A 56284-nucleotide genomic window follows, 5' to 3' on the forward strand; every position below is an offset into this window, starting at 1 on the left:
GCACGATCATCCTTTTCCGATATATGTTGCTGGAAAATATAGGTTATGATAATAAATTTAGAGATTTCATTGTCATTGTCCCACTAGAATAGTACTAGAAGAGTACATAAATAAAGGGAGAATACAATGAGCAGCAAAAGCAAAAGAATGAAGAGATTTGGGATTCCCGGCATTGTGGGGTGAAATGAGAAAGTTGAGTGTTTGGTTAGCACTTTTCAAAATTGCGATTTGAGGTATAAATTATCAAAAATAACAATATATATATAAAAGAAAATTCTTTTATACTTGTTTTTGCCTAAATAATATTAATAGTAATTTTTTTTTTTGAAATCAATCATAATAATAATAATAATAATAATTAGTATTATAATAATTGTTTTTTTAATTAAAGGTCAGAAATAATTGTTATTCTGTCGATGAAATACATTATATAAACCAACCCTTTTATTATATTATATATTTTATAAATATTATATAAAATATATGTAGTAAACATAAAATAATAATAAAAAACTAATTTGTTCTATAACTTAGTCTAATCTAATCAATTTTTCTAATTCAAGAACATTCAAAAGAGTTCTCCCTCTATCTGCCAGATGTCACGGGCGAGTTGTCGGCTACTAGCAACACAGTGCAATTTGGAATTGGTGATTAAGGGGTGCTACGCAAAAAATTCACAAAAATCACGTTTATGGAAGCCTTAAAGCACACTTTCAAAATTTCACCAAACACCCAAAATTGTGTTTTGAAACCGCTAATGTGATTTTTGGCCCAAACTAAGAACATCTTCTGTTCAATTGTAAGAAAGCACGACCAAATCAGCTAAACATTCAACCTCAAACCATATTTCAGGCCTCTACAACACATGCCGGTATCTCATATGCCAGGCGCATGAGACATACGTCTCATATGGCCAGTGAATGCAAGAGTTTTGCCTACAACATGTCTCATGTGCCCGGAGCATGCAAGAGTTTTGCCTACAACACTGCTCTTATGAATTTTACATGCATGTAATAAGCAGTTCTCAAGAAGTTCATTTGCTTACTAGTGACCTTATACTCTAATTTTCCAGGGTGCTTGAGATTATAAAACTGGATGGCATTCCATCCAGCCAAAGGATCCCAAGTTTTGTTGATTTTGCACTTACCAAAGGAAGTTGCCAATATCTTGCACCTTTAATAAAAATAAAAAATAAAAAAATCTTCAGTAGAATTTTCTGTTTCTTACCAAAAATATAAAAATAAAAAGAGATATTCAAGACAAGAACCATTCTACCAATAAAGTTCCATCATGGATTTGTCTCTCATTCCCACTTTCCAGGGGTGCATATTTCATTACCTAAGAAATGCAAGTAAATTTTGGCATAGGTTCACCTAAAAAGAAATTCAGATGTCTTAAGCTAACCATGGGAAAATAAGAAAACATGTGCTTCAGATGTTTTCAAGCCAGAATAAATTCACAAAACACATGATATAATTAACCACAAATACCCTTCACCTAGAGTTGCTTGTTTTCTGCTTGGCCTTCTCAATAAGAGGCTTCAACTGTTTCTTTTCAGCAAGAATCTTGAGGAAGTTGAACAAAAAGGGTATGTAATTGTTTTCCTACGGATATTTTCTGTTCTCCATTTCTTGAACTTTTCCTCTTCCATTAAGATCTTCTCAGTAGCAGCTTCTATCCCAGCATTCACTTCTGAAAGAGATTTGTTCAGTGCTTCAACATTACTATTGCCCACCATTCTATCTGGCTGTAGGGCAGCCAGTTGCTGCAAGATACGCTCCCTCCTCTTCTGGAGCTCCTTGAGTTCTGCAGTATACATTTCCTTCCTGTTCTTGATGACTGCCAAGAGATTGAATCTAATCTCACTCTGGGAATACCTTTCAATGCGTTCCTGGATAACTGGTTGCACCATCTGCAGCCAATCCATGTCACCTTGCCCACCAGAGCACTGACCAAGGCTGATGGGTCCATCCTTTAATCCATCAAGCTCATACAGAACTCCATCAACTGGCAAATAGCTTATAAAATGGTACACATCATCGTCTTTGCCAGCTGCCTTCTGCTCCTCTGGAACAAAAGGCTCAGGCCTCGCAAAACTATTATGGGCTGTACGTATGGCTTCACTATTATTGATAGCCAAACCTTTTAGTTCAGGGGGAAAATTCTTTGTGAATTCTTTCAACTTTGACAACTCTGGGCCAATATCAATATCCGAGCAGTTCAAGAGGATAGACAAGATTGCTTGTGTTGCACAAGCATTATTGATTACCTAATAAGTGATCAAAATAAATTTAAGATCAGGGCAAACTTATTAAGGGCAAAAGTGAATCCCTGGCAAACTGACCTTACTTATTCCAAAAAAAGGGGAAACTGACCTGGCTTGCAAAAAACAAATTAGGGTTTACGTCCTTAATTACAGCACGATCATCCTTTTCCCCAGGACGCCATTTGAAAAGAAAAATCAACCCATATACAGGCCTGCAATTTCAAGGGGGAAAAGTAAAGAGAGGAATGAGAGAGGGGGGGGTCCGCAAAAATTTCAAGCATAAATATTACAGCTAACATGTGCAAGCCTGCAAAGGGATAAAAAGTAAAAAGGACAATGAGACGTTAGAACTTAGAACAAACCTAAGATTGTTCAGAGAATCAAGGTCCAATGAATATAGCTCCTCTACCTGAGAAGACACATCAAGGCATAATCGTCATCAAACACATGAAAAGATACTGCTAACGCCCCTTTATGGGTGGGTTGGGTTTTTTTTTTTTTTTTTGGGGGGGGGGGGGGGGGGAGAGGGGAGAGGGGGGTTGGTGGATCTGGAGTAAAATCTATAAGAAATAATGAATAATTAAAAAACATGTATTCTAAAATGAAATATGCTATTGGAATTCAAACCACATATTTCATTTCAAATTCTATCTTAATTTATCCTTGTTATCTATGCCATTGTATAAACCTAAGCACTAAGTTAATGTCAAGCTTCGAACTTGTTAATCCATACATTGTAATATAAAAAATGATATCACAGTATTTTTACTATTATTTCTTTATCTCTTCAATATCTCCTCTAAAAAAATGTCTTCAGTTTTTTGGCCCTTAATCTTCTACCCATGTGGACCAAATTTCTTCAAATCTGTTCCACAATTCCTATTCTTCTTTTCTTTCTTTTTTTTCTTTTTTCTTTTTTTTTTTGATAAATAACGTAAGAACTTTTATTAAATAAATAGCCAAACCAAGTACATTGGAATTTTCCTATAAATTCTTCTCTCTCATTAACATGATTATCAAATAAGGTGTCATCTCCTTTGCTTTAATCGCACTAACACTAAAATGTATTCTTTCTAAAACTGTTACCAGTTGCAAATATATATCACACATATCACATGTTCCAACAGCTAGTTGATAGATGCAAAGAATTGTCTCAACAAGATGTACAACCTTTGCATCCAAAAGAAGAAAACAGAGACATAGAAAATCAACCTATCATGAACATTTTAAAAAAGAAGTTACACACAGAATCCCTAATAACCAAAAGCAATGGTGCTGCAGTATAAGAAAACTTCAAAGACTGCAGTAAAACTGATTAACACTTATGTTAATATAACGATTTTACAGCATGCTTAAATGAAGCAACTTCAAAGTTCAACTAACATGTACGTGGATGGTGCCTAGTGCAACATGTAGTGGTGTCAGTAGTATTAACAGTGTTACAGTGAGATCAAACAATTAAGCAACTGAGATCTAAGTTCAACTTATTTTGTGCTTATGATGCACCTCATTGAAAGTTTGATTCTGGGAGACCACAATGTACAACATGTGAGCTTCTGCCTCAAAGCATGCCTTGACATAGTGGCCTCTCTTTTTTCCTGAGTGGAAAAAATAATAAATAACTTGTTTTTTTTTTTGGGGGGGGGGGGGGGGGGGGGGGGGGGGGGGGGGTTTGGTGGGGTGGTGGTGGGGTGGAGGACAATGATGGCTGTGTGTTGGGCAATGGAATTGAGGAATGGTATCAATATGGTAATGGCGGCAGTGCAATATTGAAAGTTGAGAAAAAACTTCAAGTGAGATTTGAAAAATGCCTTTTAGGTGGATTAAGAAATCGGAATGTGGCCATCTAACCCTTAAAATTCTGTGACTATTATTCAAGTTCCTCTCCAATCAAAGAGATTTTTAGGAACCCCAAATTACTTAAAATCCAAATTTGATTGTTGATGCACTTCCTAATTCTCTATTACCTTTCCTCTGTAAAAGAACCACCAAGATGCACTCTGGATCAGTATCCACTACATGTTTCCTTTCTTAATACAGACCTTGATTATCTAAGAGACTAAGACAAATGAGCATCTTCCCCACTGATCACTGAAGCAGCCAAAAAAATTCTCCAAGTGGAGAAGGCTTCCTAAAAGGCATATGTGAAATGACAATGACACCAAGGGATTCATACTCAAGTTTTCATATGGAATTTCTCAAAATAAAAATAAAAAATAAATAAAAAAGTTTTCATATGGAACACATGAAACCCTATTAGGCAAGAACTTCCATTTCTAAAAGAAAGTAGCTCACTAAAAAGGGGCCTAAGTTGGCATGCATTCAGAATTTATTTGACCATTTGGTTTGGACTGGTCAACACTGCATACTAAAAGTAAGCTCTTGTTTCATGGAACATAGTCCCTAATCTTGTAAAATTCTATTTTTAAATAACTCATTTTTCATTTTCTCACAACACATTTCACTACATACTTCCAGATTATACAAATTTGTTCTGCTGCATAGAGCCGGTCCAAATTAATATTCCAGATAATGCAGCAGCACTGAATTAGTTCTCTTTATGAGTGGTTCTTTGCTTTGAGTCTTACAGATAGTAATTATCTTCCATCTTTCATAAAGTCAATTCATATGCAGAAATTTTTTTTATGATGTAATTCTTTAGGCTACTTCGTGTCTTTTTTCATGAAGTGGCATCTTTTCAATAAATTATTCTTACCTATCAAACAAAACCCCGCACTGAAATATTACTCAAAAATTTAGTAGGTTGGCAAATCCATTTGGACAAAGAGCTTGGGTGAGCTTTCAAAAACATTAGCCAAATATGTCATATAAATCCAAAACAATTACCTGCACACCTTTTACTTGCATCTGCTGTATAAGTTCCGTAAAAACACCTGGAATGCAAGGCACGAATTTTAGAAACAAGGTCCCCATTAAAACCCAGAAAAGACATATGCACATACATAAAAGCATCATTTGAAATTTAGTACAAAAAGAAATTCTAGGAAAAATCCTTGTCAGAAACTCTATAAATTTCTTATCAATAAACAGAATGTGTACAAAAACAAAGGAAAGGAGGCAAGTTCCAATTCCTCCAGCAGAAGACTCAGAACTTAAACTGCTTCTTTATGAGCCTAAGGTTCCCATCAGAAATTATACAAATGCTCTCTCCTCTTCTAGAGATTTTCTTTTTTTCCTCAAGGACACATGAGAATTTACTATCGTTGACCAAAGCTTTAAGATATCTAGTTAGTGAAACAACTCGACGATTCTTATATTTTCATAAATCTAATGCATTAAGTGAAACTAACTGATAAATGACCCCAGGGGAAGGAGTTCTCACGCCTAAAATGAAACTGCTAAAGAGCTCTACCATAGTACCTTGAAGGACTTCATGATAAAACAATCAAGGGTGGCAATGAACAATAAATCACCCACCTCGGGCTAAAATCAAAAAATGATGGATTGAAGTTACCTATAATAGATTTCTTTCAATCTTCAAGATTTAGCTTATTTCAATTTCATCAACTAATCTGTTTCATTTGAAAGAATCTTTTTGTTTCTTTTTTTTTAATTCAATATTACAATGGGGAGGGAGGGGGGGATTTGAACCCTAGATATCTCTACTGAAAACATCATAGTTGCTAACTAATTTGAGCTACAAAGCTCTTGGTTGTTTCATTAGAAGGAATCTCATAAAGGAGAATCTTGCAAAATCACTAAAACAAAAGGAACAAACAATGCACTATTCTCAAAAGCATACCAGGATCAGACTCAATCGTGCACCAAGACATGACTGGAAATCTATAAGCTGCAACAATGAAATAAGGTCATTTAGAAAGGATACATAAGCATCATGATGAAATAACTTGAACCAATAAAAGAAATTAGAGGAAATCAATTGAGTAATGTATTAAATAGTAAATAAATTTTTTTTTTTTTTTTTAAAAAAAAAGGTTGCCCCTTTAAATGAAACGTAAAAGAGCCGCAACTCAACTCAAAACTTAAGCTTATTAGTTTGTAATTGTACCCAACTATGTTATATTAATCAACCACTCACTTTTCTCAATCAACTTCACTCACATGTCTATACCCAACATACAAAGGAAGAGAGAGATTATGTGAAATTTGATAAATTCTCATTTTAATTCATTAGAACCAAAAAAAAAAAACAATATTCATAAGAAAATTAAAGCTAAATTCTGAAGTTAAAAATAAAAATAAAATTTTTTTCCAAAAAAATCATTGTCCCATTAGTTTTGTGCATATATTCCATTACACAAAACCTCGGTTTCATGACTATAAAGGGTTTTGTTTTGGAGAAACTAAATTTCAAGTACGAAACTTTACCTACCCACAAAGCTAAAATAGTATTTTCCATGAAAAAAATAAAGTTTCCAATAACTTAGAATAACAATCTATATGAAAGTTAATGTTTTGTGATGGTGAATGAAACAAAAAAATTTCAATTTTCTTGAAGAACCGATTTGTGGGTCAGAAAGCTAGATTCAATCACGCATTATTTATTAATTTATTTAATTTTTCATACAAATTTTGAGAGAGAAATAGAAAGAGAAAGAGAAAGAGAGAGAGAGTACCTGTGGGGGTCTGGGAAAGTAGAAATCTGATCGAAAATAAAATAACGTGAGCTTGTGATGTTTTAATTTGAAGTGTTTGTATTATACATTTTTACCATGAAGTTTCGGGGACGGAGTGAGAAACGGCACTGTTAGAAAAAGATTTTTTTTTTTTTTTTTTTTTTTAAGAAAGAGATTTATTTTGGTAATGTTACTTACTTTTTCTTTTCTTTTCTTTTCTTTTTTTCTTTTTTTAAGAAAGTTTTAACTGCCCGCTTCTGATAATAATTCCTTATTATTAGATCAAGACATCAATTAATTTTTTAGTGTAAATAAAGATTAATAATGTTATCTTGACAACATTTTTATAACATTTTTCACAACATATTTTAGGTGGTAATGTATTATGGGTTATAATCTAATCTAACATAAGTATAATTTTTTTCCTACAATAATAGCTAGTCATGTGATTAGGAACCCAACTTTTTTCCCTAACCATATAAAAAAGAAAACACATCAGAGTAAAAATTGGGAACATGTGGATTCCAATGCACTATAGTTTTTTTTTTTTTTTGGAAAACCAATGCACTATAGTTAGTTTGGTATACGATTTGCATTTCGCTTTTGAGATCTTAATTTTGAAAAATTAGTAGTAGTTTTAGTGTTTTTTTTTTTTTAATAAGAAAATTAGTGATATTAAGCTGTTTGTTTTTAGACCCCTTAAAACACAATTAGATTAACCTAGTTAATTAGCCAAGTGATTACTTAGTCAAATTATCAAATCTAGGTTAACACAAATATATCATATCAAAGTAAAGTGCGGAAAGTGAAAAATACAAAGATATGATGATCTAGGAAAACCACTAACATCCTATTACTACCTCGAGTAGGAAACTTACTACCACGACCACGTGACAGCTCCGAGTCCACAGACTACTTCTTTCTTGGATTCCCAACAAGCACAAGCACTCCTGCTTGTATATCTTTAAACTATTGAATCAGCAACTGAAACGATCATCAAGTTCTTGACATAGTCTTGATTCTTGATAACCCTAAGTATGTGTGAAGGCAAACACCTCTAAATCTCACAAAAGATTCACATACACAACATAAAAAGCAACCACAAAACGTGGTTAGGGTTTTCCCTTTTATACTTAAGACAAAACATACACGTCAAACAGGCTTGGGCTGAGTCGGAAAATTCTGCAAAAAACAATTTGCACGACTTTCAATTGATAAAGCCTAATTTTCGATCGATCGAGCCAGACAAATTTACACAGTAAATCCTGTAGAACACTCGATTCCAACTTTACATATAAATACATTTTGAGCAAGTCTAAACAAGACTAAAATGTTTTGATCATGGTTTGCCAACATTACAAATTGAAGTTCTAATACATTAGTTCCTAATTCCTTAGAACCTAACATAAGCCATTATAAATTTTATAAACTAATATGTCAACAATCATAAAAAAAAATTTTAAAAAAAAAATTAAAAAAAATTAAAAAAATCAGACATTCATTTATTATATTTTGAAGCTTATCAAAAACACTCATTGTCACATCAAATTGTAAAGGTTATGAAATAAAACTTATAGTATCTTTGTTGATGCCCACTTTTGACAAAATGCCCAATGGCAGAAGAAGCCTAACTATATGAAGGAAATAGGAAGAGTAAATAAGTAAAGTAAAGCCCAGTTGGCCGGAATGGTAGGAATAATTGTCAGCAAGCCTGCAAAAATAAAAAGAGGTAAAAAATAAGTAAACGGGCCAAGGAAGCCCGAGAAATGAAATAGTAAACCTATGGGAATAATAAGAGTAAAATATAAGTAAATAGGCCGGGGAAGCCCAAGATATGAGTTAGTAAGTTCATAGGGATGGCTTAAAGGCCAACAAACCCGAAAGGTAATAAGAGGTAAGGATGTGGTAGTTAGGCCGAGGAAGCCCAAAGGATTTAGCAAAAACCCATAGGAGTAAAAGAGGTAAAGAAGAAGTAAATGGGCCGAGGAAGCCCGAGGACTGAAATAGGCTAGCACAACAGGAATGTGGTCAAAATAAAGCCCGAAAGAAGAAAAGATGTGGAAAGTGGACTGTCGGGAGCATCAGCCTGTAAGCCCCTAAGTAATAAGGAAATAAAAAAGAGGTAATGATATAGCATGAGCAGTATAGTGGCATGGAAAGATCACCAGCCAAGAAGCCCACAAACACTGGAAAGAAGAGGACATGGGCCAGGCAGGAAGGAGAGGGTCTGCACCAAAGTAATGCCCAGTCCAAAGAAGAGATGGAAAGTAGAGAACGTGAGCCCAAAGGCCCATGTATCTTTCACGTCGCAAGAGTTAAACAGCTATCAGAATGTACAGTAGAATCAGACAAATGCATAGGTTGTGGTAAATGCATGAAGGCTAGAAAAATAATGGATTCAAACAGAAGTGGAGCATACACACAGGGCCCAGGCACCACCAATTTGTATCCAGCCAATACAGGGGAGGTGGGCCATGGTCAAGGGTATGAAAGGGTATGGTCTGGCTATAGGGAGAAAGGGGAACCTATTTTGGGGTTCTCGCTCAAACTTCTTTAGGGAGAAATGTCCTACTGGGATGACATTTCACCCAAAAGAAATAAATATGAGTTGGAACCACTAGATGCATGCCATAGAGGTAGGTGAGGGAAAGGTTTAACTCTTATCCATATGAGAATAGTGAAAATAAAGAGAGGTAAGAGACAAGACAAACCACTTTTGTCTAGGAATGAAGCGTGGTGCAACCAACACGGTGCAATGGTAGTGGCTAGGCAGCCGGCAGGCTAGGGGGCAATCTTGGAAGGACACCCACAACGAGCCAAAAGCGATTGAGGGGTAAAAATGATAAATCTTGTCACGGTAGGCAGTATAAAAGGCCATAGTTGTGAACAGTGAAAATGAGGAGGAACCATAGCAGAAATAGAGGTAGAGTGAAGGAAGGAAAAAAAAAAAGTAAAAAAGAAAGGAAAGACACAAAAATTCAAGAAAAGCAAGAGTGATAGGGATAGAGGCATGCATCAATAGTTTACCTATTTCTCTCCCTCTCAACAAACCCATCCTCTAATAAGCTAAGAACCCAAGTTTAAGCCATCTAGGTCCTTCTTCCAAGGTGTGTATAGATAATTGTAATTGTATTAACCAATTGCAGTCTTTATCCTTCATATTTTATTGTAAAATAACCAAAGTTTAAATTGCCAAAAAAGAAAAATGATAAATTGTGATTGATGAAAACTAAAAGGGGAATACCCTATATGATTTTTATTCTAAGTTTGGTTAAACCTAATGTAATGTTTTGTTAATATTGTAACACTCAATAATTTTTAATTAGATTAATTTAAGATTGTCTAATGTGCCTATTAAAAAAAAAAAAAAAAGATTGTTTAATGTGGATGAGGAAATGTCCACCCCCAATAGCAAATTTATTGGCGAGTGATGCATACGTTGCATAATCATAAATTATAAAAGCTATCTTTTTACCTTAAAAAAAATTCAATTTCTAATAATAAAAATTAATTAATTGAGTAAATTCAAAATCACTGATATATTACATTGTCTCTTTTATACTTTTATACTTACAAATTATCAAACCAATTAGAGAACAACAACTATTTAATCTATAGAGTTTTTTAATTTTAAAATTAGAGTAGAATTCACTTTTTGTTCCTATATCTATGGAGTTTTTTTTTAATTTTTTTTTTTATCCTTGATTTTTTTTTTCAATTTTAATCCTTGGGTTTTCTGAAATGGTTTCAATTTGAGTATTGTGATTATATATCTCACGAAAAAAATTCTAACGTGGTTAGCATATTGCTTATGTGTCACTTAGTTAGAATAAAACAATATTTTATTAGTATCAAAGTGCCATGTTAGTGTTTAGATGGCAAAAAAAGTAAGATTTTTTTATTTTAAAAAAAAAAAAAAAAACATAGAAGTAACTTTCTTTTCTTTTCTTATTTTTCCCCCACTTTCTTTGGAAACCAAACATAATACCCATACAATTTCACTCACTTTCTTTTTAAAAAAACAAAGCGCACACACCATATACACAAATGATTCTAAATAAAAAAATTTAAAAAAAAAAAAAAAAAAAAACCCTTATACACAAAATGATTTTACCCTTTAGTGAATTTTATCTTAGAGTGATATTCATGTTCATTGAATGACTCAAACAACATTTTTACTCTTGAATTAATTGCAAAATGGGGTGTCTACAATTTTGGTTGAAAATATTAGTTTCAAGATGGAGATTTAAGCTTCAAGATGGTGGAAATTTTGGGGATTTCAACTTAAATTAATCATTCTCGATAAGGTTTGTAAAAAATTTTGGGGATTTCATTATTCTCAAATGATCGACAATCAGTGATGGAGCCGAAATTTTAGTTTAGAGGGGGCAAAATTAAAAGATGATGTTAGAAGTGAAATTAATCTAAAAAATATTAATCAACAATAATAACAAAATAAATAAACAATTGTAAGCAAATATGAATATATTTCATATTATTAAAATAACTAAACAAAAATAACCAATTCATAGCTACTAAAAAATTTACAAACTGATGGAGTAAAAATGTGATTAGTGTTACTTAAAAAAATATAATGAATAAATTTTTGAAATTATTTTTTGTGATTGGTGACATACCAATTTGTAAAACATAAGTAGTAAAATTTGTAGTATCTCTAACATTATTCAAGGATAAAATGCTGTGAAAAGTATCATAAATAGTGAAAATGGTGTAAATAATGATATAAAATAAAAAATAGTGAAATAGGTGCAACACGTAAGACAAGACAAAAGTATGAGTTGGTGTTTGAGAACTTTTTTTCCTTTCTTTTTCCAGTGTCAGGGTCACTTTCAACCATGTAGAAGTTCTTTTTATCATTTTTTTTTCCTCTATGTCAGTAAGTAATTACTTTAGACTACTAATGTTAGAAAATTTTAAGAGGAGTCAAGGGGAGCATGTGCCCCACCTCACCCCCCTCTGACTATGCCAGTGTCGACAATAGTCATATGACTTGTTTAGTTGACTTATTTGAATCACCACTTAATTGATTTGAAGAGATTTCATTAAGTTTTTTCAAATAAAAATTGTTGTAAGAAAATTGATACATATGTGATTAATGTGAAAAGCTTAAAACCCTTGGGAGCTGGACCCCAAAAAAACACCATAGGAAGTGCTAATATAGTTATACCAAAAAATAAAAACCATGTGTTTTAAGGCTTTTAGTTTTAACCATTTCTAGGGAAAGTAATACAATATATTAAAAAAAATTAGGCTAAATAAGGAATATATCAAGCTTTCATTCAAAGTCAGAGACTTGACTTCTTGCTTAGTAAAGTTATGTTTTCAAACCATGCGTATAGTTACTAATTTTAGCTTCAGTGATTGACGATTCTGAATCAAAAATGGTTTAGTAATTAACTAATTATATCAATCCTTAAGAAATCACAGGATTATATTTGAAAAGTAATTCTTAGGTACTCCTAGGTAATAACGAACCCCTTAACTGGGAAAACTCTCACTGCCCTCATCTGTGTTGCAGTGGTGACCACTGGAACTCTGAATTTTCCTTTATATCTTCAGGCACGTAGAAATTTCTCATGCTGGCAGACAAAGCAATCAACCAGCATACCTATTAGCAAAACGTGCTATCGGCAGTTCGGATTTTGTAACATGGATTGAGAAGAGCCCGTGTTTGAACATGTTTTATCTCGTGATGTACTTTCATTAGCAGTTTCTGAATAAAATTCACAGGTTTATATATATAATTCACAGGATAAAGTGGCATGATTGACTGTCATAAGGCCTATAAGAACCATATTGAGAATCTAATCACGTCTGTTTTAGTATATGTTTTATGTAAGACAATGATTTTCCTCCAAGTACTGAACATTTAGATATACAAAAATACAAAAAAGGAAAAAAGCAATCGAAATAATAATTTTCATTAATCAATACAAATCAGCTATAGTAATTTTAAAAAAAATGACAGCAAGATATATCCAATTTTCAGGAACATTACAGAAGCCTGAAACATGTAGCAAATTAATTTTCTTCTTTGCTCTTCAAATTACATCAGACAGCAAAGCCTACTTTATACAATAAAGGCAATGTATACATCAGACCAATCAGTAGGGGGGGCAAAAAAGAAAGCAAAAACTAAACAAAACCCCCCAAAAAAAAATGTATGCTCTATGCTGACGCCAAACAGTTTAGCAGAATCTGCTATTCAAGCAAGTGGGTCACTCATTGGCAATGTAGTCGGAATACTTGTTTCGAGAATCTCTGGAGCCTGGGGTGGCGCCTCTGCCAGTGTTGAGTTAATTGTAGATGTTTCTGGCACAGTTGCCCCTGAAAGTACTGAAACTGGATCACTCACCGATGATGCTCCAGGGGCTCTATTGTCTGGAACAGGTTCGCTTGATTCCGACTGCAAGGGAGTACTCACTGGTGCTGGTGTGGATTCTGACTGAAGTGCAGCACTCACTGAAGCCTCTGTGGATTCTGACTGAGGCGGAGCACTACCAGGTGTGGAGTCTGACTGGAGTGGAGCACTCACTGGTGTGGTAGCAGGAGGTGCTTCTAATAGCAACTGCTTTCCTTGTTGCTGTTGTGAACTCTGGTTAGCAGGGGCTGGTTTTTTCTGTGCAGAAATAGAAATGGATAGAGATGTCATCCCAGGAGGAAAAATTTCAATTGGTGGTTTCTTCCCTGCATCTCCCAAACTTGTAAGCTTGGGTTCCTCCAGGGAAGCCAGAAAGGCAGAAGCAGCATCTGTCTTTGTTGATGGAGTATGATCAACCTCCTTCTGCAGCATTTTGTTCCAAGCTTGAACCAAATTCTTCATTGTCGGTCGACCGTGGGCCTGGAGATATTCACACAAAGTTAGGTAAAGTACCAAAGTTAGGGTTAAAACTGTTTATATTAACAACTCATAAATAGGCATTATACAGTGCAGAATGAAGGGGAGGTGAAAATAATAAAGTTGTACATGTGCATGAAGCACAGCTTCAGCAAGCATCCCAGTATCCTGCCACGCCTTTTCCATGAGAGCATTGTCTCCCAAAACTGCTGCTGAAAATGCTGCTTCACGTCCCAGGCCAACTGAGATCAAATTGTTTACCAAACCCTGCAGTACATGCATGAAATTTCTTGTTAAGGTAAGAATACAGAAATAAAGAAATCCATTATGAAGAGTAAAATCAGAATCATTCAACATCATGACTTGCTAAACATCTGTGGCACTGATGGTTGAAAACAAAGAAAATTTTGGCCAAAAAAAAAAGGTGAAAAGACTTAATGCAATCATTATTCATAACTGAATTTTTATTCATTTAAACAACAAAATGTGAGCTGTCTCATGAAGGAGCCATGGAAGGTATATGACCCCAATATCTTTTCACATGGTGAGGCAAGAAATTTACCAACAGGTGGAGGTGGACTGAGAGATTCAAAATAGTACCCTTAAGCTTAAGTACTAGCAATTATGTTCTCAATAGTTCTTTTACTCTCCTTATAAACGCTAACGATGATACTTTCCAAACGATCTTGATGTTTCTGCTCTGATCCTTACAGATTAAAGAATAGTCCAACATTTCTTCCTTTGCATCACACACAATCCAGAAACATCAAACTAGATGTAGAATCCTTCTCCTTCCAGCTTACTGCCTTCCATAGTGACCTGAACCACTCAACATTCTGACTAAAGACAAGGAGACCTACACTATGATTCCCATTTCAAAATTTCAAAAACTGATCCAACACTATGGTGACTTGTCTTACCATGCAAGATCGTGAATATTTTTCCTAGCCACAATATTAGCTAAATGAACACAGATCACTTATCTCCACACATTAGTATTCTTCATCCATCATAGGTTTGCAGGTTCCTTGTGCAAACTATGATTTCTCTAAGATATTTCTGAACCTCTAGATGACCTGTAGGCTCATTTCTGGCCTCAATTATCACCTCATGGTTTATCCAACTCCAAGTAGCACACTCGTGCACAGGCACAATCCCACTAGACATGACCAAAATAACTAAAATGACTTTGTAACTGCAGTTATGCAAAGAGTTATTTAGCATCCCCTTCACACCCATAGAAGGAAAAACTGAAATAAATAATACTCTCCGTGTCATTATACATATAACATTTGAGATGGCAAACTCATTTATAAAAACGTAAGTAATAAAATGATGATCATTCTCAAATTTCCTTTACTTTTATATTGGAGGTGGCAAGACTTTTAATAAAGATTTTGTTTACACTTGTGGAAAGGTCATTTTTTTATAAGTATTTAAAAAAAAAAAAAAAAAATTACCTTTTAACAAAGGTAAACTGAAACTGAAGAAGTATGAACTCTTTATTTCTGGAAAGCTACATATATTTTGAGAAAACCCAAGAAGGAAATTAACATACATTTTAAGACAATGGGAGTATGCAACATTCATTGTTTTAAAAAATAGTAACATATGCCACCAGTAGGTTTCAAAGAGAAGCTCAGCCTTCAACAGGTTCTTCCGGGGGAGAAAGGAGGAAAGGGCCTAGGGAGAGAATGGGGCAGGGAGGGATGCCATTTGGGTTAGAATTTATTGGCATTATGCAAATTGAAAATGATAAAATACTTATAGCATGCATCAAATAGCTCAAGGATAAAACATGCAAGAGAATCACCCATGAACAAGACTCCTTACATTTAGCCGGGTCAATTCTCCGTGATTAGCAAGACGCAGAGATAGTCCCCTTAACTCATGACCCTGTAAGGCTCCTTTTACAGAACCTGCAGCAGCTAACCTCTTAAGAGCTTCACGAGCAATTTCACCTTGTGCAGTGGCATCCGCAGCATCAATAAGATCTAGAAATTCCTTTGCGAATTTCACAATTCCTTCAACAGCTTCCACAACATTTTCTTTCTTAGCTGTTAAACTGAGAATGTCATTCATATTGAGCCCAGGAGTATCTTGTCCTATATCCCTGCTGTTGCTCATTGTAAGGAGGCACTGAAGAGCTCTTTTTAAATCATTGCTCTGCATAGCCAGATCAAATTCCAACCTACAAATCATAGAATAGAATAAGAACATATTTATCTATGCTTACAAAACAAGAACTTAAGAACTCTCCGTATGGACGTCAGCTTGAATTACTAACATAAGTACATAACCATGATTCTTTTTTAGAAATTTAAGAAACTGGGGTAAGAAGTAGATGCAAACAGATCAGATTTTGCCCATGCATCTTACGCTAGGAAAAGAATACACTACCCGTCAACTTTTCCATTAATTACAGCTGAGAATAACCAATGAGAACAAGAAATGGGGAAAAAAAGTTAAGAAGAGAGTTGCAATGTGTATTCACTCTCTGTAGAATCTTCTCAGATGAGAAGTCATGAATCACAATGCACGAAGAATCAACATGGTTTTGCCGCACTTATTTGGCGCATAGTCACTTTGGAATGACATGAATTTTATTCTAGTTATTATTAAATTTATTTTTTATTATCAGGATGCATAAGTGTCCAACACAGAAAAAAGGTTCTTGCCAAATCAACCACAGTAACGGATACAGGAATCTTTTCTACCACAGATAAAATGTTCTTCATACAAAAGAACTCTGTTCCACAGTTTGAAGTATAAAAAATAACAATATGCATTGTGATCTAAATCAGTGGAGAGAATAATATTTACACAGGGTACCTCTTAGATATTCCAGGCAAATGAAGTGCTTCAGTAGCATATCCCATCCCTAGCATAAATTGTGCCAAATCATCATGATGTTCTCTGCCAAGCCTACTAGCCCTGCTCAAGAAGAAAGTACATTGTAGCATACCTAGATTTATATAAATATGTCGAAAAACAAAGAGGGAAACAATAAATAACAAGAACGACAACAACAATACTGCGAATAACAAAAACAAGAAAAAATACCATTTCACTGCACTAACAGCATCTCCATAGGCAGCAAGACACCGGCAGCGAATACCAGGATGGCTAAGAGATAAGGCATGAGCACACATGTACCTTACAAAGAGAATTCACATGTAAATATTAATCTTGTGACCAAAAAGAAACTGTGAATAGATCACTACATAAATAATGTAGAAAATTAAAAGGTCTTTTAAAGACACCTGCCCCTTCCCCCCCTCTTTTTTTACAAATACTCAAAACTAATTACATCGGTTAGAATTGGTGGCTGCAATACACAGAACAAACTTTAGTAAACCAAGCTCTTAAGGGGGTGGTATTATCACGGATTTGGATCCTCTCCATGTCCAAGAGAAATGGAGAGTGTCCATTTAATGGTTAAGATTCGAAATGGAGTAAATGCAGGGTCTAGATTGTGGAAACTCATTCAAAAATTTATAACTCTAGTATAGTTTAATCATAGTTAAATTTTAAATGAATTGGCACAATCTAACCCTACATTTACTCCACTTTAAATCTTACCCATTAAATGGACACTCTCAGTTTCACTTGGAAATAGAGAGGATCCTTATCCTATTATCAAAGAACAAGCCTAAGCAAGTGGGAACAATAGTCTATGCTTGTTGGAGGGGGCTTGCAGTCAACATACTGATAGCCTCATTTGGAATGTATCTCCTCAATTTAGAGAGAGAGAGAGAGAGAGAGAGAGAGAGGAATAATTTAACTTTTAAAGGGAAGGGGAGATTTATTATTTAGATGAATTCTATACGTCTGAATTCTTTGTTTAAATATTATTTTATGATTTGCCAATGACCTCTAGCTCAACCAGCAAATTGATCACATAATCAAACTTATGAATGTCTAGGCTTCCTACAAGCCTTCCTTTTTGGATGATCAGAGCTATAAACATTTTTGTGCATTCATTGTAAAAAAAGCCTAGATAACACATACATGCAAGTCATTATGTACCTGTGCAACATATAACAGTGACATTGGACATATTTTTAGAGAGAGGAGACACCATAGGAAATTTAATTTGACAATTAGTTAGTGAAACTTGAAACAAGAAGAGGAAGCATGCATATAAGCCCAGGCTTGTGCAGGCTTGGAAAAACTTTCTCTAGCGAAAATGAGAAGTGGTGCAATTAGAAAAGTTTCCAGTATGGTTATTTTTAATAGTCAGCTGTAAGTTTGTAATCTTGGGAGTTCTGTACAAAGGCTGTAACTCTTAGGTCTTAATTTGGGTCAAGTTTTGTAATTAGGTCCTAGTCCTTACGTGTGGTATCTAGTATAAGATTCAGTGAAAAAGCTGTTCAAACCTTCATTCATATAGATTTAATTCCATAGATTCATACACAGGAACTATGCCACAACCACCAACAGGGTTATCAAACATGCTTGTATTGTATACTTTGAAAATTGGGATGAACTTATATGCTAGAGATTATGGAGTTCTCTGACTGACAGGACATCAGTACTCTGTGTTTGGTATTGAAACCTTTTTTTTTGGGGGGTGGGGGGGAAGGGGGTGTTGTTTAATTACCTATCAATCAGCCAAAGAACTCCATCTCTGACACCCACCACAACCAGTGGTCCAACTGGTCGTTTCTGCTCTGTTGGAAAACGAGTAACAGCCACAGATACCCCTCCACCACCAACAGCTATCTCATTAACCTTTCTGTCTTCAATTTGATTTGGTATTGCTGAATCATCCCCATCAACTTTAGATTGTTTTGGCATTGTTAAATAAGGTGGAATAGAAGGAGCATGCTGAAAAGAAGCTAATCGCACCACCTGAAAAGGAGACAAATTTTTTTACTAGAAGCAAATGAGATCTATTCTCGCATGGTTTAAACTACAAATGAATAATATATATATATATATATAAGAATAGATACATCTTTGGGCAATTCACAATCCACAGCTCATTAAAAACTATACAGAAACAAAAGGCTGATGAAACTCCCAAATATTAACAAGCTGATGGATGTACATTTCTTGAGTCATACTAATTAAACTTAAGGTTTATTTCAGCATTTCTTCCTATTGGGGGAAAAAAAGTATTATGTTAAACTAACCTAATAAATGTTATCATTTAAAATAAAAAAACTTAGTCTCTAGAAACTTAGAATAAATTTCAGAGGTTTTTGCCAAAACAAGGTGCAAAATCCTTCTAGGCAACTAAAGGAAAAATAAATTATCAATTTACCATTTTTCCCAATAAGAAAAGGGGGCGGGGGTGGGGGGAGGCTAAAGATTTATTAACCTGTAGCATTGGGGGCCTCAATGATATTCTTTCTTGTGTAAGAGACTGGGGACCATCCACATTGATTAGAGCTAAATCTCCATGTTCTGCAATGGCTCTTGCTTGTGCCTCTTTCAGTTTCATCTGCTCTTTCATCTTTCTTGTTTCTATGTCAATGGGTGCTACTCCAGCATCCACAAAAACACATCTGGAAAACACAGCACAACAAAATGGCATAGAATACTTATTGATCAATTTCAACTCCATTACAATAATTCTTGCTTATTAGCTTTGGTGGTGATAGTGTTGGTTATTACTGATGAAAAATTACTAAAACGTAGTTAACAAGATATAATTACTCCCCCAAAACAAAAAAAGGGAAAAAGTTTGCCTAGCTATCTCCTTCCAACCTACTATGTGGCAATCGAAGAAATCATCCGTGTGTAGTTTTAGTCGCATGACTTTTTAACAAGTCATGTGACTTGTTTAAATAATACACAAGGATAGTCTTATAAATTGTCATATAATGGGTTGAAAAAAATAGCTCCAAACTTCATACCCAAAAAAAAAAAGTTTAAAAGGACGATCCTTAAGAAAAAGGGAAAAAATGAAGAAGAAAATACAAATTTATACGATATACATCAGTGTAGATAATAGGAGAAAGAGAAAGGGGGGGATACAAAATACTCTAACAAGAAGCCATATAAGAGCAAATACAATACCCTAAAACTCACCGCCTCATAGATGTGAACAAATCTTAGTCACAAAACTGTGGAAAAATAATATGTTCCATATCCTCAAACATCCATCCATATAGTCACAAGCACTGGAAGAGAACTATTGAAATGCTCTTTTACCAAAATAATGATATATTAAAAAAAATGTATTTAATTAAATTGCTTAATTATGATGTCACACAATATTCATAGATATTGTGTATATGAAGGAATTCTTATGGACAATGCATCACTCTTCGGGGAAAATGTCTTTTAAATACAAGATTCCGAAATAAATATCTAACCTCAAAAAGTGAAAATATACACATTGAATTTTCCTAAAATACCCTTAATGTTTTTCAAAAAATTAAACAAGATTCCAATAAGGGTATTTAAGGAAGTTATTTAGTATTTCTACTTTCCATTAATACTTGTGCCTTTTAAAAATAATAATAAGTAAAGGCTTCTTTATTCAAATGAGGAAGCTCAAACACATAGGAAGTGTATCAAAACTACTCATAGTGAATTAAAACTTAAAATACAAAAGATCTAATTTTTTTTAAAAAGATGTGGAAAGAATACTACCTAAAGCAGTCATCTAGTCATACAATGATCTCAAAAATAACTTTATTACATGCTAAGGACGTTCACCAAAGTTGTGAATAACGTACTAGTCCTACCAGAGACCATTTCAATTTGGTGAGGGAAACAAAATATTTCTGTACCAATCAATACCAGTGCATCGTATTATTATTATAAAAATTCCTTTGAATTGTCAAAGCTTAAAAATTACCATCCTAAACACAGTCTAGGCCCAATTGGTTTTGTTAATTCTTAAGAATAATACATTGTCCAAGAGACAAATTTTGGCCCAATGATATTACCTTTATTAATGATTAAATTTTTTTTTTTTTAATAAGTAATAAGTTTATTGATATAAAAAAGGGTAGCACCTTAGTACACAGGGAGTGTACAAGGGGTCAAACAATCAAGAATAAAAATTACAAGAATCTAGGAAATCAAGAAAATATAAAAATGATTGTTTCCGCAATGCAACAACCAATCCATTAAAGTTCTAAAGAAAAATAGCTTCAAGTCTAATATAGATCTCTCCTTATCTTCAAAGCACCTACAATCAACCATATATACCCATTTCGATGACAACCAAATCTGCCTTGCCAACATGCTAAAAGCCCCACTACAGATTGCGGCATAACCCAGCTCACTCCAAACAATCCGAACACCATAGCCCACATATCCATTGCAACCGGACAATGAAGACAAAGATGATCAACCGATTCACCATTACACTTGCACATGTAGCACCAATCCAATATCCAAACCCTCCTTTTTCGTAAATTGTCAATCGTTAAGCACTTCCCCGAAGCAGCAATCCAAACAAAGAAAGCTACTCGAGAGGGAATCTTATGTTTCTAAATACTTTTCCAAAGAAAGCAATAGTCATTAGAGCCCACTAAGAGACTATAATAGTCTTTAACCAGGAAGCCCTTCTCTCTATCTAGTTTCTAGCACATCTTATCCTCACCAAACCCTTTCACCGAAGCACCATAAATGGTATCCATGAAACTAGCCAATGCCTCCAATTCCCGAGCATGCACACCCCTAAAGAAACTTACATCCCAAAAAAGGACTCCATTATCAAGCTTCATAAGCTCAGCCACACTAACCTCCTTGTCTCGGCAAAGTCTAAACAATTCAGGATAGTTGACTGCAAGAGAAGTCTCACCACACCAATGGTCTTGCCAAAATTTCACCCTAGACCCATCCCCAATATCATATAGAATGTGGCGATTTCTTCTCTCCACTCTTGGTGGATCACTTCACTATATTTACCCAAAAAAGACTATCCAGGGTACTTTCAGACCACTTCCCAATAAAGAAGACCATCACTGTTTAAATTTGGAATGATTCTCTAACCTATAGCTTTACCTTACATGTGATTCTTTATTATTTATGAAAAATTACAAGTGAGTCTTCACCTTCAAATCTTCTCCTATTCATATCTAACAGTCTTTATCTTTTTCTTTTTTAAAGTTTGGCCTTAGATATTTGATAATTTGATGTAAGGAGCACCGAAATTATTTCAAATTTTATTTTTGAATTTGGAACTAGTTTTCTTTTTGAATTTGAATTTCAAATTTAGTCTTTAATGTTGAGGATTTTATGGGATTCAATTGTGGTTTGATTACATATTTCCATATAAATGAAATCTTGGAAGCCCTATTAAAATATTGGCTCTTGTAATCGTGAAGACATTACAATTTGAATAAGATTTGTGATTGGAAATGTGTTCTCTTGTTTGATGGTGATTCCAAACACCCTTAGCTAGAGGTGATGCCTAGGATTTGTTATGTTTATCTTCTTTTCCTCTTTTATCCCTATTTTCCTGCCAGTGTCCTGCATCAATATCTTTCTTCTTTTTTTCTTCAGCTTCTCCTCCTCCTTCATAGATGCTTTTCTCCTCTTTTATTTTTATTTTTATTTATTTTTATAAGCGAATACTTTATTAGAAAGAAGGATCCTCAATTGCAAGTGCCTTTAAAGAATTACAAACGAATACTCACGAGTTCCAAAATATCAACAGTAGAACTACAAGAGAACCCCCAATCGAAGTACAATATTCTTTAAGTACAATGGTATGAAATTCACAAGCATTCAACACCTTCATTAACACACAGGCCATTTAAAACCAAAACATCTATTTTGAGACAGGAGTATTCTTTTCCTTATTTATTGCATAAACTCATTTTATGAAACAAAAATGTGGATTATTTATCGTTTCTTAGTATTCAAGTCCCAGGCAAGGGCACAACTAATATAAGATTGAACTTAGTGATGACGTTTTTTCATCTTTCCATATTTTTGAAATCATAGGTTCCCTCTGAAAAGAATAGAGTATATAACTAAAGCCAAAATTATATAGTAAAAAATGTAAAAGCAAGAACCATCGCCACTGGTGTTGAAGAAACCAAGAAACTATGGGATCAGAAACAATATCTTACTCAATGGTAGTTGGTGTAGCCACAAACAGCTGTCTACGATGCCAAACAGCACTAGTAGCACAGGGAATTGCAACATCTCCTAGATATCTAAATTGAGGGCGCAAAGAAGAAATGACAATGTACTGCTGATATGCAAAAGCACAATACTCGACAGTTTGGTCCCATGCAGTCCATTCTGGCTGTGGCAGAAGACCACCCACAGGTTGAAATGTTTCCCAACTGCAATTATAACAGATAAATTTGACATAAAAATAAAATCAGAAGGCAAAGACTCCAGTGATCTTATTGAACAGAACAAAACCAAAGTGTGTGTATACATATATACATTATACAATAGTAAAAACCATTTGGCAATCAACAAGCAAAATGAATCAAATGTGATGCACGAAGATGAGAGACAAAGAGAGAGATACTTATAGAAGATAAAAAGAGAGTTTGAGTGCAGTGGAAGAAGGGAAGCATACACGTAAAAAAGGGGTCAGAGAGGCTTGACAAGTAGAGGGGTTACTCATGCTACCTCACATTATATGACAGACCAGAAATGTCATCATTCTCATTAGAAATAGGTGTAATAATTACAGTATATGGGCTTAAAGCATAGACTACATTATGCTCTTCCAATTGCACATAAAATTCATTGGGGAAAAAATTAGAAATAAATAAATTTCAGGGTTCTATTTTGAAACAAGTGACAACTACCACCAAGGAAAATTAAAAACTTGAAAACAATTAAATAAATTAAGTCATAATAACCTGCTAAACTACAGCTTTAAGATACTAGTCTAGACCTTTTTTTTTTTTTGATAGGTAAAAATAATATTATATAAAAGAGATTATGTCATGAAAATAAACATGAAGTAGCCTAAAGAATTACAATGGGATAATATCTACATATGAGTTGACTCTATAACACTATCAGTAAGACCTGATACAAAAGACCACTCATAAAGAGAACTGATGAAGGTTGCTTGTATTTGAGAAGACATGCACTCCACATCTTCAAAAATACACCAATTATGTTCCCTCCATATAGTCCACAACAAACATAAAGGGATAAGATTCCAGATATCCGAATTTGGTCCATGACATCACCACTCATATAATAAATCAAGGAGCTTCTGCGGTAAAACCCACTGAACCCCAAACATCCTAAAGATAAAACTCCATAACTCAAAAGCCATGCTACAGTGAATCAAGAGGTGATCCACAATCTCCCCGCTACAATAGCACATACAACACCTACACAACATTGAAAAGCATTTCTTGATGAGATTCTCACAAGTGAAAATTTTACCCCAATCGTTGTCCACGCAAAGAATGAAACTCTCCGAGGTGCCTTGGTCCTCCATATGGCCTTCCAAGGAAAAGGCAAAGGTGTTGAGCCTCGCAATTTTTTCATAAAAAGATCGCATAGTGAACTCCTCATTATTCATTAATTTCCATATCATCCTATCATTCCCTTCCCCAAGGGGAGTATGAGAGTCTAACAAATGGACAAATGAAGCTACTTCATCAATCTCCCGATCATTAAAATTTCTTATGAATTCCACATGCCAATTCCTACTCCACCCCCCCCCCCCCCCCCCCCACCTGTCTTTCCAATAATGATTCCACAGAAGCATTCTTATCCACGACAATTTCAAACAGTACAGGAAACATCAATTTTAAAGGCTGATCCCCACACCAATTCTCATGCCAGAACTGAATTCAACTACCAGAACCCACAACAAACCAAATGGACCATAAGAAATGACCCCCCTTCATACTAATACTCCAAAACTTACAACCATGAGTACCTCAAACAGGTTTTGATAACCATCCACCCCATTCCTCCCCATATTTCACAGTAACAACCAGTCTCCACAATTTGTTTTCCTCCAACCCAAACCTCCATAGCCACTTTCCCAACAAAGATTGATTGAAAGTGGTAAGTTTTCAAATCCCCAACTCCCATAAGCCAAAGGAGTGCATACCTTATCCATTCCACCAAGTGGTGCTTGATCTTATTGGCTTCAAATTGAATTTTATAAGTTAGGACATTACAACAAATGCCATTTATTTATATATGCCAGCTCATCTTGATGTCCATTCAATCAATTAAATGAACTTGCGTTCGGTAACTTCACAAGACTGAAAAGCATTAATGATAATGGAGGAAAATATCAAATATTGGCATCGCTACATCTAGAAATGAAATTAATAACAAACAAGTTCAGCAAAGTAGTCATCATTCACACCTGTAGAGCTGAAAATTTTGTGCTGTGGCATCACCCGGAGATTTATGAGAAGAAAATCCATCATCAAATGTGCTAAAAGAAGAAAGTCCACCACTTCCAAATCCTGATAAGGGCATTGACTGAATTGTTGAAATAGCTGTTGCAGCAACAGGGTTAATTCTCCTTGATGTTCGATAGGCAACACCAAGTAGTGCTCCCCCATGCAAGCCAATTACCTACAAGAGATGATTTTGAGTTATAGACGAACTCTTACCATGCAAGAAAACTCAAAAACACATTCTATGTCCAACCTTTCCAAGATGAACCCTTCAAGGAGAAACCTACAGAAAGTAAAGCAACATATACAGCAAAAGGCACATGAAGTATCTTTCTTCCAAATGGCACGAGTTTAAAAGAAGAAGAATAAGTACAACTAACTTCCCTAAATACCCTTCACTCTCTTAATGGTATGCACAACTTTAATGAGTTTCTTCTTGCTCTTTTTTCCTTTATTTCCCCAAACAGAAAAGGGTGATGTGGGAAATGAAGATAAAAAAAACTTTTTTTTCAACAATGACATGGAAAATTACTTAACATGATGCAGTAATATAAGCATGTTAAATACCCAATCAAATATAGGAAAAGAGATCCTACACGTTAAGAAAATATACCAGGGTAAACTAAAGTAAAAGCAAGAGTTGATCAATTGCAATACAAGAATTTTCCTATGATTCCACCAGTTAAGTGTTACACATTGTGTCCACATTCGGTACTAAGTATATTCTAATGAAATGCAATAATCTCCCTAGAATGAGAAGTTCTAGACAATAGCTTAGTCAACCAGTTTTGATAAAAATTGAAAGAGCAATAAATTGTCATTGTGATTTAAGTCCTTTTTGAGTTATTTAATTTTAATTTTGATTTAACTTTAAAAATTTAATGGGTGTTCCCTGGAAAGCTTAGACAGATATGCATGTACATTTGGATTTCAGAAATTCTAGAAATTTACATTAACATCAGAAGTAATGTTTATCAAGTTTAAGCATACACAGAACATTGATCATAATTGTGGAAACAAGTAAGAAGAAATGAACTAAAAAATTTCAAGAATCAGAAGCAAATGTAAGAATCAAAAGAAAAGCTAATAACAGGGTAAATGAGAATAACCGGTTCACTGCGGCCACCTATAGACCTCATTAATATATTTGATGTCCCATCATCCAGCAAAATACGAACTTGAACAGAGGCTGCAGCAGCAGCAGAGGAAGCCGCAGCTGCAGCTTGAGCAGCAGCTGCAGCAGCTTCTTTTGCTCTTCTTGATGAGCCTCCTTTAGGAATTATGGGAATTCTAGGAGGTAATGTCGATTCCAATATAGCAAATCTGTCAAAACATGTATCCCAAGCAAGAAGCCTTGCACTGCCTGAATCAACAATCGACCAGTCACTGACCTTGTAGATAGAGAAGTAAGGGATATCAGGCCACACAATTGCAAGATACCTGCAATCAAATTGTGATCAAAGAGCTATTAACCATGAGACTTCACCACCTCCACATCAATAGATTTAAAAGAACCACGCAATGCTATTTCAGAGTACAAGACATATACAGATATAGAAAATAAGATGAAGTAATTATGGCCCGTGTAATTAAAAATTTAAAATACCATTCCCACCCACCCCTTTCCTCTACCCCAACCCAAACTCCCTCTTCACACTACACAGTGGAAACGATGAAATAATGAGTGAATTCAATGCAACCACAGGTCTATGCTTACAAAAGTATCCCCTAGAAGGCTTCATATTGACACATTTGAAAAACCAATATCAATACTGCTAGAGCAAAAGTCAGAAGCAACTTACTTCCCTGAACTGCTTACAGAAAGAACTGAATATGAATCATGTGGAACAGGAGTGCTGATGTGCTTTTTAATTTGCTTGACAGGTAATGGTTCAAACGAATCTCCCTTAAACCTTCCAGTTTCTGATATGGAGCTATTATTTCCAAGAGATGGATTTGCTGTGTTGGACAACTGAAAATTTAGCAGCTTTAATTCTTTTTCAACTACATACACAGCAGAATGCTCTCGGCTTCCTGATGGTGTCGGCAGAGGAGCTATAGCCGGAAGAGATCTAGAATCAAACTCGCAAACAATAACACCAATATTGGTTCCAGTAGCAACAAGATGGGGCTGCAAAGGATGTGCAACCATACAATAAACCTGCATACAACAAATGAGCGTCAACCCTGATATATTCAAGATAAAACAAAAATATTTCAAATCGCAGTGCCCTGGCTCTTATGTGGATATTATTACTTTGAGGAGAAAGAGGAACACACACTTTTCATGGTGGTGAATTAAATTTTGTTCGATCAATTCTACGCTCTTAAGAATACTGTATGATTGGGAAAAAATGTTAGGCAGGCTCCATTATTTTATTTTTATTTTTATGATAACTAATATATAATTCATTAAAAAGAAGTGCAAAACAGTACTATCCTTGTACACAGGATGCATACAACAGAATAGCAAGGAAAAAATAGAAAGCAGCAGCGAGCTAAATAAAAATACAAAAAATGAGAAATTATCAATTGAAAAGTAAATCATCTAAAAAGTCCATGAAAGAAGTCATAGAGGAAGTATAGGAATCAGAATTGCACTTGTAAGGAGTCCTCAGAAAGAGGAATGTTACATGTGGCAAGGATAACCCTCTCCCTCAAAAGTACACTGATTCCTCTCTTTCCAAATGCACCACAATGAGACATAAAGGATTTGTTCCCCGCACTTCCCCACTTCTAATAGCGTCCCCTTCCAAGAATTGAACATAGCAAGTACTGAATCAGGCATTACCCAAGTGACAGTGTGACACCACTAAGCATAGTATTCAATCCCACAGTTCCCTAGCAACAGGGCAATGTAGAAGAAGATGGTCCACTGACTCCCCATTGGATTTACACATTCTGCATCAATCCGTAATTATAATTGTCCTCTTCCTTAAAAGATACATTGTCAAAAATTTTCCTAGTGCTAGAGTCCAAAAGGAGAAAGCAACTCTAGGTGGAACTTTCATCCCCTAATCAAAGCACTCTATAAAAAACTTTGAACTCAAAATCCTTGCTTTGGTAATGGGAGCCACACCAATCTATCACTTCCCGCCTCCATTGTAATTCATTTTGGTTTTTATTACTCTTTAAAATTTTAGAATGTAGGTATCCTTTGTAATATTTTTGTTTGTTCAAATGTTATTACTTTTTTTTTTTTTTTATATGTAAGAAAGATGTATATTCAAAAAACTGATATATGGAAAGTAGCACATAGCATATCAAAAAGTACAAAAAAAGAGAGAAGCAAAAACATAAAAGAAGAACTAATTACAAAGAAAGAGAGCGCTAAGGAACAAAGGGAGAGAATCACTAAATGCAAGTCCCCAAGCTCTAGACCAATCAAAAAGGGAACTAGTAAAAAGAGCAAGCAACTGGTCATCAGATCTAACTAAGCATTCCCTCCAAATACACCACATCAAACACAATGGAACTAAATTCCAAATGTTAGATAACTGCTTCCCCCAACCAATTCCACCAACCAAATAGAAAATCTGCCACCGAACGTGAGGGAACCCACGAAATCCCAAAAGTTTTAAAGACAAAGCTCCACAGCCAATAAGCCTTCAAATAGTGTAACAACAAATGATCCATTGCCTCCCCACAACAATGACACATAATGCATCAGTCAACGAAATCAAAGCCCCTAACCTGCAAGTTATCGTCTGTGAGAATCCTATCCCATACGGCTATCCAAACAAAGAAAGAGACACGCCGGGGTGCCTTAACCTTTCAAATACCTTTTCATGGAAAAACAACGGAAGAAGAACCATGTAACTTATGATCAAATGTTATTACTTTTCAAAAGACACAACATATGAGTTAGGATCAAGTTACACCTAATGCAACTTTTGTCAATTTCACACTAGGTATAAGTCTCTATTAGATTATGTTGTGAACCAGAATAATTCACTAAATATAAAAGATAGTTAATTCGAGATGACTAATGTCTTGAACTTTAGAGAAGAAATAGACATTTTTGGTTAATTTTCTGTTTCATTCTCATTAATGCATTCAACATGCATAAGTAGCCAATGATGAGATAACTTCATCAACAAATCCTAAAATATAGGCACCAACCCTATCCTAAAACATAGGAATTAATTTAAAAACAAATAAGTAACAATACTAATCTATCTAGGAAGCCTTATTCTATCACTAAACTAAATTCAAGTAATTTATCTAGCACTCGGTTCATAACATTCCCTTCCCCTTTATGATGAATCTTGTCCTTAAGATTCTAAAACATGGAAATCAATACTTGCTCACACCATATCCTTCTTCCCCAATTGGAGAAAACTCGACCTCGAAGTTTAAAGTGTTGACGGATAAGGTTTTGGATATTTGATTCTTGCACCAATTCTTCAACCACTTTTATGAACAAAAAAGCCTTGATTTTCACATCCTTGAACTCATCAGGAATGACAAATTCAATGTGTGAAATTAGACTAGGCTTATTCGAAATCACTAGAAAATCCCTTTGATCAATCTTTTCCACTTCATTGATCCTTTGATCTTCAAACACAATTTGTATAGTAGGTGCATCCTCCAACGTATTACTCTCAAGAATTATTATTTTTTGATAAGTAATAAAGATTTATTAATACCAAAGAAAGAGACTTGAGTACACAAGAAGAATAGGGGGTATACAATCAAATACAAAAATTACACAAATCAAGTAAATCAAGAACAGAAAAGAAAGAATGGTTGCTCAATGCTAACAACCAGTCCATTAAAGTTCTAAAAAGGAACAGCTTGAGATCTGGCATAGTTCTCTTATTATCTTCAAAAAATTTGCTATTTCTTTTCCTCCAAAGACACCACATCAAACAATGGGGAACAACCAATCATATGTGACCATTTTGATGACGACAAACCAACCTTGCCAGAAAGCTAGAAGTTCAACAACAAACTTTGGCATAACCCAAATTACTCCAAATAAACCCAAATCCATAGACCATAGATCCATAGCAACCCAATGAAGAAAGAGATGGTCAACTAATTCAACATTACACTTTCACATAAAACACCAATCCGTAATACATACCATTTTTTCCTTAAATTGTCAATTGTCAGGGTTTTCCCCAAGGCAGCAATCCATACAAAAAAACTACACGCGAAGGGACCTTCTAAAATAATTGGTGATGCTTGGAGTACATTACTTTGATTATCCGAAATTTCATGGGATCCTTGTACTTTTGATTGTTCTTTGATTTCCAAAATAACATTGAATTGTTTATCTAAGACCTCTATCATTTGATCCCACGAATTTTGCATCCTTGCTTCCATCCTTGCTATGCTTTTGGACATTTTCTCGGTAATATCTAACATTTGGTTGACAATCTCCAACATGCTCTCCATTCTTTATTTGTTGGAATTGACGCTCTTGATAGGTAGATTTTTTTAAAAAATAATAAAAAAAGCAAACTGGTCTGGGTAGGGGGAAAAAGGGCTTTCTTAATAAATGGGTCTTCAAATATTCTTTGGAATGTCACAGGTTGGACTATATAGGATGTCGGTGTTTTGGTTATCTAGACTTTGATGAATTGGGTGGTCTAGGGCTCGTAGATCTTGTTGTTGCTTGAATTTTTTTTTTTTTTTTTTTTGGGTCGGGTGTTGCAGCAGCTGCTTGGAAGTATATGGTGGCTGTTGTTTGGCTTGGGTTGCAGATGGGAGGATAGTGTGTGATAGTGTGGTTGTCTGGCTCCAATACCAAATAGTGTGAACCAGAATAATTGACTGAATATAAAAAATAGTTAGTCAATTTGAGATGAACAATCCCCTGAACTTGAGAGATGAAATAGACATTTTGGTTAATTTTCTGCTTAATTCTCATTTTGCATTTAACGTACATAAACTGCCAAGGATGAGATAACCTCATCAACAAATCCTAAAACATAGGTACCAATCCTATCCTTAAATAGAGGAAATAATTTGAATACAAATAAATAACAATACTAATCTATCTAGGAAGCTTTATTCTATCACTAAACTGAATTCAAATAATTTATTTAGCACCTAGGTCATAACAGATTAATATACACACACATACACGCATAATAGAAACATGCATGCATACATAAATACATGAACTGAAGACATTTCTAGAGGAAAATTAGTGTCTCTTTAAATAAGATTGGTTTGGTAAGACTAGATTTATCATCAACATGTTTTCCTCCTATGAATTGTAAACTCTGATCGAGGCTTTTCTAAGGAACATTAAACCAGGAATAACACTTCTGGTAAGTCTCATACAAACAAAAGCTGAAATTATAGCTACATACCCTAAGTTTCTTGCTAGGTGCAAGTACTTGCGGAGGGACTAACGAGGAAAGTTCACACAATGGCCGTGTAAGAGCTGAATAAGTTGGGTGTTCAATGGCCCTGCCAAAAATCCAAAATTAGTTTTAATATCCTCCAAAATAATTAAAACAGAGAAAGGCGTATGGTCTTCAGATCATATCTCCTCCATTAAATCATATCCAACTCTTTTGGCTGGCTGCACCAATCATGTTACATAATCCACTGTACTATAAACCAAGGAAAAGAATAAACTAATGGAAATTTGTAATGGACAAGGACATGAAAATATATGCATACCAGATATGGGAATCTTTCACACATGTCAAAATATCGAGGTTTGGAGCTCGAGGGTGGCACCAAGAGGCCACACTATGGCAAGCCAATTTTGGAACAGGTTTGATACGCCGCAACTCCTGAGAAATGAAAGTGAACAACACCCAAAAAATAAATCAAAGGAAAAGCTAACATGCCAAAGCTACAAAGCAATTCCAATAAAAAAAAATTGCATTTCACAGAACTTGAAAACATCAAGGAATTGATACAACACCTTAAACGAGATTGTGTCCCATATAGCTAATGTCTTATCTGCACCAATGGTAATAAGCTGTGGAGCTCCTGCAACCACTCTAGAAAGCTCAACCGCTATGACCCCACCATCATGTGCCTAGATGTATCATATTTGTATTAGAAAATATGTCCCCAAATTTTACTGTTTCAATGAAATGGAATCTATGCCTCACAACCAAGTAAACGTGCATGTGTCAAGTTCCTACTGTTATGAAGTCAAATTGAATATAAAAATCACCATAAGAAAATAATTGGGAAGAGAAGTTAAAACAAGGTCCAAAGTTAACTATTATAATTTTTCTTTTTTTTCCCTGTTAGTTAACAGTGCAGGTAGCTATAAATGTCGCACTGTATTTGGTTCAAAATTACCATGTTAAATATCCTAGATTGGTATCAAAACCCAACACAATGTCAAGGTTTACACATAGCTTTTATTCAAATGACAACACCGAACAGGCCCAAATCAGGAAGGCAAAATAATTCATGCTTGAACAAAGCCATATTAAGGAAAAATACTTCGACACTTATCACAATTCATATATCAATTATCTTGAAAGAAAAAAGTAGTGTAATGAGAGGATAAGGAGATAGTACTTTTAAGCTTAGCTTGGGTACAAGTTCTCGTGAATCTTGACTATGATCTGCACTCCAGAGTACAAGTAAACCATCACTAGCACCTGAAACCAGAAGTGCCTACAATCAAAGGTAAATAAAATTACAATCAAGAGTAAATAAAATTACAAATTATATAACAATGTAAAACCAGAAACAAGCAAGTATGCATAAATACACAAACACATATACATTCTGCACAAATTCATTCTATAAGCTCACAACTTGCCACCAGGTAAGCACACACAAACGCATACATTCATGTTTATGTAAAAGTGAAATGTATTAGTTTGACTTCAACAACTGAAACCAAATTAGATACATCAGGTATTAAACAAATTTTATAGAATGAATTTGTGCATAATGTATTAGTTTGACTTCAACAACTGAAACCAATTTAGATACACAGGTAATAAACAAATTTTCCGAATTCTCAACCATTTTCACCACAACATAAAAATTTATGTATACAGACTAAAATATCTTTGACAAGGTACAAATGGCTGAAAACTTTGGATCAACTGCACACTAAAGCCTTGCAGCAACTGTCCTAAAAATGTTCACAGGACTCCACTACTCCCCTTGAACTCCCCCCCACTCCCCTTTTCCTGCCGGCCGGCTCCTTCCTTGTTTTTCATCTAAATTCCAAGAGCCTTGATGGCTTGCTGATGATATCAATATTTCCATCCCATTCTTTTTTTGAGGACTACTTGTCCGTTCAAATTTATTTATATTTATGATACAATTTGTACATATAAAGAACTAAAACATGGTCACTGCCTTAATTAACCCCCCCCCCCCCTCCCCCTCCTGCCACACAAAGAAGGGAAAAAGACAAATTTAAGACTCTTGGATGCCTGCAAAAGCAACATCTGCACATATAATCTCAGATACTTGCCCTTTGCTGGATAAACCTCTTGAATGAGATGGAAGTCATTCAAGAGTCAATGAGTCATGTTTGTTGTTTAATTAATACACACGCGCACCCACCCAAAAAAACAGTCATGCTGTTGTAAGTTCTATATTTTGGAGCTCATACAAGTTGATGAAGGCTTTAGAAGCTAATTCTTTTTTCCTGGACGCCTTTGAACTTTGGAAATTTAGATTGCAATTGTTGATAATTTCAATATTCCTCCAACTCCCCCTTTGCTCTTTTAAGGCTTTTCTCCCATTTACAAAGATTCCAGGCCCATTGTGCACTCTCAGTAATTTGTACTTATAATGATGGCGGAATCACAACATTGTTAAAGGAAGGATACTCTCTTTGGAAGCCTAAGATAAGCCAAAGCCAAAGCCCAAGAAAAAGTTTCCATGGTGGTTAATTAAGTTTTAATATTTTATTTGGTTATTCTTAAGTCAAGGGTATTTTAGTCATTTTACAATTGTTGGGTATGAGCCATAGTTATAGGCCATAGGCTTTATTAATGAGTCTTATTTAATTATGGGTCATTACGTATGGGCTTTAGTTTAATTTATTAGGGTTAAATAGTAGTCCTTGTACTATTAGTACAAGTAAAAGTATTTATTTATTGGGTGCTCAATGTATTAAAGGAGTAGTTAATAAAATTGAGTGTTTTGAGCAATAGGCATGTTTGTCTTTGTTGTTTCTTTCTCTTTCTCTCTTTTCTTTATTTTCTCTTCTTTCTTACTGTTTACGCTACTGTTCACACAGCCCCTAGACAGCCCTAGCTATATTTCTCTGTTCCTACCCTAAATCCACAACTAAAAGTAGACAAATCCCTAATTTGTCCTGCATCATATAAGAAAAACAANCACCTCTGCATTTGTACATGTTATGAATATATGTGCCAGGGTCAAGCCACAGTAACATGTAATTCTTAACTATCTATGCAAAATCTTCTGTCTCAAACTCGACATTCCACAGTCAAAATTTTCTACAAATTACTTTATTAAGAACATGTTTTGTCTCATGTTGCTATTAGAAGTAAGAATTATCTCCAAAGGAAGACTGCAGAACCAAATGAACTTAAAGGATAAATAGATAATCAAATCCTATGAAGATTCAGACATTGCATCATCATTATTGAGTAAACTCCAGTATTACAGAGGCATCTAGACCAAGATCATAAAAAAATTCTAATAGTAAAGCAAGTTGAAAGATAATACAAAGTAATGTAAATTACTTTTGGGAAATGGATGTTTTACCTCACCAGAAGAAGCCACGAAGGTCATTAAACAAGAAATTGATCCTTTATGACCTCCTGTGTACCGTCGCACAAGCTGCAAGAAACTAGTATTATCACAGAATGAAAGAAACACTTGATCTGAATGTGATAGACCAACAACATGAAAAACAGCCAACCTTCCATGTTATCATTGAAAGCACTCTTATGACACCATCTGATCCACCAAAAGCAACAAGAGGACCATCACCACCAACGGATCTAGAAAGGAACTCCATACTGCAATAGTCAAGAAAAGGAAAAAGGAAACAGATTATAATTACATACATTAAATGATTTTGGGCCCGTTTGGTTGTGGTGATTATTGGGGGGAGGGAATGGTTTTTGGGTTGTTTGGTTGGGAGGGAAAAGAGAGGAGATTTTGGTGGTGCCCAGAAGTTTTCTCCCCGGGTGCACCATTTGGGGTGATTTTGGAATCTCCCCAATTTGGGAGAAAATGTGGAGGGAAGAGGGGGTTTGATGAGAAATTACCCATCTACCCCCATCTCCTCCCACGTGTGGTGTTTTTTTTTTTTTTTTTCCCTTTCTGTTTTGTTTTTTTTTAACTTTAACATTAGTTTTCTTTTACTTTTTTTTAAATACAGACAGCAATTTTTTTTAATATTAATTTTTTTTTACTTAATAGGGGCATGAGAGTAAATTCATAAAAACTACATTTTTTATCCTCTCATTTTTCTTCTCAACCAAAACAAAAGAGTTTTTCATCCCTCCACTTTTCCATCCTCCCAACCAAACACACATGAAGGAAAACTAAATCTTTTCTATCCCTCCACTTTTCCAGCCCCTCATCATTTTCTATCCCCCACTTTTCCATCCCCCCAACCAAACAAAAACTTTGAGCTAGAACTAATTCCATCACAGGTAACTATTGTTTGATCCATCATCTCCATTCCAAAGCAGACTCTTTCAGCACCACTGCATGGACTAACATTAAAAAACTACTTCAAGGTATCCAAAAATCGAGTTGATAGAGTAATTCCTTCAACATGTCACAGGCAAGAAGATGTAGCAAAAGAAGGTAATTTTGGCACAACTTGCTATCATATAATGCCTTTGTGGGTGGAAGAAAAATACTGAATTTAGTTCTTATTGCTAATGAGTGTCATGATAGCCAAATAAAGAGCAGTGTTCCAGGTTTGATTCGTAAGCTAGATATTGAAAATGTTCATGATCGTATTAATTGGGATACTCTAATTACTTGCTTCAAAGAATGAGGTTTGGTGATAAATGGAGGTGTGGATTCTCTTATGCATCACTACAATCCAATTTTCAGTGTTGGTGAATGGTTTCCCAACAGGCGGTTCAATAGTTCAAGGGTATTAAGGAAAGGTAATCCTTTTTTCAACTTTGCCCTTTATCTTGGTTATGGAGCTATTGAGTATGATGTTATGAAGAACAGAAGAAAAGGGTTACATCTTTTGTATTAGTGTTGATAATGGAACACTGATAATGGTCTTATGATCTCACACCTATTTTTCACCAATGATATTGCTTTTTTTTTTTGTGATGCAAATATGGATCAACTCCTTTATATTAGAAAACTGTTGACATTCTTTGAAGTTGTAACAGGTTTGAGAATAAATCTGAGCAAGAGTGAAGGGGTCCCTATAGGAGAGTTTGGAAGATTGGCGAAATTAGCATATATTATCGGTTGGAAGATTGGGAGTTTGCCAATGAATTACTTAGGCATGTTTCTGGGATCATCAGTCTAGGCGAAAACAATGCAGAATCCCATTCTAGAGAAAATGGAGCAGAGATTATCAAGTTGGGAAAAACTATATTCTTGTCAAAAGAGGGAAGTTTGACACTCCTGAAGAGTATAATCTCGAGTTTACCAATATATTATCTCTCCTTATTTACCATCCCAACATATGTGGCAAACTTTTGAGGAGTTTATTGAGGAATTTCTTATGGAGTGGTCTGGGAGTTGAATTCAAATTCCACAGTGGATTGGAATATAGTGTGAAACCCAATTGCCAACAGGCGTTGGGAGATATGCAAGTTAGGCACCTTCAACCAAGCTCTATCAAGTGAGATACTATAGCATTTTTTTTTTTTTTTTAAATTTTGACTATGTAAGTAGCTACAGTATTTTGGGGAGGAAGAAGCCGCTTGTGGAGACAAGTTGTAACAGAGAAGAATCAGGAGGATGGATAACGAAGCAAGTTAGAAGATCCCAAGGATGTAGCTTATGGAAGAATATCAGGGTGGGGCCTATTTATTCTTCAGAAACTCCTTGCTTCATCCATTAATTGTGTAACTCCAGCCCATCAGATTTATGTTCAACAATTAATCTTGTAACACCCACTACATAAGAATTAGCTATCAAAAAAAAAAAAAAAAGGTGGGGTGGGATAGACTTGCAAGACACGTGTATTTTGAGGGTAAGGTTTCGTAAACTGAGCAAGGTTTTGGCAAGATAGGCGGTGCAGGGAGTCAGGGACCAACTTTTTAAATGACTTGTACCTAGAGTTGTACACTATTACAGCTAACAAAGACGGTTTAATCACTTCATTCTTGGAGTATTGAAATGATGAGAATGTGAGCTATTGGAATTGGAGTCAGTTGATTCTATGATAGAACTACTATATTCCAATATACCAAAGAGAGAGGGCTTTGATAAGAAGAGGTGGAAACTGAATGCTAACGGAAAGTGTGATGTTCATTCTTACTCAGCCATATTACAAGCCTTGAGTGAGAATTATTTCCTTGGAGAAGCATGTGTTGCACCAAGGCTCCAAAGCGGCTGCAGGCTTCCTTCTTTGTGTGGACAATAGCTTAGGGGAATATTTTGACCATTTATAATTTCATGAAGGGAATCACTTGATAAATCAATGTTGAATGTGTAGATACAGTAGGGAGACTGTGGACCATTATAGAAATATTGGGACCTAACACATGCTTTGTGGAGTTCCATTTCTTGTGTGTTTAGGGTATACTGAATGATGCTGAAGAGGGCACTTGATCTTCTAACTAGATGGAGGAATTGGTTGGTAAACACTCTTTTGTTTGGAATTTTTCCCCATTATGCCTAATGTGTTTATTGAGAAAGGAGCAGAACCATCACACTTTTGATGTGGAAGCTTTGGAGGTGCAAAAAGTAATTTCATTTTAGAGTTCATTGAGTCTATTTCATTTGCTTATAATTCTTTAAGCTATCTAGTGTATTAATTATGTACACAAGGTAGTCTTTAACTTCAATAGATCTTACTTTTCAACAACAACAACAACAAACTCCAAAGAGTTCTCGATAATATGACTACCTAATAGCATGCTCTTAGAACTATTTGAATGGAAAAAAGCCATTCCACAAACTATGGCTACCAGCTAGTCGGCATTTGTGTGCTCTATCCCTTTGGACTTGCCTCTAGCCAGTAAAACCTACAAGGCTTATCCAAGTCGAAACGAATAGATTACAAGCAAGGGTGATGCAAATGAATATGATATTTGTATTTAATTATCTTATATTTGCAAATATAGCACTTGATAGATTATATAAAAAACTAAAGCATCAATAAAACATTTGTTTGACTTGCCAGAGAAGCGACTTGTTGTCAAGTTCTTGCTTGGGAACATCACGGCCGCGCATCGTCACCAAGTCCAAAAATATGGCTTTATTCTCACAACAGATGACTAGAAAATGCCTTCCCTTCGTGGACGAAGGCGGAGAGTTAAAAGGCGAGGCGAATTGATTGACGGCGGAGGGAGCCTCGGCTGCGGCAGAGCGGTTACGCCATAGTTGCCAAAAGCGCACATCATCATCATAAAAATTCACCTGCTTAACACTTGAAGAATATGAAAAAAGTAAAACACGTAGCCATCCAGAGAACAAACAAACAAAACAAAAAATGCAGCAGGAGTGAATTGAATTGATCCAATTTACCTGCCTCCACGCATGGCTTCTATAGGTTTTCCTTTAGGCTCCGATTCGCCTTCAGCAAGCTTCTCTAGTTTCGCACCAACTAAGCGGCGCTCGTCCACGCCGCCGGCTTTGAGCTCATAAATAACCTGTGAGAATTGAATTGGATTTGGATTTGAGAGAATAAAATGAAACGAATGGAGTTTTTTTTTTTTTTTTTTTTAAAAAAAAAAAAAAAAAAGGTGGGGTGGGATAGACTTGCAAGACACGTGTATTTTGAGGGTAAGGTTTCGTAAACTGAGCAAGGTTTTGGCAAGATAGGCGGTGCAGGGAGTCAGGGACCAACTTTTTAAATGACTTGTACCTAGAGTTGTACACTATTACAGCTAACAAAGACGGTTTAATCACTTCATTCTTGGAGTATTGAAATGATGAGAATGTGAGCTATTGGAATTGGAGTCAGTTGATTCTATGATAGAACTACTATATTCCAATATACCAAAGAGAGAGGGCTTTGATAAGAAGAGGTGGAAACTGAATGCTAACGGAAAGTGTGATGTTCATTCTTACTCAGCCATATTACAAGCCTTGAGTGAGAATTATTTCCTTGGAGAAGCATGTGTTGCACCAAGGCTCCAAAGCGGCTGCGGGCTTCCTTCTTTGTGTGGACAATAGCTTAGGGGAATATTTTGACCATTTATAATTTCATGAAGGGAATCACTTGATAAATCAATGTTGAATGTGTAGATACAGTAGGGAGACTGTGGACCATTATAGAAATATTGGGACCTAACACATGCTTTGTGGAGTTCCATTTCTTGTGTGTTTAGGGTATACTGAATGATGCTGAAGAGGGCACTTGATCTTCTAACTAGATGGAGGAATTGGTTGGTAAACACTCTTTTGTTTGGAATTTTTCCCCATTATGCCTAATGTGTTTATTGAGAAAGGAGCAGAACCATCACACTTTTGATGTGGAAGCTTTGGAGGTGCAAAAAGTAATTTCATTTTAGAGTTCATTGAGTCTATTTCATTTGCTTATAATTCTTTAAGCTATCTAGTGTATTAATTATGTACACAAGGTAGTCTTTAACTTCAATAGATCTTACTTTTCAACAACAACAACAACAAACTCCAAAGAGTTCTCGATAATATGACTACCTAATAGCATGCTCTTAGAACTATTTGAATGGAAAAAAGCCATTCCACAAACTATGGCTACCAGCTAGTCGGCATTTGTGTGCTCTATCCCTTTGGACTTGCCTCTAGCCAGTAAAACCTACAAGGCTTATCCAAGTCGAAACGAATAGATTACAAGCAAGGGTGATGCAAATGAATATGATATTTGTATTTAATTATCTTATATTTGCAAATATAGCACTTGATAGATTATATAAAAAACTAAAGCATCAATAAAACATTTGTTTGACTTGCCAGAGAAGCGACTTGTTGTCAAGTTCTTGCTTGGGAACATCACGGCCGCGCATCGTCACCAAGTCCAAAAATATGGCTTTATTCTCACAACAGATGACTAGAAAATGCCTTCCCTTCGTGGACGAAGGCGGAGAGTTAAAAGGCGAGGCGAATTGATTGACGGCGGAGGGAGCCTCGGCTGCGGCAGAGCGGTTACGCCATAGTTGCCAAAAGCGCACATCATCATCATAAAAATTCACCTGCTTAACACTTGAAGAATATGAAAAAAGTAAAACACGTAGCCATCCAGAGAACAAACAAACAAAACAAAAAATGCAGCAGGAGTGAATTGAATTGATCCAATTTACCTGCCTCCACGCATGGCTTCTATAGGTTTTCCTTTAGGCTCCGATTCGCCTTCAGCAAGCTTCTCTAGTTTCGCACCAACTAAGCGGCGCTCGTCCACGCCGCCGGCTTTGAGCTCATAAATAACCTGTGAGAATTGAATTGGATTTGGATTTGAGAGAATAAAATGAAACGAATGGAGTTTTTTTTTTTTTTTTTTTTTGCAGAAGGAGAGAAACCTTACCTGGCGATGTTCCCAATTCCAAACAGAGACGTGATCTGAGGCATCCGCGGTTACAAGCCATGGATGCGTGGGATGCAACTCGATCTTCACAATTTTATCATTCGTAGGCCGAAATGCTCTCAGCCGTAACATTTTCTTCTCTTCTTAATTTCTTCTGGTGGATCTAGAAAAATAGCCTGAGACTGAGAGTAGCAATGCAAATCTGATTAGATTCAGATATGCAGTAACTTCCGATGGAAAGTATTCAAACTCCCATCTGAAATTTACAAATGCGCGTTCATTTTCAGACGAGCATACGTAAATAGTCGGGAAGGAAGGTTTTTTTTTTTTTTTTTTATTGGGGTCAAATTAGATCATTTAAAAAGTGCTAGTTAATATCCTCAAATTTTACAACATTTCGTTTTGACCCAAACCGTCCATTTTTCAGGATTTTTTTTCTAAATAACCAAATCTCTCGAACAATTTTGTTAGTTAGCAAAGTTTTAAAACTATTTAGCAATTTAATAAATCGAGTCCATTAGACTTGATTTTGCTCTTTGAAATTAAGTCAAGAGGAGTTGAGTTTCAATTGAAAATTGAGTGTTTCACACTCGAGTTTCATACTCGAGAGTGAAACACTCAAGTTCCATATTGAACCGAGCAAGGCAAACTCACACAACAACAAAGATCCCACAAATCTAGATCCCACATGAATCCAGAGCAAGGCGGAAACAAACTTCATACACGAACCCAAATCCCATGCCCTACTCTGAACCCAATCTCCCTACAGCAGCAAACTCACACCCTCTGATCTGTGCAAAAACAACAAACCCAAACCCAGGCGAATCCAAAAGGACACCGTATTTCCAAGAGTTGAGAGAATACTTTTCGGTTTATAAAGGTTCCAAGAAGTGGCGGCAAGGGCTCCTTCTACCTCGTGCATTTGGTTTTCGCGTTTGGTTTCCTCCATTTCTATGTTTTTTAACGTACAAAGCAGGAAATCGAGTGTTTCATACTCGAGTTCCACTTGAAACTCGACGCATACGGGCTTGATTTCAATGAGCAAAATCGAGTCTCTTAGATTCAATTTGTTAGATTGCTAAATAGTTTCAAAATCTTGCTAACTAACAAAACTATTTGAAGGATTTGGTTATTTAGAAAAAAAAAAAAAAAAAAAATCTCATTTTCACTATTGTTGCCAAGTCAACACTTATGTCTATTAATAAGAGAAGGTATCTCATTACTAAATAGGCATACAAGACTTTTGCCTCTTTAATGACTGCATTTTACAAATGAAAAAAAAAAAATTTCAATTTTGGGAGCACAAATGAAATCAATTATAATAAAAAAAATTTCTAAAAGCTAAAGGTCACGTGTATTCTTTTTCATCATTCTACCCTAATTTATCTATTTTTACTGCTTTTGACTAAACCTATTAGGGTGTAACTTAGTGGTTAGTGGCTTAGGATGAACGGTAGACCTAGACATCTTGGGGGTTTGAATCCCACTAAAAGTTCTCCAAGATTACCTAATACACAATTTTGGTAGATGGAGTCATGTATCTGTGGTTTACTCTCTAGGGGCAAGTTCAATCCCTGGCGAGGTTCCACTTCACATTAAAAAAAAAAAAAACACACACACACACACACACATACACACATTTCCAACAAATGTTATTTTTAGTATATACCCTACATTTTTCTCATTCTTTCAACTTAAATTAACACAAGTCCCATTACTGGTACATTTTACAATAATGCTTTGGCAAGTAGGTTTATAAATTTTAAATTTTAAATTTTAAAAAAAAAATTGTAAGCTCTTAAATTCTTAATTTCCTTTTGTCTTTCAAGAGAAGAAGCAAGTTGAATAGTCAAAGAAAAAAAACGCAGTAATAAAATTTGAACTAATTAAACGTTGGATCCGTTTACCTTTCAAATTAAATTAAGGCATTCAGTAAAAGAAAGCGATTATTTCTCAGACAAAACCTTAATCAAATTAAGTTATCCGTTTACCTTTCAGTTTTTTTTGAAGGATTTGAACATTGTTCGGGTTATATATATATATATATATATGGATGGGAAAGGGAGAAAGCTCATGAGTTCTACTTTTTATTTTAATAAGATGTTGTCATGTCTGCCACTACCATGGGTGTTGCATGGATTTTATTATTATTAAGAATAAAGTTTAGTTACAAAATTAGTTATAATTTTAGGTTATAATGTTACTTAATAAAATAAATATTACTACATATTTTAAAAATCTAACCGTTGAATTGCATGTTATTTATGCTCTTAATACACATGTCAAATATTGTGTTAATTAGATATTATTTACTATATAATCTATAAGTTCATATTTTATGCATAATTTTAAACTATAAAAACTTATAATTTAAACAACTTATTGATGACCTAGCAATTGATATTTAAATTTCTAGAAATTTTGTAAGCATAAAGGATATAAGAAGAAGATGTAATTTAATTGTGGATTTATCAAAATTCACCTTCAGTAAAAAGATATTAAGTAAAGTTGTAGTCGTATGCTATAACCAATTTTGTAATTAAATTTTGTCCAATTATTATTATTTATTTGGGTAAACCCCCTAAACCCAAAATCTTACACTCCCGTTATATATATATATATATATATACTTTCATTTTTTTTCTTATGCCCCCGAAGAGTTTTTTTTTTTTTTTTATTCTTTTAACATGTAGCTTAGAGTAACCGAACAATTAACAATGTTATAATAATTTGTTGCATTTGGAAAATTCAGGATTTAATTTGTTACTAAAGTGAAATTTTCCAGAAAAAGAATTATGGCTCATTTGGATAGGAAGTATTTGAAGCGAATGATTTGGATTTTGGATTCTAGTTGAAGTGACTTAAACAAAGAATTAAATTGCACCTTTTTTTTTTTATCTAAGGATGAAATTTATTGATGGGTTTATGTATTAAGTATTAACATGTAGATTTTAAACAATAATTATAAATTTTAATTATTAATCTGTAACATCACACAAGTGTTTTGAAAAACTTTTAAACCTTAAATCCATTGGGTTAAATTTAGATAAAACAATTTATGCCATTAATTTTTCTTCATATTACTTGACTATAAATTCTCAAATCCAAGTGAAACCCTACCACGTTTGAAATCAAATCCAGTGCCCTACACTTTTGCATTTTCCATCACAACCCAACCCAAATGAACATGTAAATTTTCGCAGAGGAATTATTTAATCATATTTTGATCTTAGAGATCTATTGCTAGGGCCCTAAGCTCATCCATATTCTCTAAATAAGATTGTTAGCAAGTGATTGCAAGTAGTGTAACGTGTATTGCTTCTTTTTTCTTTTCTTTTTTTATTGGTAATTACAGCCACACCTAATGAATTTTGAATCCATGAACTCATCCTTCACCTAAAAATTATACAGGAAGAGTAAGAGCTCATTGGCAATGTACCTATAAATCATGAGGGAGTAAGAGCTCATTGGCAATATGAGTATTGCTAATTTGCCATGGAAGACCAGTTGAACTTACCGCGATGTATTAGTGTGCTTGTCAATTGCGGGATGAAGAATGATCGTTTCTTAAGGATATCAAAATCTGGAAACTCAGTAAATGGTTTCAAAATTTTCCCACTACCACATATAAGGTCAAAATTAGCTACAAAAAAAAAAGGTTACGGAATCTCTTCTTTCATCAACAGAAAATTAAATAAGCAACATCTAAATAAGCTTCTTCTTTTGAAAGAACCGCTTCAAGTGCCATAACTGTAAAGCCGAAACTGCGATGCAGACACCGAGGGACATAATACTGAGCCATGCCACCCTGGCATTTGTTGATTCACTCACCATCCTCATTTCTGATTCTCTATTTAGTAGATCCAAAAAAATAATAATAGATAAAAACCTCCATTAGATTAGATTTTGAGAATGCTTAAAACTTCCAAGGCATCCCAGCAATGCATATAAAAATTACCTGCTCTTGAGATAGAGTAAATTCTCATGAATTGCCTCCACTGCTCCTTCAAGTTTCCTCAGTTCAAGTTCAACACCCTATATATGGCAATGCAGGGAAAAAAAATATCATGATCAGGGATAAGATGAAAAAAAAACATTTTAAGGCCAGAAAGTATGCCTAATATTTTTGGTGGCTACTCTAGTGATGTGGGGGGAGTGCAGGACAGGTCTATCAAGTTTTTATCCTTCTTTTCAAACTTAAACAAATTAAGCCACTTTTTTCACTTTTTAATTCTTTAATATTTTTATGGTAAAAGTCGAAGCTGAGACCTACCCACACCACACACCCTTTTGCCACTAGAGTCAAGGCCCGGAGGCTCTTTTGTTAACATGATTGATAATTACACACATACCTAGTGCAATGCAAGGGCCACCAAATTCATTTAAGATTTTGTTTCTAAATTTGAAATTTTTATTTTTTAATTTAGTTTTTAATGTTGAGGGTTTTAACAGATTTGATTTGGCATTTTCCATGTTGATGTAATCCCTAAACCCTATTAAACTAGTGCTCTTGAAAGTAGCCTGATTTGGAATAAAAAAATTATGATTTGAGAATATGTGTGTTTCTTCCTTGCTTGGTTGTGTTTCTTCCTTGCTTGGTTGTGATGTAAAACACTCTTAGGTGGTGAAGCCTAGGGTTCAGGCAGATTCTAGGTGGTGAAGCTTAGAACTTGTTTTGCTTATCTCTTCTTTTTCCTTTTATCTCTATCTTACTACCCAAGTTCTACATCATAGTGAGTCAAGGCCAAAAAAAACTTACATCATCATATAAAAAGTTATCTGTGCCAACTTGATATATGACACAATCCTAACACATTTTTGGAACTTCCAAAACTAACAAACTAATATTTAGAGCTTTGGCTCTGATAATTGACATAATTTGAAAAAAAGATTTGACATTATCAGAATACCATTCAGTTTCTTATTGAAACTTTTTACTTTTAGTCCATGTTGCAAGTTCAGACTTTAGTAAAAGCTTATAAATCAAGATCCACTATATATTTTAATTGGTGTCTTTACTCCGCAACTTTCACTTGTTTATTTATCCATCCAGAAAAAATAATAATAATAACATTCACTTGTAATTGATGATCTTTTGCAGCTTCCAAAGCACAGAAAAATCTTAATTACTACGGTTTTAGATTCATAATTTCAATAACTATTTAAAAAGGAACTTAACTCATTCTTTGAGGTCTAGAGTTGAGAAAGATTAACACTTCAAAAAAGAGACACTGCTAGAAATTTACCAACCAAGTGGGGGAGAAATATAATCAAGAGGTGCTCACCTCAATCTTCTCTTTTCTTGCAACTGATTCCCAATCTTTTGCTGCAATTCCAGTTCTCCAGTCAAGGTTTACACTTACATCTCCACCTCCTGGGTTATGTCCATCCACCCAGAAACATGCCAGGTAGTTGCCAGCCTCCTTAGTTGTAAAAGCAAATTGTCCATTTGTTGAGTTCTCCTTATTATAAAGATTATTTCCATATGGTGATGTCACCTAAGGAGAAAATAAACTATCATTGAATTGCAAGAAATTGATATAAATAAGAACCATTAGTTGTAATTTCCTTTTTATTATTATTATTTTTTCTATTAGATTGAAAAGGAGAGTCCTGGAAAATACAAATTTATAACTCAGCTAAAACAATATACAGGCAATCTAATCCTAGATTATTGCAGTAAAGTCCCTTATGCCAAAGAAAAAGAAGCACCATAAAACATTTGAACCATAAAAAGGTTAAATTACATGATGATATCTTAAAAAACAGCATCCAAGGTCTAATCCAGTAAATAAATTGTCCAAAATAAGCAAACATTATAGTGGCCAGCTGATCACATTTGCAGATGTTTAGACCATCCAACAAAAATTTTAAAGAATATTTTTATATACAAATTCTCATGTTTTATTGACATCATCCAATAATGACTTCAACACTCCAGTCACATTCATACTTTATAAATAAAGGTTAACCTATCCCTAAAAGCAGAACAGAGCATTTCATGATAAATGCCAATACCATTTGAACAGCAAAATTACATCTGTTTGAGTCTAGTTAAAAGCTTCAGAGAAAGCCTAGGTGCAAAGATTGCTGTTATTTTATACATACTGTCAATATGTATAGGATGAATTCTTCCAAAATAAAGACAGATGGCACAATAAATAAAGCCCAAAATCCATTCTACCAACCGGTCACTGTACCACCTGGCCATCATACAAATGTCAATAACAGTTTTCTTAGAATCATTTTTCCTTCCTATCAAAATCTATAATTCTCTCTCTCTCTCTCTCTTTTAAAATGAACTTTCCCTTCCCATCAAAATATTCATCAAAATCACAGTTCCATTCTGCAGTTAAAATTTTCAGATCTACCTAAAAAGTCCACAAAAAAATCTTTCTAAATATGTCAGAACAATTTTTTTTACTAGATATGTTAGACCTTGCAAAAAATCCCCAAGCAGAAACCCTGTCAAAAAACATGCAACAGGTTTGCTAGAGATGTTTTCAACCAACAAAATCAAGTCAACCAGAACCCAGCCTAATAATAAAAACATTGGGTCAGTGTACAGAATTTTCAATATACCCCGATGTAACACGCTACTTTCCAGAGAAAAACCGCCAACACACTCAAAATAAACGTTTGTATATAGAAAATTTTTAACCCGAGAAAAATTAGAATCAGCTCAAACCCATTGTGAACTAAACAACAAAGCTGTAGTGGAAGGTTTCTCAACAAATCTTGAGTTTGCTCAACCCACAGCTGAACTTGACCCACCCATTTGTGAGGTCTAGATATGCCAATCTAGCAACCCAATATGCTGGCCAAAATATAAGCATGATTGGGAATTTTCAGTGCAACCAAACACTAGAAAATCAATTTCCAGATTGCAAGAAACAACTGAAAAGAAATAATTTTCCACTGACAATGTTTTACGCAGGAAAACATGAAAAACATTTTCTGCCAAAACAAATGGTGTCACAAGCTGAGGAAAGCACTGGCTATATCTTGCTATACTTCAAAAAGACTAGTCAGCCTACAATAAGTGCTCATCGTAATCGCTTATATAGCCTAGATCTACCTAGTACATGCTTGATGTAGGACCCAACACACACCCACACAATACACTCATACAATACAATACAATCCCACAATCTAGGGCATCACAAACAGAGCATCAGTCATCGTTAATTCTCAGGAAAAAGAACCCTCCCGCCCACCCCCCCCCCAAAAAAAAAGAACAAATGTAGGGCATCACAACGACTATATGATAATGTCCAATTAATTAATCGTTAATTCTCAGGAAAAAGAACCCTCCCGCCCACCCCCCCCCCAAAAAAAAAGAACAAATGTAGGGCATCACAACGACTATATGATAATGTCCAATTAATTCATATATAAATAGTCTCATATAATTAAACAATTCGATTATTTATAACATGCTAATAAATTGGATCTTAGGGCACAAACCCTAACAAATGTAGAGGATGCTTGATTATGTAAGACAGCTAGGGCAAAGAGACCAGACCAAACCATATGTAACAAGAAGAACTTGAACCGGTAATTCTGGTCAACACAAGCAAAAAGAATCTTCCAGCAATTATATGCTTGTTTAATGTGTGACATATTGCCCTAATGAAAATGATCTCATACAGCACAGGCCTAGGTAACCAAAAAAGCCAACTGTGACACAATAACCAAAATTCTGCATTCTTGGAGATTTATGGTCTGTTTGGATTGAGGCAGAGGGAGGGAGAGTAGAATAAAGTAGATTTAGCCCAAAATTAGCTTATTTTTAGCCAACTCTACTCTCCTCCACTCCCCTTCCTTCCTCTCTCAATCCAAACGAGCCCTTATGGGCTCGTTTGGATTGAAGGAGGCAGAGGGAGTAGAGTAGAGTGAAATCGGCCCAAAATTAACCTATTTTTAGTCAACTCTACTATGCTCTCCTCTCCTCCACTCCCCCTCCCTCTCTCCCCCTCAATCCAAACCGGCCTTAACCTTCTCCAAATGTTCGTATATTTTTAAAATAACGATTACCCTTCTTGACAATGATAACCAAACCCAGCATTCTTGGGAGTATAAGAGACCGGCCTTCTTAACATGTCAAGACAACAACTCAAAAATGATTCTCAGGACCAAAGATATGGAGCTACGTTAGACCTCTAGAGTCTAGACCCAAAAAAAAAAAAAAAAAAAGCTACATAAGGATGTGCTTCATGAACCAAGCATGATCAAGTTATGAAATTGAATACAAAGTGTGAACTCATGATAGTGATCAATGATCAAATATGGTTGATCTCCATGGAAAACCATTTATAGAATCTTAGATGTCGTAAAGAATTAACATTAATCAAACTAATCTAAGACATGCAAGTCTTAATAAAAAAAATTAACAACTTCATCATTAAACATCAAATCCAAGACACATTTGATATGCTAACAATAATATGTATGCGTGCACCTAAAAACCAAAATCCTATTAAAGGTGGGTACCTTGGCAGCGATGGTGGGAGTGAGGTGGGAGTGATCGTTTTCGGAAACGACGACGTAATCAGCTAGAACGACGACGTTGTTCTGGAGTTCTTCCGACACGCACTTGGTACCGGTGGCCGGTACTGTCATCCAAATATTTTTTTTTTTTTTTTTTTTTCCTTTCTTTTAACCCAATATTTTACTTTATCCATTTTGATTTTACGTTACTGAATTTAAAAACTGTCATTTATTTATTTTTTTAACGTTTTTGTTTAAATAAATTAATAAATTTCTTTTTAACTAGGGGTTTTTTTTTTTTCAGAATTTTAACTAATATTATTCTTAGTATAAATGTTTGTGAAGTGTGAGAGGTAAGTGTTGTGATTCAAGTATCCAAGAAAAAATTTCACATATGTATATGCTTAGATAAGGTTATAATAGAATTTTTACCTTATATAAAATAAAATAAAAATCATTTCTATATCTATTTCTAATTCTAGTATGTTCTCAAAAAAAAAGAAAAAGAAAAAAAAGCAGGAGTATTTCTATTTCTAGTTACTTTTGGTTTAGTCAAGTTTTAGAATTATGCTACTTTCTAAAGTGGCTGCGGATTTGGTGTTGTTATTTTGTTAAATTGTCACAATATTTTAACAATTGTTGAGGTATTTGTTCCTTATTAGTTCAAATAAAATATAGAAAAATATGATACCAGAACCAACCACAATTGAAATAAAGATATTGTGAAAATGTTGTGACTTAGGTGTCAGTTCTTATATATCAAAATAATATAATATAATAAAATATCAGACCATAATTCGCCACAATTAAAAATAAAGGTATTGGATTATGAAATCGTCATATATTTTGTTGTTATCATAATATTTTTACAATTACTAAAGTGTAAGTTCTTTATAGGTCAAAATAAAATAAAATATCAGACCAAGATCCACCACAATTGAAAATAAAGGTATTGTGAAAATGTTATGATATTTTGTTAGGTTCCAAACCTTATTTTTTTGATTTAGTCAAATTTAGTGAGCCAAAATTTATTGTTTTAAGAACAGTTTTCTTGAGGATTTAAAAAAAAAAAAAAAACACATTGTTTAAACTTTAAAGTAAAAGTATATATATGAGAGAGACAGTTTTACACCTATAGTATAAAAAAAATTATGTCTCTTTATGTTTGGGGTAGTTTCATACCTATCTAAACTTTAAAGTTGAGCAAATGCGCCATACTATTACTCTTTCAGTTAAACCATAACAAAATCATATGATTCCTAAAATATTCTACTATGCAATGTCTAAAATACATCCATTAAATTTTAATATCCCAAAAAATTTCTTCATATGTATTGAGTTTTATTTGTAGTTATACTTGAAAATTTGGAATGGTGATATTGAGTGTACTATTTGTTACCTAGAGAATGTTGATTTACTAGGTTTAGATATTCTAGACTTGTAATTCTATCTAATGGGAACTTCAATGTGACATGCCTTTTGTTATCTTATTATTTTTTAGTTTATTTTCTTACTTAAAAAGGGTGTTTATTAGAAACTAAGCTAAACATTATTGCTAAACTCATAAAATGTAAGATAATAAAAATTGAAGGATGAATAACAAAGTTTTAATTGTGGATAATTGCAAGTGTTTGATAAAAACCTTTCATTGTAGCTATAGTTAGTAAAATACGGTGTGTACATTATGGTAAGTTTATGGATGAATATAATTTGGCGTTTATAAGAAAAGTACTTTCCAAATATTTAACAGAAAAATATGAAAACAGATAAATAACGGTACGTGTATAATACGTTTATTAAAATAAAAAATTATCATTTAAAATACGGAAACATTTGTCATAGAATTGCATCCATAACAATTTTATAACAAATCTTTGATAATATGCTGTTATTGGTAGATAAAAGTGTGATGTCAATGATGACTCAAATTAGAACCATTAATAACTGACGACCTAGAATTTGTAAGAAATTGTTGTTGACGTAACAGTACAGTACTCTTTGTTGTATACTTTAAAAAAATATATACAATAATCTTTGTATTGCTTAAAGTTCTTGCCAATTTAATTTGAAATAGTCTACTTGTGCCAATTTAATTTGAAATAATGTTAACAATAACATCATTAAGTCATTAATATTCATCCAAAAACTAATACTATAATTGAATTATTAGCTAGGGTTTGGCATAATTTCAGTACTTTTTTTACCGGACATATCATTTTATTTTAAATATACAGTGGCAAGTGGTAGTGAGTTTTAATTCCTATGTTTTTATTTAGTTAGTGGGTGATGTGGCAATCTCTTATTAAACAAAATGTCATTTAAAAAAGTACTTGAGGCAGGTCAAACCCTATTAGCTATCATCTATTGCTATTTTTTAGGAATCTTTTAATTGCTTATTGCTATCTTTTAGGAATTGTATATGTGTGTTGATGCTCATTTTGAGAAGCCCAGTAGAAGGAAGAAGCCCAGTAACATAGGTAGAAATGAGTTAGTAATTGGATAGAAAAGCCATTAAACCCAAGTGGCAGGAAAAATGGATCATTCGGCCATAAAATAAACAAATGGGCATTGAGGTAGCAAGCGGGCCTACAGGAGCCCAGAAGGAGAGAAGTAGCAAACCCATGGGCAATATGTGATATAGAAAAGTGAGAATGGGCTATAGCAGGCTCGAAGTAATGTTAGTAAAAAAAGTAAGGGGTTGATGGAAAGTCCATGAGCCCCAAGGATGAAGGATAAGTAATTGGCCCAAGAAAGCCCAAAGGAATTAGTAAAAGCCCATGAGAACATAGAATTAGAGAAGGCCAGGGATGTCAAAGGAAAGTAAATGGGCCAAGGATGCCCAAAAGGAAATGAATGGGACATAGGAGCCTGCAAGCAATGTAATTAAAAAGCCCAATGACCATACTGAGTTGTTGAGAGAAGAATAATCAACAAGCCCAAAGAGGCCCGGCAGGCTTGGGTCAAATAATATCACAGCAGGAATAGCAGAACGATACAGCAAAAAATGCAAAGACTGCAGAAAAGAGCAAAAGAATGGGCTAAAGGAGGAAACCCCACAGTTAAGCAAAACCCAGCCTCGAAGGGAGCAGTTCCTAAAGAATAAGAGGTCAGAAAATGGCTCACGCCATAAGAAGCCAAGGATGAGCGGCAGAATGTGCAGACGAGCCTCCAGACAACGGCGAACGCATGAGCAACAGGCTGATTTTGGATATGCACAGAAGTGAAGTACGTGTAAGGTCCAGACATCACCAACCTCTACCTAGCCAATACAGGAAATGGTGAGGTCATGGGCCAGAGGTAAGAGAGTATGGTCTGACAATGGGAAGAGGGGGAAAACCTATTCTGGGGTTCCTGTTCAGACTTTTTTGAGGAAAATGTCCTGCTGGGATGACATACCGTCCAAAAGAGGCAAAAATGAGTTGGAACCATTAGGTGCATACCATGAGGGATAGGAAGAGAGATAGCACCTACACTGTAGCAGGTAAGAATGCCATGGTAAACAAACAAACAAAATAGTCTTCTTTATCTGGTGGCACAACCAGCACAGGTAAATGGTGGTAGTTAGGCGACTGACAAACCAATGGTGGTCAGCAAAGACACCCATACCAGACAAAGGTAGACAAAGGCTAAAATAGTAAAATACGATCACGACAGACATTATATAAAGGACCCTTGTTATGCACAGAGGGGCATCACGAACATAGTAATAGTAACCTATAGGAGAGAATTACAACAAATAAACACTGAGAAAAGAAGAGAGAAAAAGAAAAAGAATTAGAAATAACGAAAGAAAATAAAGAGCATAGAATGATAGGCATGCACCAATAGGTTGATCCCCTCTCCCCCTCTAAAGCTTATGCTCTCTGTTAAAGGCAAAAGGTCCTTCTGGGCACAAGTCATTTAGGCCCACTCCCTCAAAGCAATTAATTTCTTCTTAAGGAGATTATTCGCATTGAGGAAATAGTTCCCTTCTTGACTTCGGCCCTGTAATATAGTTTGGCACGACAAACTGACATTTCTCTCTTTGATTCAATAAACTTATTGCTATCTCTTCCTCATTTATTTATGCTATATCATAAAAAGGGCACTTTCTTGTCGCTGCCCCAGTATTTATTTCTATCTAAGTACGAATCTCTTTTGTTATTTTTATTATATCTGCCTGCCATAATTTTCCTATAGTAGCTCCGCCTATCATAGGCATGTAACCAAAACTTTGGCCAACTGGGCATAGTTTGCACATAAGCTGGACCAAGATAGGTTACAATTGGACTAGTCCCAACTCCCTGATCCAGAACACTTAGGCCAAATATGGTAGGAGGCAGTCTAGCCTAACATTACAAAAAGGCCCACCACAATGTGTTTCAAGGAGGAATTGTATTGCAGTGGTTGAATGTAACATTATCAGTTATCACTTTAGCATTTTATAGCCGGTATGTTATTGTCGTTTATAACTTTTATGCATTACAAACGTGAACGAAGCTCTCACGCCAAACTTACGCGTATTTTGCCGTATAGTTGAAAACAAACAAGCAAACGGGAGTTTTATTGATTATTGCATATGTATGCGTAATTACCAACTAGGCATATGGCATTATTCATTGCAAAAAATTTAAATATTATGACAATGTATTAGAAAAACTCAATTATTCATTGTTGGAAGATAATGATACTTGTTATCATTCTTAAAAAAATTTAGTTTGTGGATATTGCCTCTGACAAATAGATTTTAAAAAACTATGATGGCAAATAAATGCTCATATATTAAATAGTTGCTCTAAGTTTAAGTATATGGTTTCATGCTTTTTCAAATAGAATTTTTTTTTTTTTTTGAGAAATTTTCAAATAGAAGTTCTATCTTAATTTTCTCATTCAAGGAGTGGCACGTGCAGGGACCTAAACAAGTTTAAACTAAATGGTTTAATAAAAAATAGTATATAAATTAAAAAAAATATTTTAATATTAAATATATATTATAAAAATGAAATTTTATTTAATTAGAATTGAATGTTAAAAAAAAAATTAGTGAGACAGCTTGAAACTCTAAATTGATTATTCTAATACATACATATAAGTATTATGTTTGCATAGAATATTGTAAAGTAACCGCCACAATTGAAATCTAATTTTGTATCATGTATCAAATTAATTTCTTAATTTTGTTCTTCTCAAAAAATAATTTTCTTATTTTGATGCAATTATTTATTGCTTAATGCAACAATCGAGAGTTTTGTTGGTTTTATATTAAATGTAACACCACTTTCAATAAGATTTTTTAAAAAAATATAAAAATTCTATAGCATATGGAACCTTTAGTTTTAAAATTTTATTTATTTTAAGACAACTATAGACAACTCTTTTTATATATATATATATATATTTTTTTTTTTTTTAAAATCCTTATCATTTGAAAGAGGGGAATCTAAATTAAGTAAGATAATTTAATAAAAAAATTAAAAACTTAAATCATAATTTATTGCATCACAATAACAAAAATTAAGTTAATAAGTAAAATAATTTTTTTCTTAGAATAAAATACACAAGCATGAACATTTTGCATTTTCTACTAAATAATATTCTTGCAAGATTTTTTTTAAGAGTTAACAAAATATAAGAATGATAACATTTAATTTATGTACGAATTATAAATACATCTAATTGCATATTTTAAAATGTACCCATCCATATGCATAAGGTTACATGCTAATATCTATACTATATATAAAAGGATTTTCATCTTTCAACTGGACTATTATATGGTTAAAAAAAATACTCTTGGAAATATGATCATAAATGTCGAAGAACAAATTTCATTTTAAATTCAAAAAGAGAACTTCTAAAATTTAGGATGTTTTTTCCTTCACATTCATCTTTTATTCCCTAAAATTTAGTCTTTTTATTCTTTTTTCATCCCAATAAAAATAAAACATCCCCAATTTAAAAAATTAAATAAAAAAAAAAAAAAAAAAACTAAGAGAATTCCTAAATTTTAGCTTTCTTTCCCCTCATATTTATCTTATGTTTCCTACTCAAACTTTTCTCTATATCCCTACACCACTTTCAAACACATGTTTAAAAAAAAAAAAAAATATTACAGTTACTGTTTATTTCTAAAGTTTATTCTTTTTATTTGTTTGAAAAATAAATAAAAAAATATATTTCCAAATTATAATAGATGCTTGTCCAAGGACATTTATCTGTCTGAGGACAGTTAGACATTAACGAAAATGTACCAATTAGTAAGTTATGGAAGGTTTTTTCCTCACTCACGCCGCAACATGGTTGGTTTTGGGTTTTTATTTTTTATTTTTTATTTTAATGAAGGTTTTAGGTTTTTTGTTTTTTCTTCATCTGGAGGGTAGGTAGGTAAATTATGTGGGGCCTAAGAATTCGACGATCCTAGCCCACTTCACATTAAGCCCAAGGCCTATGCCGAGGAGGAAGAAACGTTCAAGGACAAAGTTAGAAAGTCCAAATCGCCCAAGAACTTTGCCGAGGACAATCTTGTCCTCGGCCAACCAAGACCATGGGAGGAGGAAGCAACGGACCATCAAAGGTAGCCTCCCTAAGCACCCCAGGAAAAAGACAAGTATGATGAGCCACCCATGGAAGCATGGTGGAGGAGCAATTCAAGGAGCAACTGTCACATCCATATTAAATGCGCACAACTAATGTTCTAGCCGCATTAATGGAGACATGACCCCTGAATAGTGCTGCCTTAGTTGCTGCAACTCACAGGAGGTTTGGTAAAGTGGCTAATGGAACGGGTAGTCAGAGAGAGGCATGGATGGTCAACAAGTGGAAGAAAGAGATTGTTGGAGGAGGACTATATAAGAGGGGAAAACATATCAAAAGGAGGGTTGATTTATGGAACGACCCTCATTCAATAGTTACTACAAAACTCCTCGGATTGAGCCGAGGACAGACTTTCTCAGATAATCTCAGTTCGTCTATGTTTGGTGGTGGTGAACATCATATTATCCGTTGTCCATGCACTAAGGCTTAGTTATTAAACTAATTCTCTACGAATTTATTGTATTGGGCTAGTTGAATCTGAGTCCACTTGTTCAGCAGAAGAAGTGTTCAGATCCAGTCCCTACAAATTACATTGAGAGGACTGGCTTATTTAGCTTTTTATTGATTTTTTTTTTTTTTTGCTAAAAGCGT

At 34.5% G+C, this 56284-nt stretch overlaps 3 protein-coding genes across 3 annotated transcripts; all 3 read right to left on the reverse strand.

Moving 5' to 3' along the window:
- Positions 1-1269: 1269 nt before the first annotated feature.
- On the reverse strand, positions 1270-6982 carry LOC112041173 (ubiquitin carboxyl-terminal hydrolase 2). Its single transcript, XM_024074075.2, has 6 exons — positions 6865-6982; positions 6030-6077; positions 5114-5160; positions 2629-2675; positions 2376-2478; positions 1270-2269 (listed from the first exon to the last, which is right to left on the reverse strand). Exons 2-6 carry the CDS (start codon positions 6058-6060, stop codon positions 1541-1543), a joined length of 957 nt encoding a protein of 318 aa, XP_023929843.2. The 5' UTR covers positions 6061-6077; positions 6865-6982; the 3' UTR covers positions 1270-1540.
- A 5797-nt stretch (positions 6983-12779) lies between these two features.
- LOC112041166 (uncharacterized) lies at positions 12780-40952 on the reverse strand. Its single transcript, XM_024074067.2, has 20 exons — positions 40631-40952; positions 40410-40534; positions 40063-40311; positions 34889-34988; positions 34732-34806; positions 32548-32646; positions 31934-32050; positions 31684-31799; positions 31368-31467; positions 26844-27202; positions 26151-26481; positions 25005-25219; positions 22768-22986; positions 19050-19236; positions 18327-18577; positions 16787-16879; positions 16556-16657; positions 15557-15914; positions 13853-13990; positions 12780-13726 (listed from the first exon to the last, which is right to left on the reverse strand). Exons 1-20 carry the CDS (start codon positions 40760-40762, stop codon positions 13091-13093), a joined length of 4002 nt encoding a protein of 1333 aa, XP_023929835.1. The 5' UTR covers positions 40763-40952; the 3' UTR covers positions 12780-13090.
- A 3266-nt stretch (positions 40953-44218) lies between these two features.
- LOC112041178 (transmembrane emp24 domain-containing protein p24delta3) lies at positions 44219-49254 on the reverse strand. The gene is made up of 4 exons (XM_024074079.2): positions 49124-49254; positions 45916-46128; positions 44589-44665; positions 44219-44480 (listed from the first exon to the last, which is right to left on the reverse strand). Exons 1-4 carry the CDS (start codon positions 49250-49252, stop codon positions 44336-44338), a joined length of 564 nt encoding a protein of 187 aa, XP_023929847.2. The 5' UTR covers positions 49253-49254; the 3' UTR covers positions 44219-44335.
- Positions 49255-56284: the final 7030 nt, after the last annotated feature.

This window comes from Quercus suber, unplaced genomic scaffold (assembly GCF_002906115.3).
Source record: "Quercus suber isolate HL8 unplaced genomic scaffold, Cork oak 2.0 scaffold_1, whole genome shotgun sequence".
Classification (NCBI taxonomy): Eukaryota; Viridiplantae; Streptophyta; class Magnoliopsida; order Fagales; family Fagaceae; genus Quercus; species Quercus suber.

What these genes read in the sequence shown, in the direction of transcription:
- LOC112041173 (XM_024074075.2), bottom strand. Translation starts at nt 6,060, where the DNA reads ATGTCTTGGTGCACGATTGAGTCTGATCCTG. An exon ending in CACGATTGAGTCTGATCCTG is followed by an intron (nt 5,161 to 6,029) that starts GTATGCTTTTGA and finishes CTTGCATTCCAG; the next exon opens with GTGTTTTTACGGAACTTATA. An exon ending in ATTTGTTTTTTGCAAGCCAG is followed by an intron (nt 2,270 to 2,375) that starts GTCAGTTTCCCC and finishes ATCACTTATTAG; the next exon opens with GTAATCAATAATGCTTGTGC.
- LOC112041166 (XM_024074067.2), bottom strand. Translation starts at nt 40,762, where the DNA reads ATGTTACGGCTGAGAGCATTTCGGCCTACGAATGATAAAATTGTGAAG. An exon ending in GGAATTGGGAACATCGCCAG is followed by an intron (nt 40,535 to 40,630) that starts GTAAGGTTTCTC and finishes CAATTCTCACAG; the next exon opens with GTTATTTATGAGCTCAAAGC. An exon ending in TCTGTAAGCAGTTCAGGGAA is followed by an intron (nt 26,482 to 26,843) that starts GTAAGTTGCTTC and finishes ATTTGATTGCAG; the next exon opens with GTATCTTGCAATTGTGTGGC.
- LOC112041178 (XM_024074079.2), bottom strand. Translation starts at nt 49,252, where the DNA reads ATGACAGTACCGGCCACCGGTACCAAGTGCGTGTCGGAAGAACTCCAG. An exon ending in CTCCCACCATCGCTGCCAAG is followed by an intron (nt 46,129 to 49,123) that starts GTACCCACCTTT and finishes TTTTCTCCTTAG; the next exon opens with GTGACATCACCATATGGAAA. An exon ending in CAAGAAAAGAGAAGATTGAG is followed by an intron (nt 44,666 to 45,915) that starts GTGAGCACCTCT and finishes TGCCATATATAG; the next exon opens with GGTGTTGAACTTGAACTGAG.